At 44.0% G+C, this 72,089-nt stretch overlaps 2 protein-coding genes across 5 annotated transcripts in view; both read right to left on the reverse strand.

The window, feature by feature from the left end:
• Positions 1-984: 984 nt before the first annotated feature.
• Positions 985-54,788, reverse strand: LOC147025595 (uncharacterized). Of its 4 annotated transcripts, none has more exons than XM_085886718.1 (17): positions 54,372-54,788; positions 52,921-53,112; positions 52,749-52,817; positions 29,979-30,009; positions 28,668-28,766; positions 25,494-25,591; positions 25,117-25,290; positions 14,492-14,598; positions 10,337-10,435; positions 9,184-9,257; positions 8,889-8,971; positions 8,270-8,399; positions 7,398-7,462; positions 4,767-4,857; positions 2,818-4,451; positions 2,004-2,065; positions 985-1,771 (listed from the first exon to the last, which is right to left on the reverse strand). In XM_085886718.1, the coding sequence occupies exons 1-17, from the start codon at positions 54,546-54,548 to the stop codon at positions 1,723-1,725; spliced, it is 3,234 nt and encodes a 1,077-aa protein (XP_085742844.1). In that variant the 5' UTR covers positions 54,549-54,788; the 3' UTR covers positions 985-1,722. The 4 variants fall into 4 exon arrangements, with proteins under 4 accessions (XP_085742844.1, XP_085742843.1, XP_085742845.1 ...); XM_085886717.1 differs by having other exon boundaries at positions 25,431-25,591; positions 54,372-54,787; XM_085886719.1 differs by lacking the exon at positions 54,372-54,788 and adding an exon at positions 54,307-54,329 and having other exon boundaries at positions 25,431-25,591.
• Positions 54,789-61,796: 7,008 nt separating this feature from the next.
• The window catches only part of LOC147025596 (transmembrane O-methyltransferase homolog), an 18,558-nt gene continuing 8,265 nt past the window's right edge, over positions 61,797-72,089 (reverse strand). Inside the window, exons 2-3 of the mRNA XM_085883684.1 lie at positions 65,335-65,528; positions 61,797-62,729 (exon numbers count right to left, since the gene is read on the reverse strand). Of these exons, the coding sequence (XP_085739810.1) occupies positions 62,427-62,729; positions 65,335-65,528 (497 nt within the window). The 3' untranslated portion in view covers positions 61,797-62,426. The remainder of the gene's footprint in view (positions 62,730-65,334; positions 65,529-72,089) is intronic.

Genomic DNA, 72,089 nt, shown 5'->3' on the forward strand with positions numbered 1-72,089 from the left:
TCTTTTAGATGCATTTCTCATGACAAGGCGAGTACCATAAAATTCGGACCATTGAGCACGTCGTTATATAAGCCGCATCCCCTAAATTTTAAAAAAAATCTGGAATTTAAATGCACACAAACCGCACTGGTTTATCAGCCGCAAATGTTACACAAAAAAAACCAAGCGCAAAAACGTCCGAAAATTAACCACAAAAAGTGATTGATTTTGCTTTGAGTCTAATCTGAACATTAGAAACACCCCGACCATCCACTCTCTGTGTGTTAACCCAGTCTTCAAGTTCGTCTTCCAGTTTGAGCCATTGGCATTTCCTACCTCTGAAAGCCTTTGTTGACTTTTTGCAGCGAGAAAGTTCACCCCTCTGTCTGTTTTGAATTCCTTGTGTGGACCTCTTGTTTACTGATTACAATATACAAATACATATATTGCTTTAAAATTATTTGGATCAGACTTCACTGCAATGCTTTATAAAAAATATTAATTATTAGACGAGTCTTTTAAAAACGATAAATGTATAAACAGGCGAGCATTGCGTGGCTTTGCCACCACTCTGGTTTCTCCTCTCTCTCCTTACTCTTACGCGAGCCAAGATTTTTGTATGAAAGACTTCAAGAATGAGTGAGGAACGGAGGTGCAAAGACTGGGGGTGGGGGGGAGTGGTTGGCAGAGTAGGAAGGATAGGAGAAATGGGGGTGGGTTCTAGTTCGCTCAAAATCTTTTGAACTAGTTTGGGCTGTACTTTTGTCATTCAATTTCAACACGTGAACACAAAAGTGACACCGAGATAAAGTGGACAATTAAAACGCTCAACCGACGCTGTATTTAGGCTTATAAGGAGTTGGGGGCGGGGAGGGGGAAGGGAAATGGGAAAGAGCAAGACAGGGTGAAGAACATAGGAAAGGAATAGCAGAATCAGTCAAGTCTAATTAAATAAATAATTACACAGACAAGAATGCATGAGGGATGGAATGGGTAAGGAGCAGATCAGGAGGAAAGAGGAATCGTTTTTATTAATTTTTTGTGAGTTCAGTTGGGGGAAGGAGGAGGAGGAGGATGATGAGGTGTTGAGGTAAGGGCTTAAATAAAGGAAGGTGAGCAAAAAAGGTAGTTTGAAATGGAGATGGGAGAGAACAAACAAGACTACCTGTCGCAGGAACCAAGAACATGGAAGTATGGAATAAGAACTTTGAAAACAACATTGAACAGAAAATATGCTCACAAGGTGTAACGAAATGGTTTGGGGATGTAGTCAGGTAGGGAGCAATGGGGATGGAAAGCAAGGGAGGAAGTGTGTCAAGCATGAGGACTACCTCAACCCAAAACAAGTAACAAAAGCATGTACACCAACATAAGATGTCGGACTTTAAGGATGGCAATGACACAATGTTAAATTTACAACAGATGTACTGAAAATAATGAAGAACCATTTTTCCTTGAAGGAGCTAAGCTCGCCTTATCTGCATGCAAATTATTTGGAAATCAAAGTTGTACAGATGGTTCATTCGTGTTGCAAGTTTAGTCTCCGTTTTATGAACCATTCACACTCGACTACTGTGTCTTCATCTCCAAGATTCCTTGGACATGAAAACACCTGATGACAGGTTAAACTAGATAGGTTATTTCACTATGAACTACAAACCCATATTTCACGCTTCTCTCTCCTTCCTTCAGTAAAAAGGGTTTAAAACATTTTCGGTAATTGATTGGACAACACTGCTGGAACTACCAAAAGTCGTCATCTTGTGGGAGAGAAGCAGAGCCTCTGCTGAAGCTGCGCACACGGACACAAAAGGGATGCATGTATTATAAGTATGAGTCTTGTGGACAAACCGACATAACATGACTAACGGTGACAATGCAATGGGAAATTCCTCCTGAGGAGCAAAAACCCAACGAGTACCTTTTGTAACGATGAAGATGAATGTGAACAAACTCTAAATAAAATGGTGGAATTTCTGGAAGCTAATCTGCACAGTACAAAATAAACGTTTTCGAAATGTCACCTTTCTGAAAGAAACCCTTCCTCAAGATCATCAGCTGTTTGAGCATCATCAGGAATGCCACCCTGCAGAACAATGTGGCAAAGAGGATGTGTTGGGCCGTGATATTGTGGAAACCCTACCGTGCCACATTCAAACAAAATATGAAATATTCAAAACCAAAAAATCAAAGTTCAAACGACTCTCATCAACCTGACACTTGTGCTTCTTCATTCACATCTCAAACACAAATGGAAATGTTAGCAGAGGTTGCGAATGGCACGGAAGACACTACACCAGCTGCCGCACAAAGTGCCTGTCCTCTGCCAGCCACCCACACACCCACACTCCACTGGCTGCACGTGCACACCCTCCACCCGACTCATGCCCCCCCCCCACTGGCCATGCCCTCTGCTCGCCACCTACATGCACGTGCCCTCTGCTTGCCACCTACGCATGCATCTTCTACCCTCTGCTCGCCACCTGCATGTGCATCTTCTGCCCTCTGTTTGCCACCCGTGCACGTACGTGCACGGGTGCCACCAGCGTATGTGTGTGCAACCTCTGCCCGCCACCGGCGCGTACGCGCCCTCTCCCCACCACCCACACCTGCCCTCTGCTCGCAAACCGAGTGTGCACATCCTCTGCTTGCCATGCGTGCCCTCTGTATGCCATCTTTGTGTACGCACGCTCGCTCTCTGCTTGCCATCTATGCATCGTCTACTCTCTGCTCGCCACCCGTGCGTCTTCTATTCTCTGCTCACCACCCATGTATGCAAGTAAAATCTGAGTGAATGACGAACATGAAGACTATGAGATTGAAGTGGTTAATACGTACCTCTTTATCCAATGTTTTCCCCAGTTCTGTTTGTAGATCGTTATGCAGTGACTGCTGCACCTCAACCATAACACTATGTCCTCTTTCTTCTGCATTCACCACCACCACCATTTCTTTGTCAGGTTCGAGAATTGTCTTTTCATTGTTTATCATTACTTCCTTTATTGCATTCTCCCTGTCTTCAAACATCTCATTTTCCTCCTCATCCATGTCCTCCTCCACCTCGTCCTCCATGATCTCATTTCTACCATCCTCATCTTCCATCTTCTCTCTCTTTTCATCTATCTCTCCAATCTCCAAGCCATTTACCATGGTTTTTTCCACCTCTGCCCTGTCATCTAATTCTTCTTCCACTTTTCTATCTTTCTCCATATCCTTTTCCATATCTTTCACGTCCTCCTCCTCCTCCTCTTTGGCCTCATTTCTATAATTTTTTACATGTTCCTCTTCCACATTCTTGTTTTCCTTGTCTTTATCATCCACTTCCTTTATAATTGCCCGGACGTTCATCTCTTCCAATTTCTCCCTCTCCATTCCCACTTGTGTTTCCTCCAAAATATTCTTGTTTGCTTTCCTTCTCTCATCCTCCTTCATTTCTTTAACATCTTCCATCTCTGTCCATCTCCATTCCCTCGTCCTAACTGCAGAATCAAATCTCTGTCCATTTTCATTTACCTCTTCAGCTTTCTTTGATTTTTGTCGTCTGTTCACATCCCCATCGTCTTGCAAGCCTTCCCATGGTGTATTCAAATGTTGCTTCATTTCACTTCCTCCGTTTTTATATCCTGCGCCATTGTCACATACATATTCACATCCTTCATATTGTGCTCCAGAACTCACGATCCATTTATGATCCCACTTTTCATTTCTCTCTCTCATTTGGCACATTGCTGCAATTTCCTTGCTTTGGTGTTTTTTGTGAGTGCCTCTTCCTACATCTTCGTGCCTTTCACAGTGTAATAATTTATCTCCATCTTGGTCTTTGTGCCAATTAAAATACTGATCTTGAGTTTGCTTCCAGACATCCCATTTTGGTTGCCCAACTCTCTTCTGGTTATCATGGGATTCCCAGGTACGTTCTCCTGTTCTCTCCTTGCATGAGTCCTGTGACATAAATCTTTCCTCTTCTTCATCGACAGGTTTCTCCCAATCATGGTCACTTGGTCCTTCCAAGTGCTTTGGTGGGTCATTTGATTTTCTCAACTCTTGAAGTTTGTCCCTTTGCTTCCAATTTAAGTTAATATGGTGGCTCCAGTCTTTAACCAGCAGTCTTTGCTTGTTCAGTACCTCTGCTTCGGTCTCCAGAGCTCGAACTCGTGACCAAGTTGCTTCCAAGAACTCAGGTAGGGGAAAGAATGCAGGTTCAACCTCTGGATTTTTTACACTTCCCCTCCTCCGACTCATCACCCCATCCATGCCTGACCCATCTGTCCTCTGCAACTTTTTACTTGCAAAGCAATCTTCCCTTCTAACCTCTTCATCATTTGTTGCAAGGACTTGATCAGTCATGAAAGAAGAATGTGAAGGAAAATTAAAGGAAGACTTTGGGAGCTTGAATTGAGGCTCAGCATGTGTCAGGATATGTGCAGAGTTTGTGCCCTTCAGATGGTTTGAAGAAATCTCACATTCCAAGGCTAGGGAAAGGAGCACAAAATTGATCAAATGTTTTCCCACAATTCCTTCACAACGATTTAAAGGTCAAAGAGAAGCTCATAGACAAAGATAAAGACATGAGACAGTGTACTTTTTCATGGATGACAAGGACCTTAATAGGCCAAAGACAAGTCAACACTGCTCATCCTAAAACACAATCACTGGTGCACAGACGATAGGTTTCCCCATTTCATGCTCCTATCTGAAGCTGTGGTTCAAATCAATGCTAACATTTGGACCTTTTGCTTTTTCACCTCACAAATTTACCCAGTTCTACAAAATGATTGAATACTTACCATGTCTGGCTGTTTTCAGTTGGAGGTTCAGGTCACAAATTTGTGACTCACGCAGGTCAAACATTTTTTGCAACTGCCCACACCGCTCGTCCTAAACCACAACACCCACCACCCAGATCATTCATCCAGAAACGGTACCAATCATCCACACTGCTCATCCTGAACCACAACACCCACAACCCAGATCATTCATCCAGAAACGGTGCCAATCAGCCACACTGCTCATCCTGAACCACAACACCCACCATCCAGATCATTCATCCAGAAACGGTGCCAATCATCCACACTGCTCATCCTGAACCACAACACTCACCACCCAGATCATTCATCCAGAAAAGGTGCCAATCATCCACACTGCTCATCCTGAACCACAACACCCACCATCCAGATCATTCATCCAGAAAAGGTGCCAATCATCCACACTGCTCATCCTGAACCACAACACTCACCACCCAGATTATTCATCCAGAAAAGGTGCCAGTCATCCACAATGCTCATCCTGAACCACAACACTCACCACTGAGATCATTCATCCAGAAAAGGTGCGAATCATCCACACCGCTCATCCTGAACCACAACACCCACTAACCAGATCATTCGCCCAGAAACAATGCCAATCATCCACATTGCTCATCCTGAACCACAACACACCACCCATATCGTTCATCCATAAAATGTGCCAATCATCCACACTGCTCATCCTGAGCCACAACACTCACCACCCAGATCATTCATCCAGAAAAGGTGCCAATCATCCACACTGCTTGTCCTGAACCACAACACTCACCACCAAGATCATTCATCCAGAAATGGTGCCAATCATCCACACTGTTCGTTCTGAACCATAACACCCACCAGCCAGATCATTCGTCGAGAAACACAATGCTAAGCACCGAGACCACAATCAGAAATATGGCGACAACCTGCCATTGTTTTTATCAAGAAATTCAGTAACAACTAGAGAGTTCATCGAACACTTTACCCCACGCAGTGTTAAGTATATAATTCAATTGAAATAAAACTAGAAAGCATCTGAAAATGCAAATCCCATCCGCATCCGCTTTGTACTCAAATTAAACTTGAGAATGACAGCTAAAAAAAAAAATTGGAAATTTCTGATTAAAACATTTATGGCTGGTCTCCCACTTCACCAATGGTGTCATCCTTACAATCCGTTATTCCCCTTTGGGAATACAATGAGATGTGCCAAGTTTCAAATTTTTCCGATCAGCGGTTTCAGATGTTTTAATTTTTTTGTTTAATTCAAGATGGCTGCCATATCACGTGACCTATGATGTCACAATTATCATTAAAATATTATCCATGGGGGGGGGGGTTACTCTGACACTGAAAATTGTGTCAATCGGACCAGTGGTTGCTCAGGGGAAAAAAATAGAGCTTAAAAAAAAAGGCCTAAAAAGGGTCAAATGAAAAACATAGGGGCAATACCCATGGGCGTTCACCTGGTCGCGGCTGGTTAAGATAACCAGGGAACCATTGGTAGGCATGGATGACCCACAAAATATGTAATGGAGAAGAAAGTAAATAGCGATGGATGTTTTTTTTTGTTGTTTTTTTAACGCCATGAACAAACCTTGGTACATCACGGGTGATGAAGGTCAAGTTTTGGAATTGTGTGTTTAGTTTCTGAGGAGAAAGCAAATACCTCTTTTGGGAGGAAACCCACTCCCCCCCCCAACACCCCATAAACTCCTTCTGTTGACACCTTCAGACCGCTTTTTTTTTATGCCATCACGGGTGATGAAGGTTGTGGTCAAATTTCATTGAAATCTTATGTGTAGTTTCTGAGAAGTTGCAAGTATTTGTGGACAGAAGGAAGGACGGACAACGCACGATCCCATAAGCCCCCCGGAATTATGTTCCAGGTGAGCAAATAATTATGAAAATTATTTTAACAAAATTATTAATTTGTCTTCTCCATTTTCTCATAACATTGCGTGTTGAAAATTTGATGTCAAAAGCTCAAATGGTAAAAAAAAGTTATGGCCTGGACAAACAGACAGACAGAAATACAGAAGTGATTGCAAAACCCTGTGTTCCGCTGCATGGGGGATGGGCTAATAAACACGAGAGGTCGTATGAAAAAAATTCCGGAAGTTGACCACCGTTGATGCAGTGTCTTATACACCAGCTTATTTAACACGTCACATGAGTTTTTCGTTCCTGTTGTGCCCTTTATAACTACGTTTAAAACAGTATGTGGAATGATTTATAATTTTTTATGACTGCCAGACAGAGTAAAAAAAAAAAACCCAAAAACCTCACTCCCCTCTCTGAACATGCGCGATAGGGACAGAATCAGAGCCAAAGTACTGTACTGCTAAGCTACATTCCGATTCATGTTCAATGTATAACATTCAATGAAATAAGTTGTTCCTTCAATGATGAACTGATGTTGACAGACAGACAAAAGTGAACCGATTGCTGAACCCCGCTATTCGCTTCGTGTGTGCCAGATAACTATCAGGTAGTTAAGCACATGTAAAACTCACAATACAGTACTGTATATCTAAATTATAAGAATAGGTTGGCATTGTTGCAATGCAATGATAAACCCTAATATGCTGATAAAAAACCTTCTGGATGAAAAATAAATCATCATTAGCGTACCTGTAACTGTAACTTCCGGTTCATATCCAACTGAACTCTTAACTCGTCCTGCAGTTGGCCACACTCTGCACAAAAACACAAATTGGAATAACCATTTGAAGTCTTAAACCCCAAATATGTCTCAAAACATTCCCTTTATTCCTCCCTTCAAACCCCCACCCCTTCTCAACCCCTTCCTGATCTCATTCTGAATGATCCTCCTTCATGTTTCTTAAAACAAGTGGCAAGGTTACACCCTGAAATGGTGTATGCCTAATAACAAGAGGTGAGGGAAGGGTGGGGGGGGGGGAACATGCGAGCCTCTAGGGGCCAGGGTGGTGGCATACACGCCCCCAGGGGCCAGGGCGGTGGCATACACGCCCCCAGGGGCCAGGGCGGTGGCATGCACGCCCCCAAGGGCCAGGGCGGTGGCATGCACGCTCCCAGGGGCCAGGGCGGTGGCATGCACGCCCCCAGGGGCCAGGGCGGTGGCATGCACGCCCCCAGGGGCCAGGGCGGTGGCGTGCACGCCCCCAGGGGCCAGGGCGGTGGCGTGCACCACCCCAGGGGCCAGGGAGGTGGCGTGCGCGCCCCCAGGAGCCTGGGTGGTGGCGTGCGCGCCCCCAGGAGCCAGGGTGGTGGCGTGCGCGCCACCAGGAGCCAGGGTGGTGGCGTGCGTGCCCCCAGGAGCCAGGGTGGTGGCGTGCGCGCCCCCAGGAGCCAGGGTGGTGGCGTGCGTGCTCCCAGGAGCCAGGGTGGTGGCGTGCGCGCCCCCAGGAGCCAGGGTGGTGGCGTGCGCGCCCCCAGGAGCCAGGGTGGTGGCGTGCGTGCCCCCAGGTGCCAGGGCGGTGGTGTGCATGCCCCCAGGAGCCAGGGTGGTGGACCATTTTGACCTGTAGAAAGCTGTGTTGTTTCTTCATTTGTTCGTCTCAGTTTTTCCTCAGCTGCCAATAACTCCTTCTGGAGCCGATCACACTGTTCTGCTTCATTGCTCACTTGTGCTTGAGATACAACCAGTTCTTCCTTGGAGAGTGAGAGGAGGAGAGGGGGAGAGTGAGAGGAGGAGAGGGGGAGAGTCAGAGAGAGAGAGAGAGAGAGTGAGAGAGAGAGAGAGAGAGAGAGAGAGAGAGAGAGAGAGAGAGAGAGAGAGAGAGAGAGAGAGAGAGAGAGAGAGAGAGAGAGTGAGAGAGAGAGAGAGTCAGAGAGAGAGAGAGTCAGAGAGAGAGAGAGTCAGAGAGTCAGAGAGTCAGAGAGTCAGAGAGTCAGAGAGTCAGAGAGTCAGAGAGTCAGAGAGTCAGAGAGTCAGAGAGTCAGAGTCAGAGTCAGAGTCAGAGTCAGAGAGAGAGAGAGAGAGAGAGAGAGAGAGAGAGAGAGAGAGAGAGAGAGAGAGAGAGAGAGAGAGAATGAATCTGTGTGTGAGCATCATTTTCAAATCTGCTCTGTGCTGGTGTTATAAGTTATCATGTTCCCACATTGACCGAAAAGCCCTGTATTCAGTCTGTGATTGCTTACCTGCAGGGATGTGACACATTGTTTGGCAGTATCGAGTTCCGACTGCAAACTCTGTTCCACACCAAAAAGTCGTTCTCCTTCCCCTGAAACAAATAGGAAAGATTACAAGAAGAAGAACAGAGAAATTCACAAGGGAAGATGGAGGATCTGTATGAGGAATAATGGGATGAAGAAGGTGCAAATGAGGATGAACAGGTTGAGTTGAGAGTGGTAGGTGTTGCTCTTAATTTCATTAATAAGACTGGTTTGTAATGAGGACATAGTGAGGAGATGTGTATAGATATTTGAATTAAACTTTTGTTTCGTTTTTCAGCTTCATCCGCATCCTGCAATCTTTGTTGCAGTTCTTCTTGCACAATCGAGCGTATCCTGATGAAGTACAAGAAAGGAACACGTGTTAAATGTACTGCACCACTGTCATGAGGCTTATTACCTTTACCAAAGGAGAGGGTATTGCATTTGGAAAGGTTTGTTTGTTTGTCTGTGTCTGTCTGTCTGTCTGTCCACACAGAACGTATGTGCATTAATTACATTAGACCCTTTAAGACCCAGGAAGACTCCAAAGACCCTTTACAACGACGAAGACTCTTAAGGCCACTAAAACTCTTACGACCCCAAAAGAGCCTTGAAGACCCCTAAAATACCTGCAGAGGCTTGAGAACCCTGAGAATATTTGAGATTCCTAAGACCCTTTAGATCCTGAAAAACTTTTAAATCCCCAAGACTCTGTAGACCCCTTTTCCACGATAGACCCTGTTTCACCCTTTTAAACCATTGGAACTTTAAAACCCTTTAGATCCTCTTTAACCCTTTAGACCCCAAAGAGTCTCTAAGGCCCCATCGACCCCATTACACCCTTTGCAACCCCAAAGACCCTTTGATGCTATTCTATCCTTTAGACCTTCACACCTCTCAGACCTTTTAATAGCCTGTAGACCTCTTTGACCTTTTAAGACCCTTTTACACCCCTTCAAACAATACTGACCCTTTATTCCATAAATTACACCCTTTAAAGACCCTTTAGAGTATTTAGACCATTTCGACCCTTTCCAATTTTTCAGACCTTTGACCTTTACACATGTACAACTGGACCATTTGGACCTTTCATTTGCAATCAAAGACCTTTCATTTAGTACATCCTTCCATTTATTTGCCACACAAAACAAGTCCTGGCGAGGGTCTGCAATCTCTGCTCTTTCTCGTTTTGCTTTGTGCAATCAACATTTCTGCCAACAAAATTGGGTTACAAAAAACAACAAAGCCTTACATCACCTATCGGTTGTTTGGCCATCATATTTGACCCTTCGCCAGTCACCAAATTGAAAAATAAAAAGAAAGTGACAAATACAAAACAACTGTTTCCCAATCATTGAAACATGATTGATGCATGTCCTGAACTGGTAAAACTGGATGACCTTTTGACTCGTTCACGATACTCTCTGACTCACCGTTGCAGGTCGGTCTGAAGGCGATGGTCGTACTCTCGTTCACGTACATCCAGCCGTAGTTCTCGTTGGAAAATTGATTCCGACTGTTCCCTCTGCTTCCTGTAACATCCACAACTATAAATGAAGGAAGTTCTACTGATAACATGATTGGTTAATCCAGGTAATAAAAAAATAGGAATAAGAAGGGGAAAGTTAAAAACATTCTCCACTAACACCAGCAGTTTAATTAATAAGATGGAACACCTTGAAGGTAAAGTGGATCATGCGGAATATAGTTTTGTTGGAGTAAATGAGACTCGGTATATGGAGGAGAGGATTCGAAGAGTACAAGATGTCCAGGTGTAATAAGAACTCGACATAATTCAATGTCACGACGTTGACCGATATGCTTCTGCTCACATGAAGTCTTTGCTCACTCGAACTTTGACTTAAAGCCTCGATATATAATCTGTACATGGTACATGTACATATGTGTCATGGTACATGTACCTAGTTTCGTTCAAACCCCAACCTCGATAACATTTTTACCTGACATGACCTTTGTTCTCTGAATGAGAAAATCTAATCAGTTCATCTTCACCTCATTATACACACTTTTACTAAGTTTAACTTGGATCCTTTCAACTGTTAAGTGATAGCGGTAATGAAAACTTATCACAGACACATGGACAGGCTGAAAACATCATTCCTCTGGCTACTATCAGCAGATGCATAAAAAGGGAGGATGTGGAGCAATCTGGGTAAAAGAGAATATAGTATTGAGAAATAAGGTGATATGAAGGAGGTATTTGATGAAGGGGATTCAGTGTGGATTGAGATGTCAGAATCGTAATGCTTGTCGGATGCTTTTATTGGGTGGGAGTTGTGAGGGAAGAGCATAAAATAAGTTGATGATGAATTCAGAAAAGCCTGTGTTAAGGGTGTAACTGGTATTGATTATCAGGGATTTCAAATTACTAAACTGGTATCGGAGGAACAAACTGAGGTAGCATCAGAGAAATGGGAAACCTTCAAGAAGCAAATGTGTAATGTACAGGGTAAGTATCCCAACGAGGTGTAATGTACAGGGTAAGTATCCCAACGAGGTGTAATGTACAGGGTAAGTATCTCAACGAGGTGTAATGTACAGGGAAAGTATCCCAACGAGGTGTAATGTACAGGGAAAGTATCCCAACGAGGTGTAATGTACAGGGTAAGTATCCCAACGAGGTGGAATGTACAGGATAAGTATCCCAACGAGGTGTAATGTACAGGGTAAGTATCTCAACGAGGTGGAATGTACAGGATAAGTATCCCAACGAGGTGTAATGTACAGGGTAAGTATCTCAACGAGGTGTAATGTACAGGGAAAGTATCCCAACGAGGTGTAATGTACAGGGAAAGTATCCCAATGAGGTGTAATGCACAGGATAAGTATCCCAATGAGGTGTAATGTACAGGGTAAGTATCCCAATGAGGTGTAATGTACAGGGTAAGTATCCCAATGAGGTGTAATGTACAGGGTAAGTATCCCAATGAGGTGTAATGCACAGGATAAGTATCCCAATGAGGTGGAATGCACAGGATAAGTCTCCCAATGTGGTGCAAATCCAGAGGCTGAGGTAGAAAGAGAACAGGGTGATTAAACAGGCAGGTAAGGATTGCTATTAAGGATAAACAGAAGGTATTTAGTACAAGTCATAAAAACATTTTTTTTTAATGAAAAAGGATGTTGGGATGTTCCTCCAAAAAGTATGTAAACAAGGTTGGTATGAGTATGTCAACTCAGGTATGAGGATGGTCCTTTTCGATGTCAAAAAAGGTAGGTATGAAGATGGTCACAATAAATGATCATGTGAAACCAACCCTACATCTTTCGTTGATTCATGGTTGGCCCGAGAAAAGACAAAGTTATCACACACACACACACACACACACACACACACACACACACACACACACACACACACACACACACACACACACACACACACACACACACACACACACACACACACACACACACACACACACACACACACACACACACACACACACACACGTGCTGGAATGGCCACTATTCAAAGAAGGGTTGGGATGGTTTTACATGATCATTTCTTGTGACCATCCCTACATTGTTGACATACTGTTTGGAGTAACATCCCGACACCTCCTTTTGTGTTTTTACCTCCGCCACCGAAGGTGAAGGAGGTTATGTTTTCACCCCTTTCTGTCTGTCTGCGTTTGTTTGTGTGAACGATATCTCAAAAAGTTGTGGATGGATATGGATGAAATTTTGTGGACAGGTTCGGTGTGTGACAAGGACATACTGATTAGATTTTGGTGAAGATCTGGACCCGGATCTGACTACTAGAATTTTAAAAGTGATTCTTCACCATTGAGAGATAGGGCCAAAAACGATATGTAGCACAATATCTCAAACATGTCGTGGGCTCGATATGTTCTCATGGAGCAGGCATTATGGGGCGGAGGTATGCGCTCGACCGAGTACCCTTCTCATTTTAAATGTTTTTATAACTTGTTTCTTTATTTTTTTTCGAAATATATATCAATGTTCTACTACTAATTGCAAATGTTCTTGCATAAACGTTATAGACGTGCTCACATTGTAATGGTACTGTACATACTTTATAGATGATGTAACATTCTAAATGGTACTTTATTGAAATATGTGTGGGTTGTTGCTGTCACAGACTTCCTGATAATATTCCACCTTTAATCACACCAATGAAGGTTTGATTGGCCCTTGGGCAAATGTGTCTTGCAGTCCTGTCCCCATCAGGCTAATTGACAGTCATCGTCCCATCCACCCCTCTGATTCCTTCACAAGGGAATGTAGTTTTGCGTACTTTTCATGGAATCCTTTCAAGCTATTAAAATTTTGATAGTAAACGATGCTACACCAAGTAAAGCTCTGTCGGATGGTACCAGTCATTGCCATTGAGAAAGTGTAGCTCAGAAATACGATGCCTGAAGATGTGTATGATGATAATGATGATGATGATGATAACGAATGAACGAGAAGAAGATTTCCCGGTTTTTAGCGATCTCTGTTTTTTACTTTTGCCATGGTCTGGAGTACTGAAAAGTGATCCCTGCCTTGACAATCAGAAGAACAGACCAGATAGGCTCTTATATGTAGCCTAAGGAACTTTTTAGAGAAGATACTCCAACTTTAGTTTTGGACCTAATGGGTGGGACCGATATTTTTTTTCCGCACCATCCCTGCATCGAGAGTGCGTAATAAATAGGTCGTTCCACGTTTTCCGACTGTGAGCATGATCTCTGTTTGTATTTCATTGAGCCATCGTCGAACGATTTCTAACTCTTGTCTTTGATGTGACATTTACTGAATAATAATAATTGATATTATTGCAGCTCCTGGTAATTCGATAGTCAACATTAGTTATAATAATAACGAGATCCTCGTTTGGAGGTGTTTTCTCATTCCACCATTGTGGTGCAGGTTTTACACCTACCATTCGGTTTAATGTCGAACTGGGAAATTCGTATTGATGGTTCTATTTGGCCGATTGAATGTTTTGCTTCTACTGGGGCCATAACCCCATGTAAATGGTCACCCATGTGGGTAACGTGTGTACGGTCCATTTGTGTGTTGGAATTTATTTTTCATGTTAAACATCTAATTACATTTACAATTTGTCAATCAGGACATTTTGCCAAAGTTAGAGGCTGCCTGATTATGCCGTTTTGATAACTGGTAGATCATAACTCGTGTATTTTGCCACCTTGTCTTTTCCTGTTTTTCATTCACATGCAGCATAATGCTGCGGGGTGGCATAATTAGTTGAGGGAATTGCTGTGCCACCGATGCAGTGCCCTCTGCTGGTTAGAGCAGGAATTTGTAATTTGTTCATGGTGTCGGCAACAACTTGCTGACTCTTCGTGAAGGACACTGTGGGACTTTTCGCGTCCACCAACGAATGCTGGCAGATAGGATGCCCGTTTAACATCCATCCGGGAGATGGCACACACATTGATATATCACCCTGCCTGTGAAACACCGGGATGGCAGTTTATAGCTGGGTTGGGATTTGATCCCAGGCTCGAGAGCGTCGAGGTGAATGTGCATATCTCAAGGCTATCCTGTAAATCACTCATTTGTTTATTTTTGGAATAAATAAAGAAAGGTACTTCTCCCAGGAGAGACGTCTTGAAGTGAGATCCTGTTGCTGTTTCAAGATGCTGTCCATCTGTTGCAGGAGGTCATGTCGCTGGGTATGCAGAACCCGTTCTGCATCCTAATCACACAAGATATCTATTTAGAAACAGTTCATAAATTTGTAAAGATATTCATATCCAAATTGTGGTTTTACAAACAATAACATCATTTTCACTTTTCAGAACAGAAAATAACGAGTTCATAGAACACTATACCACGCAGCCTTGACAGACAAGGACATGAGCGGGGTCTGCTAACGTCAAATTTGATTGGTCGTGATGACGTGAAATGCCGTAATATTTTGTTCAAGTACTGCTGAATGGGAGGTGTTTGAAAGTGCCAAAAAAGTAATTTGTGTTCTCCAGTGTTAAAGTATACAATTAAATTGAAATTAAAAAAAATTCGGAAGTTTACCACCGTTAACGCAGCGTCTTTTACACCACCTTATTTAACACATTACATTAGTTCTTCGTGTCTGTTGTTTGTGTCCTTTATAACATCCTCAAAAACAGTAATTTCCTGTTTGAAACGATTTTCAATCTTGTTTAACTGCCAGGCAGGCAGACAGAGTAAATTTATTTTTTTTAATCTCACTCCTCTGTGCGCATGTGGGATCGGGAGGAATTCTGAGCCAAAGTACAGCTAAACGGCAAACTTGTCTTTCTATTCACGTTCAAAGTATCACATCAAATGAAATGAAGTTGTTACTCAATCATAAAATGACATTTGTAGACAGATAGACAGACAGACAGAGAAGTGAACCAATTGCCTAACACTGCTTTAGGCTTCGGATTTAACAGGTGCAATGCATAAGGGATCATGTAGCTTTCACCTGGACTCACCTGATCAGTCTATTTCATGGAAAGAGAAGGTATTCATAATGTTTTGCACATCGAGTGTATAACGGTAAAGAAACGGAGCACAATAACCAATGCACATTGCATAACAGTAAAGATAGTGAATACATGTGACAAACTAGATGGTATTCATGGAATATTCATGGAATCCCATGCAGTCTTGAGAAGGACTTGATGTGAGCCAACCTTACTGGCAGCAAATTTTTAATTTGAAAAAAAACATTAAATTTAAATCAAATGGAACACCAAATAAAATAGGTTCTGCATTGGTGTCATCGGAAGGAAACCGAACAAGCAAAAAGCGAAGATTAAGTCACCATGAAGAACCTGCATAGGCCTCGGATTTCAACTGCTACTTCTCTACCCTCAAACCCATCCAAGTGCAGGCAAGTGAGCCCGTTTCAAAAAACAACAACAAAAATAATGCAGATTCAAAAAATTAAATAATTCTGCCTGCCAGACCATGTGTCCAATCAGGTTGAAATTTAAAAAAGTATATTCCCCATCACTTCGAGATCATAATTTTGAAGTTTCATGTTGAATGATGCAGCGGTTCACGAGAGAATTTTAAAAACATTTTCCTTCAATCCAATACAGCTGCCAAACCATGTGACCCATCAATTATTCATGAACACCCTGGTATCCCCATGGTTTGGGAAACGCGTGTGAAGTTTTCCCTCGATTTGTCCAACCGTTCTGGAGAGGATATTTAAAGGTTTTCAGGTAAATCCAATATGGCTGCCAAACCATGTGGCCGAGGAAGTCAAAGATGTGGAACTTTTTGTTCCTCATGGATAAGCAATCATACCTGTAAATTTTATCCTCGATCTGTTCAGCCGTTTCGGAGGTTTTTGAAGGCTTCAAATATATATATATATATATATATATATATATATATATATATATATATATATATATATATATATATATATATATATATATATATATATATACAAACAAACAAACATGACATAATCGTAACCGAAGCTTTTCATGCTGCACTCAGGTAAAAAAATCGCAGCAAGTGAAGAAGGAATAGAAGTGAAGGCGTATGCTTTATACGCAGGTCTCAATAAGGCAGACGCCAATTGGTTCAGCCGTAATGACTTTGGCGTTGGTGTAAGGTTCGCGTTGGCGCACGGTTTTAACTTCGGCATTCCCAACCAGAATATCAAGAGGGAAGACATTTTTGCCGAGTTTGAACTCCTGTATGCTCAACTATCAACACATCAGGCTGTGTCAAACGAAGCAGACCAAGCGCTGAGGGCTGGACTATCAGACCTCGCGCATGCGTACTGTGGAATCCCGAATAACGTCGTGGATTTTCACATGCAATGTGATGTTTTCTTGGTAATACAAGGATTGAGGAGGAATGCTGCCATTCACATCTGCAAACCCGGATAAAGGCACCAGAGTGGTAATCATGAATAAGCTTGATTACATCGACAAGATGATGGACATCCTGAAAGACTAAACCAAATTTAAATATCTGGGAGGTGGAACGGAACATGATCGCATGCCTCAGGTGGAAGGTCAGATCGTCAAATGACAGTTGCAGCTTCTCAAACGTGGAGAACTATCAAAGGAGGTGTACGACAGAATTAAACCTGTTGGAGCCCAACGTCCAAGAATGTACGGTCTTCCGAAGATTCACAAGGAGAATATCCCTCAACGACCCAATACTGTCCATGGTGCGATCAGCACAACATGAACTTGCCAAGTGGTTGGGAGAGGTACTGCAACCAGTATTGGATTCACTTTCTCATTTCTTGGTTCAGGATTCCTTCACATTTGCAGAATCAATTAGAGCAAAAACACCGACAAGTGAGCACATCATGATGCATCCTTTGATATTAAAAGCTTGTTCATGAATGTCCCATTGACGGAGACGATTGAGATATGCGCACATTTGCTGTATCACACCGATCTGGAACAACCGATGATCTCGGAACACGTCTTCGTGGAATTAATGAACACATTAACAAGGGAGGTGGAATTCAGTTTTAACAACATGATGTATGTTCAAACGGACGGTGTGGCCATGGGTTCTCCATTAGGCCCAGCTCTTGCAAATATCCTTGTAGGCTATCATGAAATGCAGAAACTGACTGGTCGGCAAGGGGTCGATTCCCCCATCGTATACTATCGGTATGTTGATGACATTTTTGCTTTGTCTGAGTCTCGGACGGCATGTGACAATTTCCAGGCATGGCTCAACACTCTACATCCAGCGCTGAAGTTTACCACGGAGCTGGAATCGTCAAACACGTTACCGTTTTTGGACGTGTTGGTTGATAGATCCAACCTTGGTTTCACAACATCCGCTACCGGAAGCGACTTTCACAGGGCAGTATACTCAGTGGGACTCCTACAGCTCCACGAGATACAAAATCGCCTTGATCAATATCCTGGTTAACAGAGCAGAGGATTTGTTCACCTTGTAATCTTCCTGCTGAAATTGACAAAATCATGAATATACTCGGTGAAAATGGTTATCCTGAGCATATAGTTAAGAGATACATACTGTTGCGGCTGTGGAAATTTGCAATACACCAGAAAGGTCCTCAGGTTAAATATATCGATAAGTTCATGTGTAGTTAGTCCACACCTGTTGTTTCGAAGGAATATCTGTGATTCATCCGGGCTGCGACGCTTTGAGTTAGCCATTTTTTCTTTCTCCATCGTTATTTTGGACCATTAAGCCGCCAACAACTCAAACACCACCACCTTCGCCTCTTTACCTCCACAACTCCATCCCGCAAACATCGCTTCACCCGCCATTCACAAACGACACCCGCCAACAACCAAACCACCACAGCAAACCCCCCAACCACCTTCGCCTTTCTCCTTCCACAACCAACAACCACACCACCTGTCAACACCGAACGTCGTGCTGTCCAGGGCCCGTTCGGTAATTGTTGCCGAACGCGTCCAGCCGCGAGTCCAAATGGATGCCTTTCGGGAGAGGAGAAGCGGATCAGGAAGGCTTCACGCCCCTTTTCTTCCATCCAATGACTGAGCATCGATTGGCATGGCCCCGCCTCCAAACCCGCTGTGAATGCGTTCCTTTTCGGAGAGGAAATCGGATCAGGGGAGGCTCACGCCCCTTTTTGCCCGACCAATGGCTGAACGTCGGGTGGCGTGGCCCCGCCTCCAAGCGCGTTTTGATCCGCAAATCTGCATACAAGCTCCTCCCCCGGTCTATAAAGAAGCGAGCATAACGCAGCTCGTGTGTGCAGAAAGGGGGTGCAGAAAGGGGGTGCAGAAAGTGGCGCTCGTCGAGTGAAGACGGAGGTCGACATGTGTGCAGAAAGTGGTGCAGAAAGTGGCACAGATAGTGGCGCTAGTCGGAAGTCGTGGAGTCTGAGTCGTGTGTTTGCGGGGATCGGACGGCGAAGGGGACGGAGCTCGGAGTGGAGGTCAAGGGAGGAGTCGCGGAGTGGAGCAGGGACGCAGAAGAGGACTCACGGGCGAGAGTTCGCCGGAGTCGGTGCGGTCCCGAGACCCCGCTAGCGGGATGGAGCGTCTGCCATTCCCCTCTTCCCACCCCGAGCATCAACAATTTCCCTCATCCGCGTTGAGATAGCGCCGGTAACCCCGTCCGCTCCCCGCCCCAACTGTGGTGCCGACCAATACGTGCCTGCGCAACGCACGCCAAAGGAGCTCACCGACCATACCAGGGGCACGGAGTCAGGCGGGTTACGCGGACATTGCAGCTAGCCCGCCATCGCGCCACGAGGGTGCGGTTAAGACCCCTTCGGTCTCGTGGACCTGGCCGATCACCCAGGTTCCACGTTCATTTGGTCCACGGACCTGTCTGCCTCCTTGCCTGTGAGGGTGGCTTGTATTTTCTTTGCTTTTGGTGTAAATGTGTGTGTGTGGCGCCAGTCTATTAAGTAAACCCGTATAAGTGCTTGTACATTGCTGTATTCGGTTTTAACTCTGCGTATTGTTCTTGATTTGACTGCTATATGTGCATTTTTGTATGGCTGTAAATACGTGCCTTGTGTGTGTGTGGAATAAAGTGTTTGCTTGTTGAACTGTTTCCCGTTTCGTTGCGTCCTTTCCTTTGTTTGAAAGTTCCATCTTGCATCACGTAAGGGATTGGTTGTGGGTGTAGACACCCAATAAATAATCACGAAACGTCGGGGTCAACGATAATTCCGCTCGGTTATCCCTGCAGCACGGAACGAGCCGCTTAAGCGGTTCGTGTCCGGAGTCGACCTGCGGCATGGTACAACTCCTCTGTACACTACCCGCGCGGGTACTTAGGTATATCGACATTCGGCGATTCACCCTATTTCGCACGGGTCGAATGCGGACTGGGTTGTGGTGAGCTTTAACCCCCACCCGTGGCTAGCTTCTTGGCGGTAGTTCCAGGAGGGTCACGACCGAATTGTCCATTACGGTGGGCGACGTGTCGCGATTCGAGTTACGTGGCCGATCGCACGCTGGGCGGGCAAAATTCGTAACAATACACAAGTTTCTAAACACGGCAAGAGATCGGAAGATTGGTCCGGACAAATGTCCAGTCTATATCAGGGTGCCCTGGAAAGGGCAATCATCACGAAGGTTTGAAGTACAAATCAAACGTATTGTGTCCAACACGTTTCTGGCTGTACAACCCCGAGTAATCTTCACCTCTCGCCGTTTGCTGATGTCAGTCAACAAGGATGTGCTACCCACCTCACAAACCAGCAATGCTATTTATGAGTTTAAGTGCCGACGTGAAGCTCGGTACATGGGCCACATAACACTAACTGGCTGATAGGATCAAACAACACGTCCCCTTGGCGATTCGAAGAAAGATTGTGAGGGTTAGAACACAACCAGTGCGAGCATGTAGAAATATCCAGCAACCACCGGCCACTGTACCTGCTTAATCTGCCATTGCACAGCACCTGTTTGCCAACCCTATCTGTGCAGACCAGTACAATGCAGATATGTTCAGGATATTGAGCCGAGGTCGGAGCTCGTTTCATTTATGTATGTTGGAAGCAACCTTCATCCTGACCACCAATCCAATACTATGTCATCAAAAGGAATTTGTACGATCTCTGTGTCTCTTTCAACATGGAAAGATCAAGGGAAGTACGGTAACAAATGGTGAATGGACCTTTGGGGAAACCCCTCCCCCCTCTCTCAAGGATGTGATTGCAAACGTCAATCATCGACGAACTCTGCTCAGCCAATGGGAGCTCGAGGTGAAGATGATGAGCCGACCAATGGGCGTTTGAATTAACAGTAACGTCATTATGGCTGAACCAATCAGTGTCTACCTGATTGAGACCTGCGTATAAAGCACACGCCTTCACTTCCTTCTTCACTTGCTAATATTTTTTTACCCTGAGCAGTGCAGCACGAAAAGCTTCGGTCAATATTATGTCGTGTTTGCATCCATATTAACGTTCTGTCGTACTGTTATATATATATATATATATATATATATATATATATATATATATATATATATATATATATATATATATATATATCATCTTCTTCTTCTTCTTCTTCTTCTTCTTCTTCTTTCGGCTGCTCCCGTTGGGGGTCGCCACAGCGGATCATCCGAATGATCCGCATAGTGATTTGGCACATGTTTTACGCCGGATGCCCTTCCTGACGCAACCCTGGTCGCCTCTTACGACACAGGGATATGGTACACCTATTTTAACCAGGGTATACACCGGCCCAGTATACTGGTACTCATTTCGCCGACCTCGGAAGGATGACAGGCTGAGTCAATCCCCTGGTGTATTAATTCAGTGACCCAACGGGGCTTGAACTCAGGACCTTTTGGATCCCAAGCCGCTGCCCTAACCACTGCGCCAACACCAGGCTCATATATATATATATATATATATATATATATATATATATATATATATATATATATATATATATATATACATACATACATACATACATATATATATATATATATGGCTGCTGAACCCACATGACTGATGACGTCATCAATTTTTTTTTTCTGTGGACCAATTTATCCCAAGATGACCATCAAAAATTTTCATACTGATCGGATGTAGTATGCAATTATTCCATACTCTGTTTCAAATTTCATACTCTGCATGCAATTATAACGTCATAACAAAGGCACTTATGACATCATAAAAATAATCACACTTATTCCCCATGAGGAGTACTTCCATCCATCCATTGGGACCATACTCTGTACAGAGCATAATTGCGACTGAAGCAGGTCTCCTGGGCTGTTTGGCACAATCCTGGATGGGTCACCACTCTGACACAGGATACTCCAATGGCTCAATCATCCCAGCAAGCTGGTACTCATTTTGCCAATTTCAGAAGGATGACAGGCTGAGTCAACCCCACCTGGTATTAATTCAACAGCAAGCAGGATTTGAACTCAAGACCCTAGGATCCCAAGCCTGCCGCCCGAACCATTAAGCCAACACCAGGCACATGAGAAGTACTTGACATGCACCAAGTTTCAATTTTTTTTCTATGGAGCGTTTCAGAGATACAGAAGTCCAACATTTCTACTGTTATACAACATGACTGCCACACAACTTGCCCTGTGATGTCAAAATTATCATTACAACATTCTACATGAGTAGTCGCACCTATGGTGAAAATTGTGTCAATCCGACAAGCGGTTCCAGAGAAAATAGAATAACAAAATGCAGACAAGCCCGTACGTACAAAGGTACAGGACCGATTGCTTAACCCCACTTTTCGTTTCACTCGTGCAAGCTCATGAGGGGGCATCTTGCTTTTGTTATTTTGATAAAACTTGTGGAGTGAAAAATCTCTCACTTTGTTGACAATATGGTCCAGCAGAATGTGCTTATGCAATCAAACTGCTTGTACCAAAAGGAGACTACAATATAAACTGAATTCCAAGATTTTAATGTGTCATAAGTCATATATATATATATATATATATATATATATATATATATATATATATATATATATCTCTCTCTATCTCTCTCTCTCTCTCTATATCTCTCTCTATACCTCTCTCTCTCTCTCTCTCTCTCTCTCTCTCTCTCTCTCTCTCCTTCTTGGTTAACTGACCAGAGGTAAACGGCAAAACTTTATTTCATAACGTTTGAATGACACTGATCCACTCCATCGGCCAAAACCTTCAAACAGGTTGTCCAAGTGCTGAACATTGTTCGAACTGAAATATATTCTGGCTACAGTGTTTCTATGCAAAGTAGCATCGAAAGGCGGGTTGGAGAAGTAACAAAAATAAGGGCAATACCTCAGGGCGCTCAGCTGGTAGCGGCTGGATAAGAAAACCAGGGAACCACTGGAAGGCGTGGATGACCCACAAAATATTTAACGAAGAAGAAAGTAAATACCCATGGATTTTTTTTTTTAATGCCATGAACAAACTTTGTTACATACCAAGTGATGAAGGTTGCGTTCACATTTCATTGAAATTGTGTGTGTAGCTTCAGAGAAGAAGTTACAAGTGTTTGTGGATGGACAGACGGGCAGACCATGAGCCATCCCATAAGCTCCCAGGAACTACGTTCCAGGTGAGCATAAAATAAATAAAATGAAATTTCTCCATCGTGGATGGAAACGTGTGTGTGTGTGTGTGTGTGTGTGTGTGTGTGTGTGTGTGTGTGTGTGTGTGTGTGTGTGTGTGTGTGTCCGCTGTTTCTCGACAATCACTGGTCCAATATAATTGAAACTTGCCAGATATATTGCTGGGGACCTGAGTAAGTGTCTTTTCAAGGTTTGATATTAATCGGACAAGTGGTTCCAAAGTCATGGCCATTTATTTACCAAACAAATGACAGGACACGTTGCTACGTGGTGTGGCCGATGGGGAAAGGGTGCCGCATTTTGCACCCACAGTATCTATCTTATATCTATCTATAATTCCAGCAATCTCTGTTTGTTTGCCTTTCAAAAGGTTTGAAATTAATCGGACAAGTGGTTCCCAAGTTATGGCCAAGTTAGAGCACGTTCCCCATTATGGGTTACAACGTATGGACTTCCGGATAGTGATGACTTACTGTATTCTAATAATTTCTCGATTTCTTAAGCGCATTTATAGATAAACATAATGCCCCAATCCAGTCGTCGTTTACGAGAGCGAAGGAACGGCCTGTGTGGTTTTTGTTTCTGGCGCGTGGTTTGAAAGTTTTTTTTTTTGAACGAAGGAACAGCCTGTGTGGTTGTTGTTTCTGGCACGCGGTTTGAAAGTTTTTTTAAAGTTTTTTTGCACGTACGGCCACGCACGTACAGGCATGTGAGAGCGAATGAACAGCCTGTGTGGTCGCACGTACGGGCACGTGAGAGCGAAGGAACGGCCCGTGTAGTTGTTGTTTCTGGCACGTGGTTTTAAAGGTTATTTTTGTTGTTTTTTTGCACGTACGGCCACGCACGTACGGGCACGCGAGAGCGAAGGAACAGCCTGTGTGGTTGTTGTTTCTGGCACGCAGTTTGATAATTTTTTTTCGACGTACGGCCACGCAGGTACGGGCACGCGAGAGCGAAGGAACGGCTTGTGTGATTGTTGTTTCTGGCACGTGGTTTGAAAGTTTTTTTTTTTCACGTACAGCCACGCACGTATGGCCACGCACATACGGGCACGCAAGAGCGAAGGAACGGCCTGTGTGGTCGCACGTACGGGCATGCGAGAGCAAAGGAACGGCCTGTGTGGTTGTTGTTTCTGGCACGCGGTTTGAAAGTTTGTTTCTGGCACGCTGTTTGAAAAAATTTTTTTTTTCCACGTACGGCCATGCACTAGTTTGTTTAAATTACAGCAAATCAAACATGAGTTGTGTGAGGGATAACGAGCGAGAGGGGTTATGGTGAAGCAGGTCTCTTGTGCCAGTAACAAACCCCGCAAAGAGAATGCTGTCTCTCATGCCGATAAGAAACTCACTTATATAATGCAGGCCCCTCTCTCACCTTTTCTTTTCAAGGATTTTCATATATTCACTTTTTTCACACCAGAAAGGAACCTCATGGAGAGGGAGCTGTCTCTCGCGTCAATCGTACCGGAAAGTCTATCGTGCCGTTAAGTAACTCCGTGGAGAGCATGCTGTCTCTCATGCCGGCAAGGAACCCGGTGGAGAGAAAGTTATTTCTCGTGCCGGCAAGGAACCCGGTGGAGAGAAAGTTATCTCTCGTGCCGGCAAGGAAACCCGTGGAGAGAAAGTTATCTCTCATGCCGGCATGGAACCCGGTGGAGAGAAAGTTATCTCTCATGCCGGCATGGAACCCGGTGGAGAGAAAGTTATCTCTCATGCCGGCATGGAACCCGGTGGAGAGAAAGTTATCTCTCGTGCCGGCAAGGAACCCGGTGGAGAGTAGGTTATCTCTTGTGCTGGCAAGGAACCCGGTGGAGAGAAGGTTATCTCTCGTGCCGGCAAGGAACTCCATGGAGAGAATGATGTATGAAATGACAGAAGAGTGTTGGGGCGAAGCCCCTGTGAATGAGGTTTGAATGAGTAATTACCTTTCAAAGTCCGATTTCCTGCATTTAGTGTTAATTACAGTTTGTTAAAAAAACAAAAACTCGAAAGACCGAAGTTATAAGTATAATGTTCGGAAGCCAGGTGTTCGTAGTGTGTGTGTGTGTGTGTGTGTGTGTGTGTGTGTGTGTGTGTGTGTGTGTGTGTGTGTGTGTGTGTGTGTGTGTGTGTGTGTGTGCGTTCGTGCGCGCGCGCACGTACCAACACTTATGGATTATACTTTTCACCATCAGTCCCCAATCTGCAAACATGTACCTCATGATGCGTTTTCAGCTTCTCGATCTCCTTACGATGCTCTTCCCTCAAACCGGTCATTTGTGTCATGAGTTGTGCTGACGCCTCTCTCCGCAAACACTCATTTTCCCTCCTCGCCCGCTCTTTCTCCTCTGCACGAACTCTTGCGCCCTCTGCCTCTTTTGCCACCTGAACCTACCAGGAAATATATTTCTTTGTTGAACAGTCCCACACAAACAGCATTGAAGCACACCCCATTTAAAATGCAGTGGATCAACCCAGCCTGGCTTGATGCAGAGTTAGGTACACTGTTCCACAACAAGTGTGCTACGTACCTGCCTCTCCATGTCCACTCTCAGGTTCTCTTTTAGCTGCTGTTGATATGCTGAGAGTCTCACCTCCAAGTGTCCACCACCGCCACACCCGGTACCAAAGGCCAGCCTCTTGCCTCCCACATTAGTGTTGAAAAAACGCCTGTCCACCTGCCCTAGCATCTCTAAGAAAAGCACAGGTGGGGAAGAAGTACAACAGGAGAGTTATCATTTTTCAAGTTCATCAATTTCTCTTCATTCATGTTATTGCTACATTTCTGGACATTGATAATATGTTTAATGGAAACCTTTCTCTCACATGATACCTGCCATTCCTGTTTCTTTCCCTGGCTATATATGTATTGACCGTTTTGGCAGCCCCCTACCAGATGTTGGTGGTGGTGATGTTACTTCCACCACTGAACATGGACGGATGTTAAGCTTTCATCCCTGTCTGTCTGTGCACTGGATATCTCAAAAAGTTGACAGATTCGGACAAAAGTTGGTGGGCAGGTTGGGCGTGTGACAAGGACGAATTGATCAGATTTTGGTGAAGATCCGAATTCATATCTGGATACTAGAATTTTTAAGTGATTGTTCACCATTGAGAGATGGGGCCAAAAACGATAGACAGCACAATATCTCAAAAAGTTGTAGCTGGATTTTCGGATGAAACTCAGTGGACAGGTTGGGTGTGTTTATTTGATTTATTTGACTTTGGTGAAGATCCGAATCCGGATCCAGATCCAATAATTGTTTGAATTTTATAAGTGATTCTTCATTAATGAGAGATGGGGCCAAAACGATATACAGTATAGCATGAGGTTTCAAAAAGTTGTGAACGAGTTATGACAAAATTATGTGGATGAGTTAGTGAAGTGACAAGAACAAACCAATTTGATTTTGGTTCAGGTCCAGATCAAAATTCAGCCTATCAGTGGGATAAAAAACATAAACTGTTCAGCCTGGAAGAGGTATGCACTCTACCGAGAGCCATTCTGGTTTTTCATGTAAAGAACTCCATTCCTCACTGTCCAAAGTCCACAATAACTGCTCATAATCCACTGTAATACCTCTGGCTGCACAAACCTCTTCACAACGACCCAATGATTGTCTGTGTTGGGTAGTGTCCACCCAATGATGATGACTTCATGGTATACTTCAATTTTAGCTAATGTGATCAACTTATAACCGTCCATCCAAACCCTGTTCCTCATCTGTGGTGACTTAAACTATCACCATGCCACCTGGCTGAGTGTCAGCCCTGAAACAACCAGTCATGGCCTTGCAGCTAGAACATGCTGTGACTCAATGGGTCTGAACCAAACTGTAAACTTTCCAATCCGGTTTTCCGAAACTCTGGTACGTCCACCCTCCCGGACCTGGTAATGACTAACCCTTCCATCCAACCTTGACTTTGCTGACGATTGTCTTGTCAAAGCTCATGTCTATCTGAAATTGTTAGACAATTACATCAATGCTGCAGAAGTAGTTGCTCACACAGGCAAACTGCCAGACAATGCAATCTCCCATCTCGCAAAAGGATTGGGATGCCATCTATGTTTGGGGTGCCACCAAATCTCCCACCAGCCTCAGTACCATATGGTTGGAGCATCCGCTCCAAGTCTGGGAGGTTGGTGGTTCGAGCCATGACTGAGTCGTACAAAAGACTTTAAAAATGGTACGTGCTGCTTCCTTGCTTAACATTCAGCATTAGCAACCAGAGATTGGCAATAACAGCACAAGCTTTGATGGGTCTAAAGGCCTCCTCCCATGTTGAAGTTCCTTGAAAGGGAACTCATATTATTATTCTGCATCTAATATTGATTCCACCTGGCAATACCTTCACAAAAGACTCGTGCATCGGTCGATCCCATCCCATCTATGGCTATCCTATGCATCCTCTCGGTCAAAGTACACCAAACCCTGAGGTGAGGCGGTTGTGGTCAAGCAGTTTTCATTCTCAACATTGAAGGTGACCTGACTGAGAGCAACTTTACGTCACTCTGTAAGGTGCACAACGTGTATGTATCGATCCAGAGGTGAGCCAGATAAATTCTTGCTAAACTCAAAAGTGATATCTCCAACCAGTCTCCTTCCTCAGACTTCATGGTGCTTTCTCAAGTCCATATCTGGTGTGATCTCCCCCTCCATCCACTCCATCACCTCAGACTGTTTGAGATCGGGCAGAATCTCTCGATTTGTTCGGTATGTTCCTCATAATCTTGCGTACCCAACCCATCCCGATGTCACCACCTTACCCCACTGCCATCTTTGTTGTTTTCCACACCTGAAAAGATGGAGAAAGTTCCCTCTAGACTTGAAACTTCATCAGTGGTGCGTCCAAATGACATCAATTCCCATTTTCTCAAATCCCACTTTCTGCTCATCCTGCTCATGTGTATTCTCATTTTGAGCTCGTAATTCTCCTTTGTCGTCCCACTTTCTTCTCGTCCTCCTCCTTTGTATTCCCACTCTCAGCTCGTCTTCCTTTGTCTTATCACTTTCAGCTCGTCCGTCTCCTTTGACCGCATCCAGTCTGTTGGGAAGTCAGTAAATATCACTCCTATTTGCAAGAAGGGTTCCAAAAGAGATCTTCTCAACTCTCGGCCAGTAAGGCTCCTTATAATTACAAACAATAAAGCATGCCATTGCTGACGGATGAGTATTTCCTGTTTCAAACAGCCCAACCTTTGATAATTGGTTTGTATTCCATACCAGCCACTCAAACATGGACGTGCTGCTGCTTCTCTCTCAACAACGATCGGCGGCTCCACCTCATTCTGCTCTCTCAGCCTGCCAAGCTTCCCATGCTCCTCCAGGATGCACGGGGATTTTTTCCCATTTAACCCCTCACAGATCAACTCTCAAAAATGCAAAAAAAATATAAAACCTCCACTCCTTTACTCCTCTTTTCTCTCAATTACGGAACAGCCTTCTGGAGGTAATTTAATCACACTTCTCCCTCCAGAACTCCATTCAGGCTTGCACCACCATCTTGTGTCTCGTCATCCCCATCTCTACCCATGATATATCCCCCCCTTCTTAACATGACCCAATCCAACTTCTTACTTGCAGGTCGTTGCGTTTTCTCCCCTCTCCCTTTTTTTTTTCTTGTTTATAATTCCCTTGCAACTGTGGCCACAGTTTCCTCTTGTCATTTACACTGCCTTTTTATCCTCTGTCACCCCACTCTTGCACATGCCTACATCTTGGATTAAAATAGAAAAGTATTCAAGCCATACGGCAGTGTGAGCTCACCGAACGAGGCCGTAGGTGACGTCTCCGTCTGGGTGTCCGAGTCCCGCATGTCTCGGACCATCCGAGATACAGCCTCGGACAGCAGAGTCCAAAGCAATCCTGAATAAAGTGGAATGAACATCACTGCACAGTGGCTTCACCTCCTCCTCCCTGGAGGTCATGTTATCTCCGTAAACGTTTAGTTGTAAAAACCCGTGCACAAGGTCTGGGGATCAGTATTTCAATGTTTGTCCAAATGATCATCATGGTCCACATACTTCACAACATCTCTGTTCTGCAGGATATATGCTAAAGCTTTCGGTATGTAATTTTCCCGGTCAAATACAACGGCAAAAGGATTCCACACTTTCTTAATATAATTGAGCGAATGCGTATCTGGCTCTATCGATATATAAATGCAAGTTGCCCCCATTTTATCTGAAAGGGGTAAACGTCGTAACTACAGCACGTACAATGCTGAATGGCAGGCAAACAAAAATGAGAGGTAAACGACACAAAAAAAGATAGATCTGATAATCTGAGTAGAAACAAAACACCACCATGGAAACAGAGACTTGAGAAGCAGAGATATCGACTGAGGGTGGAAACAGGACAAATAGAACAATTCAAGAGGGGAAACAGAAGTCTAAAGCTCATGAAAAGAATCAGACAAATAAAAAATAAATGCAACATCGACAACAATGGACGTGAACTATTAGCTGCCCATAATAAACTCCGAATACAACAGATAGCATGAAAATAGAAAAAAAACTATGATGAGGCCAACAAAGGAAGAAACCAAAATCAGCGGTTCAAAAACAACCCGAAAAAGTTCTACCGAGAGTGAGGGAAACAGAAACAAAATGTGACAACTCCCCCGAAAAAAAAGGACACGGACACATCCTGTAAAGGTAGATTTGAAGATGAAAAAGAACGCAACAAGGAAGCAGAGTGGATATGACCCAAGGAAAAGAAAAAGCACCAGCCACCGGAAATCCATTCAATGATACTTGATGAGGAAGGACACCGTGGGATCTTTATTGCCCGCCAACTAATGCTGGCATATGGGACGCCCGTTTTACGTCGATCCGAGAGACGGCACACACATTGATGAATCACCCTACCTGTGAAACACCGGGATGACAGTTTATAGCAGGTCGGGATTGGAACCCAGGCTAGACAGCTTGGAGGCGAATGTGTGTACCCCTAGGCCTTCCTGTCAGCCCTGTTTTTAAGATTAAATGTGTTGGAGTGCCGGAGTAACAAACAGGTGAAAATGTCACAAACAAGGAGTTCTGATAGTTAAATGGGAGATTTGTGTGCTTCACGTACCTCCGGGGTATCCCTCTGATTCTTCTTTCTCCTGAAGCACAGTGTATTACAAATTACGTGTTATAAACCACGAGTGAAGAAACCAAAAATTTTAATCACCTCAACATCATAAATATCCGACTGCAACACTCCCTGATGGGGGCTGGTGATGAAAGACAATGTGCCCGAGCGGGCTGCCATTGCAAATAACATGTACGCACCTGAGGTTGGAATTTGAAAGCACATTCGTGAATTTGAATTGCCACATACCAACAGTTGCTGACTTGAGTGAAATTGAACAGCCCTTTTAGATATTTCATGATCACATCGAGGAGCATTGAATTTCAAATGAAACTGAATGATCACGCAGTCAAATTGAATGGCAAAATATGAAAATGGCCACAAAAACCTACAGTACACGAAGGAGCACACAAACAACGACCACCGCCATCACCACCAGTGTCACCATGACAGCAGCAACAAAACAAACTGTTTTAAAAAGTCCTTTTTTCGTGGTTCACCTCATTTTTGACATTCACAGAAAGACATGCATTCTGGTTGTGAAGTACAATAGTCTAGAAGCCAAAATCTGTAGCTAGCCTAGAAAATAGGTTCGCTGCTGATTTCATGTTAGAATGGTGCAACTGGTGTTTTTGAAGAGTCTCGGCATGACCAAGTCTAGTTCCACTTGTTGCCAAGTCTGCATCTGAATATTATGGCCGCCATGACAGTAATCAAAATGGCCGCCATCAGATTTAGTCTTTTTCTTACTGCAAATTGTACTAGCCAGAAATTTGTCATGATTGTGAAATACTATGTAATCTGACACGAGGAACACTATTTTGTGCTTTATTTTTGTACTGGATCACAACTTTTCACATAATTGACAACTTAAAGACGAAATTGAAAATGCACATACGAGCAACAAATGTGAAAAAGAAAATGTTTAGCACTATTGATGGAGATGGGTTTACAGTCAGTCAAAGGTTATTTCAACAGCTGTCAGATTCTTTCTAACACAAAATTACGTTGCTTTGCAGAAGAGAAAAGTGTTGTGAGAACACCCAAGTACAATTTTCAGAGCTATTGATCGGCTTGTACACTGAACGGGTTCCTACAAAGGGCTTTGCATCCACATGCTTTCGTGCAAGGCAGTCCATTCCGTGTACATTTGCACCGTCGAGTTGAGCATGACCCACGGCATTTGCATGTCGTCAGTTCTACACAGTAAGCAGTAATAGGCTGTGCAGTCATGAGTCGCGGCTGAAATGTCTCGTTGCCCAGGCCAAGGCCCAGGTGTTTGGGGGTCAGTTTTTTGCCTCCTGAAGCCACATGAATAATGTCTTGGCAGATGCTCAGAACTTTGTTCTTGGTATCTGTCTCATCCGCTTCTTCATTGTCCATCTTGTCAGTGCTGACACCACCACAAAGAAGCTTTACAAGCATGTACAGGGTTTCAGGTACAATTCGCTCTGCATTTTCTGTGTTCAGTCCACCGATAATGCTATGCCCTGGAGAGTGTTTTACGTCACTGTAAATCTTTATGCCCACTCTGAAGATCCAGCTAAGGATTTCGTTCTCATGACGAGGCAGACTGCACTGGGCCAATTCATCTTCTTCAGAACTTTCACCTTCTTCAGATAAATCATTCACGGCGGTTCTCATGGCAAACTTTGTCACAGTTGAGGATGCAACTATGAGGGGTTTTGTGACATCCAATGGCTGCACTAATGTCACCTTGTCACTACCAAAGTGAACCTCCACTTTCTGCTTGAAATTGTAGCTTTTGTAGGCTCCAGCCTCAATTCCAAAATCATTCAATAACAGCATGCTGTAGTGTTCCCAGATGTTTTTCAGGGTAAACACATGTCCCTTCTGCAGCTCTTTCTCAAGCTGGTTCATCACATTTCTGAAACAGATGCTTTCAGGAGACTGGTTTTTCTCTCCACTCTCCTTTTTATACTTTCTGCGAAAAGAAACATAACACTTGAGGTGATATTTACCTTCAGCTGCCATCAAGTCTGAAACACCTGCAAACCTGTGACGCATGGTGGGGTCAAATTGGGCCAAACTAAGCATCCTGGATGATGTGTGATCAAATTCAACATTTGTCAGGACACCAGCTTTTCCAGGAATGTCAGTCTGGCAGAAAGCGCATTTTGACCAATCCATAGCGCTGTGCGCGGATCTTAGTGACTTTGGGACATGGTATTTCTCTGAGGAACCTGACGTTGTGGGTATCTCTTCTGCGTAAGTCACAGATTGTGGCTGAATCCTTGACTTCAGTCTGTCTATTTTTTGTGCGTGAGTAAAGTCACTATAGCAGAATTTGTGCCATTGAATCTTTTCGACGTGCTCCGGTACAGAATATTTTCTGATTCTTGAGAATGAGTCAACATATTTAGCGTCATTATATTTCTCTCTTTCTTTGCAACATTCAGCTACAGTTTTCACACCAACGATTGTAGTCTTTCGAAGTGGCGTTGACTTGCTAGTTTTTGAACTGTCCTGGCAAATAAAGCATTTATTCCAGTCTGCATGCTCTTCTTCTTCTCGATCCCTTGAACCCCCTGTGAGAAATCTTGCGGCTTTCATTTTTCAGTTAGTCCTGGGTAACAGAAAAACACACAGTTATGTAGTTTAGGTTCATTTTATAGCAAAGTTGTAAAATTCATTGATTGTGGTTTGTATAATCAGACATTCTAATTCGAGCCTGAACATTTCTTTAAAAATAATATAGTGAAAAACAAGTCATTATTTTTATAAAATGGATGGAGCAATGTTTTTTTCTATACTCCCATCAGCTCAGGCATGCTCAAAAACATGGAAATCGACCCTAATTTTGTAATTTCATGTCAATTTGCGGCTGAAATATGACGAAAAGTGTATTTAATGGCGACCATTTTGTAAACTGTCATGGCGGCCATACTATCCATATCCAGAGTTGGCAACAAGTTGATTCACGTTTCTGTGTGTCTGGACAGTCAATTTACACCTGTTGCACTATTCTAACACGGAATCAGCAGGGTCGTACACTATTCTGCATTGGGCCTCCTGACTACAACATGCTTAGGGAATCTTAATGTGCTCTAAGGGAATCTCCTCAGAGCTTTGGTGCCAAAAGGGGATCTCAGTGCTTTGTCGGTGCCCTAAAGAAATCGCCTCAGCACATTCATCATGTATGACTTCAGATCAGAGGTAGTATTAGTCATTTGGGGACATCATGCAAAACACAATCGTGGCCCAGTTGGGCCCCCGGGAGCTCTGTCAATCTGTCATCACACTAAAATACGCAACTTGGCATCCATCTGGCGTCTGTATTCGGTCGTTACTTATGCAATCTCAACCAACTTCACTTGCCAAGCAGACTATGGGTCATTTGCCATAGGTTGCAGCGACTTCATTTGTCCCCCGACCCAGGAGTCCCGAAGGTGGGGCGACCTATTCTCTTCGTAAATGCGTACCGTATCGCACCGCTCCCAGTGGTAGTGGGAGAGGGTATCACAAATGATGTTTCAGAACCCTCAATTGTATCATGAGTAAGAGGACTCCATGTTATTTTTGCACTCACTGAGCCGACGTTGCTTTTGACTCAACTGCAAAAAAACTGGAGGAATTCCCGTTTTATTGTTCAACTAGCTGGAGTACCCGGTGTTGCCCAGGGGGAAGAATAGGAATAAGAAAAGGGTAAATTGTGGTACTTAATATTTATCACATTTATATCTTCTTCTTCTTTCGGCTGCTCCCGTTAGGGGTCGCCACAGCGGATCATCCGTATGATCCGCATGGTGATTTGGCACATGTTTTACGCCAGATGCCCTTCCTGACGCAACCCTGGTCGCCTCTTACGACACAGGGATAATTTATCACATTTATATATCACATTTAATTTGGACACATTTCACATTTCTTTGTCGTTGTCAGCGTTCCTCATCAGTGCTCCAGTTCCTCGGGGTGGACCACATTGCGTGTCTGACTGTTGGGTGCCAGGATGCTGAGCTTCACTGCGCTGCTGGTCCGAGAGGCAGCCACATACAGCTGGCCGTGGGAGAAGCACGGGACAGAGAGGTCGACACTGATTGCCTTATACGTCTCACCTTGAGCCTTGTTGATCGTCATTACAAAGCATGGCTTGCAGGGAAACTGGAGTCGGTGAAACTGGAAGGGCAGCTTGGAGTCGGACGGAATGAGCGGGATCCTCAGCAGAAGGATGACTTCTCCTTTGCCCGGTCCACAGGAGATGGCGGCCTCAATGACATTGGCATGCAGGCGGGTTATGATGCAGCATGTGCCATTGGTGTTCTTGGGTGGCTCCATGTTTCGCAGGATCATTATGGGCACACCGAGTTTCAGCTTGAAGAGGTGTGGTGGCATTCCTGACAGCTCGAGAGAATTGAGCAGCTCAACAGCGTAAGTGACTGCCTCCTCGTCGTCACAGACTTGTAGATCCTCTCATCGCCGATGAACTCTCCCATGAGCCAGTTGTCGAGCTGGTTGACATTGGTGTTCAGCGGAGAGAGAATTGTACGCTCAGCCAGCCACTCAGACGTGACTCCATTTGTGGTCAAGCAAGGGTAGACTTCAGCCTTGAGCTCCTCCAGTGTGGAGACGACCTTGCCCAGTCCAGGATGAATTGCTATCGTGTCTGGTTCGGCCGCAAATGGGATCTGTTCATTGCCAATTTCCAGGAGCAGCTTGGAGAAGTTTGTGGCCCCTTCATCGCCAGACAGGTGAGCTCGCATGTTGGTGGTCAGGTGCTTGACAGTCACATGGCGCCACAGGTGGGACGTCTTCAGGCTGACGTTGATAACGTTGGATCTGGTGCCTCTCTTGACCACTGGAAGGATCTTCTGGAAGTCTTCGCAGAGCAGTGTGGGGATGTCTCCCATGGGTTGCTGGACTCCTGTGATGTCCTGCAGTGTGCGGTCTACAGCTTCATAGGCTGACTTGTGAGTCATCGGGGCCTCATCCACAATGATGGCAGCAGCATCCTTCATTACCTTGCCCAATGATGCTGCATGTTGGCTGCTCTTTGAGGTGCGTGTCGAGTGGGATCTTGAAGGTGCTGTGCAGCGTTCGTCCTCCCTGGAGTAGTGTTGCGGCAATTCCCCTGGATGCAGTAGCAAGAGCAATCTTGCCTCCTGAGCAAATCTTTTTCAGTATCGTGTTGATGACGAAGCTCTTGCCTGTGCCTTCCGGTGCATCGAGGAAGATGATGTTGCTGTTCCTGTTGCCATTGATGATGCTACCTTGCTGCAACAGTTCAAGGACTGCATTGTAGACCTGACACTGGTCATCTGTCAGGTGCTGTTTAAGGTCATCAGCCTGGACAGCCAACTGCTCTTGGTTGTAGTCCACTTCCCGAAAGTACTCTTGAGAGAGCCTATCTTCTGTGCCCCTCTCTGGTGTAGGTAGGTCATACAAACTGAGATGACGGCCGCCCATCATGATCACCTTGTCCTCGAGGGAGCAAAGTGCAAGGTTGTAGACCTCCTCGTTGTAGTCAGCATCAGGATTGCTAACATTATGACGGTGCTGGAACAGGTAGTCTTCAGAGAGGAGGTCACGGAACTGATCTCAGAGTGTGCGTGGATTGCTAGGGAAGCAGGTGGTGAGGATGACTGCCATGAGACTCCTGAGGTTTGTTGCAGACTGACTGATGCCTGCCTCCTCCATAGAAAGGTGGAGGTGCTGGTCATTTTTCAGGAGTCCCCTTGTGAGACAGGCTTCACGGAAGGACAATTCCTGTCCATCCACGGTTCTCAGGGCAGTGAAGGAGGAAGGACAACAGACTTCAGTTAGGAGAAGTCGAACGTAGTAACAGTCACCCTGACTCGGACTGATGCTGTAGATGCGGCCAATTGCCGGAGCCTTCCAGATTGCATGTGGACCTTCAACCACCTCTCCCGCTTGTGGCGGGCCCACTTCTTGCACGACTTGTCCCACGTGTAGTACTCGGGCACCTTGTGGTATTTGAGCGTCTTGGTAAAATCGTCATGACTACAGAGGTCAAAGAAGGCAGCCAGCGTAGTGACTGGCGGTGGGCGCTGTGCCCTCTCAACCGCATTGTCCACAATGAAGTAGACTCACTGGCCATTCTCGAGGTGGACGGCTCGGCCATTGACTGGAGGAAAATGCTTGGAAATTTGGTGCTTCAGGATCCTCCAGACTGCCTCACTGCTGCCGACATAGCGTGCATTCTGGAACTGAGCTACCTCATCCACTTGACGGTTTCTGGCCTCCTCATTGGCTCGCTGCAGTTCAAACACTGCCTGATTGGTCCCCTTGGTGACATACTTTTAGATATACTTGATGCTGTTGATGCTGCAGCAGATCTCAACGTTGATGTGGCAATTGAATTGGTGGAGGAGGAATGGGTTGGAGGGTACCATCCACTGGTTGGTGACTACCTGTACCATCCATTGTCCCTGCTGGCGCATCTTTGTCTCACCGGTGTGATCACCATCTTCTGGCTTGAGATGGCGATACTTGGAGTAGCTGTCATTTCCTTGCTCAGTGCTCTGCAGGAATGGCTTTGGGAAATCCTTTGAGCACTTGCGGTCCTTCATGCAAGGGCTGTTCTGGTTGAGGTTTCCGCATGGACCGTGGACCATGTGTGCCATGACCATCTTGTGCAGCTCTGGATCTTACTCCTTGTCGGAAATCTCAGCACTGATGATCGGGTCAATGTCTTCGGGCTTGACCTTGTCCTCTGGAGTGACCCACAGGAGGAAGTGAGCATGAGGAAGACCACGCTACTGGTGCTCAATGGTGTATAGGAAGGCTCTCATCTTCCCAAAAGCTCCCTTCTTTAGTAGCTCCATGAGCTTCTTGTTCTTTTGGAGAAAGACACAGGCAATGATATCTGACCAATCGTGAGGCTCTTGTCTTGGTAGGAGGTTTTCCTGGACCTCGGTGCATTTGGTATTCGTGGTCATCGTGATGAAGAAGTCAGGCCTTCCCATGCGACGCACATAGGCCATGGCATCACTCTGTTTCTCATGCATCCACCTCGGCCCACCGGTAAATGTTTCTGGAAGGGACCACCCTTTGTCCAACATTGCGAGGGTCACCATCGCTGGCCATGAGGCTGTCATGGAGGTTGTCGTCGTTATCAGCAAGCAAGTGATTTTGCTCCCGGTGGATAAAGCCCAGTCGCTCTGTCTGGATCTTGTAGTATACATCGACCAGAAACTGCTGAAAGAGTCGTCGCATCTGCAGTATGTGGTTGCCCTCTCTCACCATGATGCGGTTGCTGTAGTACTGCAGCTGTGTGAGTTTTCATCCATCCTGTCCAGTAGCAGTCCTGGCCACCAAATGGATGCTGTAGCCATCTGTTCCATATGGGAACACTATAGGATACTGGAGTGCATCATAAAATGCATGCAGCTCACTGATCCTTTTAAGTGCCCCCATCGCAAATTCTGAGGACAATGTCTCTGGGTTCTGTTGGCTCATTGTCCGTTAGGATAGCGACTTCTGGTGCAGACTGGGTGGTGTAGCGGCGTGTGTGCTCTCCTTGCGGTCGCTTGTTCTCTCTGATGATGATCTGGTGCTCTTCAGAGTTGCCTTCTTCTGCAAGTACATCTCTTGCAGTCTTGAGCTCACGGACCAGATGGTTATTTTCGTGAAACTACTTTGTGAGCATCTCAAGGATGTGTGGTTTGAGGCCGCTGTGCTTCCTGGCAGCCAGCTCCTTGGCATGTGAGTCCAGGAAGTAGACCTGGAGGAACTTTGTCTGGTCCTCTTCAGGCGGGAGCAAGCTGCGAATGTGGTGGAACACTTGACCTTGGATCCGGAAGCTCGGGTTACAGCCCTGGACTTCAGCTTCCTTGTGCCTGAAGCTCGTCATCGCAAATCTGCCATTATACGTCCGAATGTTGTCAAGTGCTTGCTGAGGGGACCTTCGCCTAAGAGAAGTTCCTTCAGCAAGGGAGGAAGGGCAGGAGGGGGCTGAAGGATGACCTTGCCATTGCTGCAGCACACACCCTTGGTCTCTCCCTTGAACTTGTAAGCAGAGCAGTGGGTGCAGAATTGGTCCATTCGGCTGAGGTCTGCATGAGTTGTTGGGTCAGCCGGGTCATACGTGAATGCCACCCTGTTGGCATTGTTGTGTTGTGCCCGGACCAGTGCTCGTGCTTCTGCAGTGCGGTGACACATTGCCTCAAGTCTTGCATCACACTCTTCCTCAGTCTCATTTGCTCGCCGCTGTTGTTGCCGATGAGCCTGTTCATTTGGCCTGGCTGATCGCTCCTCTTCAGTCTCTTTTTGTTGCTGCTGCTGTTGCCGCTGTGCCTGTTCATTTAGCCTGGCATCTTGCTCCTCTTCAGTCTCCTGTTGTTTCTTCATGTGTTTTTGCTTAGCTGCAGCTGCCTTGGGACCAATGGAGCTCTTCCTTTTTTGGGGCATCTAAAATCAGAAAGTCAGATTTTGATCAGAAACTTTGTAAACATTCACTGGTCTGTCTTTGTCTTATTTTGATCAGGTTGTGAATAAAAAAGTCGAGACGTGGAAAATCAATCAATTGCGGAAGAAAAATTGAAATGGCCAAAAAAAAAAAAAAAGACGAATTTTTTTAGGTTTTTTAAACATCTAAGGTGTGCTGTAGTACCTCTGAAATGATCTGATTCCAAATATGCCTTTAGTTTTGCTCTGGGAAGCGTCGTTCTCGAGTTATAAGAGGACAAACAAACATACACTTCTACTTTATATATTTAAAATTTAAAGAGGGTGCAGTGAGTACAGGCAGTGGGGAGGGTGCCGTGAGTGCAGGCAGTGGGGAGGGTATGGAGAGTGCATGCAGTGGTGAAGCAGTGAGTATAGGCAGTTGTGAGGCTGTAGGGAGTGCAGGCAGTGGAGAGGGTGCAGAAAGTGCAGGAGTACAAGCAGTGGGCAGAGTGCAGCCAGTGTCGGTTGTGGAGAGGGTGTGGTGAGTGCATGCAGTGGTGAAGCAGTGAGTACAGGCAGTGGTGAGGCTGTAGGAAGTGCAGGCAGTGGAGAGGGTGAAGTGAGTGCAAGCATTGGGGAGGGTACAGTGAGTGTAGATAGTGGAGAGGGTGCAGCAAGTGCAGGCAGTGGAGAGTGAAGGTATTGGTGAGGATACAGCAATGGAGATTGGTAGGAATGAGGTATGGGAGACAGTTTTTGTAAGTGATGAGACTATGTATGTAGATTCTTCATTCTGCAGGAAGGATCAAAGACATAAAATTCTGTGCAGTTTTGAAGGAACAGGAGTTAGGGACATTGAGGGAAGGGTAAATTACATCGTATTGGGTCATGGTAGGAAAAAGTTGGTTGTGTTACACTGAGGAGGAAATTATTTTGGGAAAGGTACTGAGTTTTTGAAAGGTATATACAGGATATTAGGTAAGTGGCTGAAAGCAAAGGGTTGTGCGGTCATGTTTTCTGGGATTCTTCCAAGATTAGGAAATGATATAGAAATTATGAGCAGAGCAATAGACGTCAAACAATGGCTGGAAGAATGGTGTAGGGAGGAAGGTTTTACATTTAACAAGCAGTGGGAATCATTGAGGGGACAAAAGGAGTATTTCCGGAATCATGGCCGTATATTAAATAGAAAGGGGGCAGCAAGGTTTGCAGTGGGAATTGAGGAGGGAATTCAGACTTTTTTAGGTTAGCGGAGTGTGGGGAAGCTGTTAAGGAAGGAACGGATAATGAAATTGTGATGAGTAAGGCCTGGCAGGAAAATAGAATTTCAGGAAAGGAAAAGTTAAACATATTCCAGACCAATTCCTGGAGTTTAAATAATAAGATGGAAGAGCTTGAGGTCAAAGTAGATAGTGAGGAGTACGATATAGTTGCAGTGACTGAGACATGGTTTAAGGAAGAGAGTAACTGAAGACAGGATTAGAAGGCTACAAGGTGTATCGGTGTAATGGGAAGGAGAGAATAGGAGGAGGTGTAGTCATCTGGGTAAAGGACAGCATTGTATCAAGAGAAAGGGGTGACATTAAGGAAGGAATAATTGTTGAGGATTCTGTGTGGGTTGAGATTAGAGATTGTGAAAACAGTAAGATACTGGTAGGATGCTTTTATAGGGCTCCAGGTGTGAAGGAAGAGGAGGAAGGAGGAGTACATGAAGAATTGAAAAGGGCATGTGGTAAGGGAAGAGTATTCATTATGGGGGATTTTAACTTGCCAGGGATAGATTTGGTGGAGGAACAGGGAAAGGGCGGAGCAGATGAGGATTTCCTGGTTTTAGTCCAGGATTGCTTTTTAACCCAGTTTGTTGATAAGTCCACGAGGGGGAGTGCCGTGTTAGACCTCCTTTTAAGTAACGATCCCAATATGGTGAAGGAGGTGTAGGTCGGGAAGCATTGAGGAGCTAATGACCATAACATCGTGTGTGCAAAGATTCTGTTAAGGGTTAGAGTTCAGGATAGTAGAGTAAGGCTATTACATTTCAGGAAGGTAAACCTTGAGGGTATGAGGAGAAAGTTGAGTGATGTAGATTGGGAGACTCTAACAACAGGACAATCAGCATCAGAGAAATGGGAAACCTTTAAGGAGCAAATGTGTAGAGTGCAGAGTAAGTACATTCCAATGAGGTGTAAAACTAGAAGCAGGAGGAGGCCAGGGTGGTTGAGTGGTAAGATAAGGAACGCTATTAAAGAGAAGCGGAAGGCATTTATTAGGTAAGAGCAGATATAATTCGTCGTTTCACTGATGGTAATATTTTGGAATCCCAAGACTTTAAGCACTCAAGTCATCAGGCCTGGAAACTCTTGAGGAAACTTGGGGTATCAAACCCATCAGAAGTAATCAATCTGCAAATAAGTGCAAATTCTGTTGCTGCCAAATTGCTGGCTACTTCAATGGGGTTCCAAGACAAGCAAGGTAATCAGCAAGTGAAGAAAAATTCTGAGAAGCAATGACAACCTGAACAGATCTTCCCTGCTGTCTGAATTCTGGTCAGACAGCCAGAACGAAAGGTAAAGCTGCCAGAAAAAAAATGGCATCCCACCGGACATTTGCCACCACTTCGGCCCACTGGTGTGGAAAGATGATGGCTTCTCGCACTGTTGTCAACAGTGTTGGAGACTGGCCACATTCCCCAAATTTGGTGAGAGGTAATGATAGCTCTGCCCAAACCGGGAAAACCAACTGACAACCTTGGGACCTACATCCAACTGCTCTGCAGAACTCAAATGCTTCGAGAGTGGTTCACCTTCAAAGATTTAGCCCAATCATCAAACCATCCCTTCCCCAAGAAAAGGCTGGCTTCAAACCTCAATGCAGTTGCTGTGGGCAAGTCCTTGCCACAGTCCAAACATGGAGGCTGGTTTTCACAGCAATTGTAAGACAAGGGCAACATTTATGGACCTTTTTTGGCCTATGACACTGTGTGGGAACTTGGAATGATGCTCAAGCTGTCCATGTCGCTGCCATCTGCCAAATTACTTCGCCTGCTGCAGACATTACTGAGCAACAGAAGGATGAACCTGATCTGACCTTGTGGTTAATTTGGGTGATTTGACGTGGTTTCAAACCTTGCCTTGCGGTTAATTTGGGTGACTTGACGTGGTTTCAAACCTTGCTTTGTGGTTAATTTGGGGGATATTTGACGTGGTTTCAAAGCTTACTTTGTGGTTAATTTGGGTGATATTTGACATGGTTTCAAACCTTGCTTTGTGGTTAATTTAGGTGAGATTTGACGTGGTTTTTAACCTTGCCTTGTGGTTAATTTGGGTGATATTTGATGTGGTTTCAAACCTTGCCTTGTGATTCAATTGGGGGATATTTGACGTGGTTTCAAACCTTGCCTTGTGATGAATTTGGGGGATATTTGACGTGGTTTCAAACCTTGCTTTGTGGTTAATTTGGGTGATATTTGACATGGTTTCAAACCTTGCTTTGTGGTTAATTTGGGGGATGTTTGACATGGTTTCAAACCTTGCTTTGTGGTTAATTTGGGGGATGTTTGAATGTGGTTTCAAACCTTGCCTTGTGATTAATTTGGGGGATATTGACGTGGTTTCAAACCTTGCCTTGTGGTTAATTTAGGTGAGATTTGACGTGGTTTTTAACCTTGCCTTGTGGTTAATTTGGGTGATATTTGATGTGGTTTCAAACCTTGCCTTGTGATTCATTTGGGGGATATTTTACATGGTTTCAAACCTTGCTTTGTGGTTAATTTGGGTGAGATTTGACGTGGTTTCAAACCTTGCTTTGTGGTTAATTTGGGGGATATTTGACGTTGTTTTTAACCTTGCCTTGTGGTTAATTTAGATGAGATTTGACATGGTTTTAAACCTTGCCTTGTGGTTAATTTGGGTGATATTTGATGTGGTTTCAAACCTTGCTTTGTGGCTAGTTTGGGGGATATTTGACGTGGTTTTTAACCTTGCCTTGTGGTTAATTTGCGGGATATTTGAGGTGATTTTAAACTTTGCTTTATGGTTAATTTAGGTAATATTTGACGTGGTTTTAAACCTCGCCTTGTGGTTAATTTGGGTGACTTGACATGGTTCAAAACCTTGCTTTGTGGTTAATTTGGGGGATATTTGACATGGTTTTTAACCTTGCCTTGTGGTTAATTTGCGGGATATTTGAGGTGATTTGAAACTTTGCTTTGTGGTTAATTTAGGTAATATTTGACATGGTTTCAAACCTTGCTTTGTGGTTAATTTGGGTGATATTTGACATGGTTTCAAACCTTGCTTTGTGGTTAATTTTGGGGATGTTTGACATGGTTTCAAACCTTGCTTTGTGGTTAATTTGGGGGATGTTTGAATGTGGTTTCAAACCTTGCCTTGTGATTAATTTGGGGGATATTTGACATGGTTTCAAACCTTGCGTTGTGATTAATTTGGGGGATATTTGACATGGTTTCAAACCTTGCCTTGTGATTAATTTGGGGGATATTTGACGTGGGTTCAAACCTTGCTTTGTGGTTAATTTGGGGGATATTTGACGTGGTTTCAAACCTTGCTTTGTGGTTAATTTGGGTGAGATTTGACGTGGTTTCAAACCTAGCCTTGTGATTAACTTGGGGGATATTTGATGTGGTTTCAAACCTTGCCTTGTGATTAATTTGTGGGATATTTGACGTGGTTTCAAACCTTGCTTTGTGGTTAATTTGGGGGATATTTGACGTGGTTTCAAACCTAGCCTTGTGATTAACTTGGGGGATATTTGATGTGGTTTCAAACCTTGCCTTGTGATTAATTTAGGGGATATTTGACATGGTTTCAAACCTTGCCTTGTGATTAATTTGGGGGATGTTTGACATGGTTTCAAACCTTGCCTTGAGGTTAATTTAGGTGAGATTTGACGTGCTTTTAATCCTTGCCTTGTGGTTAATTTGGGTGACTTGACGTGGTTTCAAACCTTGCTTTGTGGTTAATTTGGAGGACATTTGACGTGGTTTTTAACCTTGCCTTGTGGTTAATTCTCGGGATATTTGAGGTGATTTCAAACTTTGCTTTGTGGTTAATTTAGGTGAGATTTGACGTGGTTTCAAACCTTGCCTTGTGATTAATTTGGGTGAGATTTGACGTGGTTTCAAACCTAGCCTTGTGATTAACTTGGGGGATATTTGATGTGGTTTCAAACCTTGCTTTGTGGTTAATTTAGGTGAGATATGACGTGGTTTTTAACCTTGCCTTGTGGCTAATTTGGGGGATATTTGATGTGGTTTCAAACCTTGCCTTGTGGTTAATTTGGGGGATATTTGACGTGGTTTCAAACCTTGCCTTGTGATTAATTTGGGGGATATTTGATGTGGTTTCAAACCTTGCCTTGTGATTAATTTGGGTGAGATTTGACGTGGTTTCAAACCTAGCCTTGTGATTAACTTGGGGGATATTTGATGTGGTTTCAAACCTTGCTTTGTGGTTAATTTGGGGGATGTTTGAATGTGGTTTCAAACCTTGCTTTGTGGTTAATTTAGGTGAGATTTGACGTGGTTTTTAACCTTGCCTTGTGGTTAATTTGGGTGATATTTGATGTGGTTTCAAACCTTGCCTTGTGATTCAATTGGGGGATATTTGACGTGGTTTCAAACCTTGCCTTGTGATGAATTTGGGGGATATTTGACGTGGTTTCAAACCTTGCTTTGTGGTTAATTTGGGTGATATTTGACATGGTTTCAAACCTTTGTTTGTGGTTAATTTGGGGGATGTTTGACATAGTTTCAAACCTTGCTTTGTGGTTAATTTGGGGGATGTTTGAATGTGGTTTCAAACCTAGCCTTGTGATTAATTTGGGGGATATTGACGTGGTTTCAAACCTTGCCTTGTGGTTAATTTAGGTGAGATTTGACGTGGTTTTTAACCTTGCCTTGTGGTTAATTTGGGTGATATTTGATGTGGTTTCAAACCTTGCCTTGTGATTCATTTGGGGGATATTTTACATGGTTTCAAACCTTGCTTTGTGGTTAATTTGGGTGAGATTTGACGTGGTTTCAAACCTTGCTTTGTGGTTAATTTGGGGGATATTTGACGTTGTTTTTAACCTTGCCTTGTGGTTAATTTAGATGAGATTTGACATGGTTTTAAACCTTGCCTTGTGGTTAATTTGGGTGATATTTGATGTGGTTTCAAACCTTGCTTTGTGGCTAGTTTGGGGGATATTTGACGTGGTTTTTAACCTTGCCTTGTGGTTAATTTACGGGATATTTGAGGTGATTTTAAACTTTGCTTTGTGGTTAATTTAGGTAATATTTGACGTGGTTTTAAACCTAGCCTTGTGGTTAATTTGGGTGACTTGACATGGTTCAAAACCTTGCTTTGTGGTTAATTTGGGGGATATTTCACATGGTTTTTAACCTTGCGTTGTGGTTAATTTGCGGGATATTTGAGGTGATTTGAAACTTTGCTTTGTGGTTAATTTAGGTAATATTTGACATGGTTTCAAACCTTGCTTTGTGGTTAATTTGGGTGATATTTGACATGGTTTCAAACCTTGCTTTGTGGTTAATTTTGGGGATGTTTGACATGGTTTCAAACCTTGCTTTGTGGTTAATTTGGGGGATGTTTGAATGTGGTTTCAAACCTTGCCTTGTGATTAATTTGGGGGATATTTGACATGGTTTCAAACCTTGCGTTGTGATTAATTTGGGGGATGTTTGACATGGTTTCAAACCTTGCTTTGTGGTTAATTTGGGGGATGTTTGAATGTGGTTTCAAACCTAGCCTTGTGATTAATTTGGGGGATACTTGACGTGGTTTCAAACCTTGCTTTGTGGTTAATTTAGGTGAGATTTGACGTGGTTTTTAACCTTGCCTTGTGGCTAATTTGGGTGATATTTGATGTGGTTTCAAACCTTGCCTTGTGATTCATTTGGGGGATATTTGACATGGTTTCAAACCTTGCTTTGTGGTTAGTTTGGGTGAGATTTGACGTGGTTTCAAACCTTGCCTTGTGATTAATTTGGGGGATATTTGATGTGGTTTCAAACCTTGCCTTGTGATTAATTTGGGGGATATTTGACGTGGGTTCAAACCTTGCTTTGTGGTTAATTTGGGGGATATTTGACGTTGTTTCAAACCGAGCCTTGTGATTAACTTGGGGGATATTTGATGTGGTTTCAAACCTTGCCTTGTGATTAATTTGTGGGATATTTGACGTGGTTTCAAACCTTGCTTTGTGGTTAATTTGGGGGATATTTGATGTGGTTTCAAACCTTGCCTTGTGATTAATTTAGGGGATATTTGACATGGTTTCAAACCTTGCCTTGTGATTAATTTGGGGGATGTTTGACATGGTTTCAAACCTTGCCTTGTGGTTAATTTAGGTGAGATTTGACGTGCTTTTAATCCTTGCCTTGTGGTTAATTTGGGTGACTTGACGTGGTTTCAAACCTTGCTTTGTGGTTAATTTGGAGGACATTTGACGTGGTTTTTAACCTTGCCTTGTGGTTAATTCTCGGGATATTTGAGGTGATTTCAAACTTTGCTTTGTGGTTAATTTAGGTGAGATTTGACGTGGTTTCAAACCTTGCCTTGTGATTAATTTGGGGGATATTTGATGTGGTTTCAAACCTTGCCTTGTGATTAACTTGGGGGATATTTGATGTGGTTTCAAACCTAGCCTTGTGATTAACTTGGGGGATATTTGATGTGGTTTCAAACCTTGCTTTGTGGTTAATTTAGGTGAGATTTGACGTGGTTTCAAACCTTGCCTTGTGATTAATTTGGGGGATATTTGATGTGGTTTCAAACCTTGCCTTGTGATTAATTTGGGTGAGATTTGACGTGGTTTCAAACCTAGCCTTGTGGTTAATTTGGGGGATATTTGATGTGGTTTCAAACCTAGCCTTGTGATTAACTTGGGGGATATTTGATGTGGTTTCAAACCTTGCTTTGTGGTTAATTTAGGTGAGATATGACGTGGTTTTTAACCTTGCCTTGTGGCTAATTTGGGGGATATTTGATGTGGTTTCAAACCTTGCCTTGTGGTTAATTTGGGGGATATTTGATGTGGTTTCAAACCTTGCCTTGTGATTAATTTGGGGGATATTTGATGCGATTTCAAACCTTGCTTTGTGGTTAATTTGAGGGATATTTGACGTGGTTTCAAACCTTGCCTTGTGATTAATTTGGGTGATATTTGACATGGTTTCAAACCTTGCTTTGTGGTTAATTTGGGGGATGTTTGAATGTGGTTTCAAACCTTGCTTTGTGGTTAATTTAGGTGAGATTTGACGTGGTTTTTAACCTTGCCTTGTGGTTAATTTGGGTGATATTTGATGTGGTTTCAAACCTTGCCTTGTGATTCAATTGGGGGATATTTGACGTGGTTTCAAACCTTGCCTTGTGATGAATTTGGGGGATATTTGACGTGGTTTCAAACCTTGCTTTGTGGTTAATTTGGGTGATATTTGACATGGTTTCAAACCTTGCTTTGTGGTTAATTTGGGGGATGTTTGACATAGTTTCAAACCTTGCTTTGTGGTTAATTTGTGGGATGGTTGAATGTGGTTTCAAACCTAGCCTTGTGATTAATTTGGGGGATATTGACGTGGTTTCAAACCTTGCCTTGTGGTTAATTTAGGTGAGATTTGACGTGGTTTTTAACCTTGCCTTGTGGTTAATTTGGGTGATATTTGATGTGGTTTCAAACCTTGCCTTGTGATTCATTTGGGGGATATTTTACATGGTTTCAAACCTTGCTTTGTGGTTAATTTGGGTGAGATTTGACGTGGTTTCAAACCTTGCTTTGTGGTTAATTTGTGGGATATTTGACGTTGTTTTTAACCTTGCCTTGTGGTTAATTTAGATGAGATTTGACATGGTTTTAAACCTTGCCTTGTGGTTAATTTGGGTGATATTTGATGTGGTTTCAAACCTTGCTTTGTGGCTAGTTTGGGGGATATTTGACGTGGTTTTTAACCTTGCCTTGTGGTTAATTTACGGGATATTTGAGGTGATTTTAAACTTTGCTTTGTGGTTAATTTAGGTAATATTTGACGTGGTTTTAAACCTAGCCTTGTGGTTAATTTGGGTGACTTGACATGGTTCAAAACCTTGCTTTGTGGTTAATTTGGGGGATATTTCACATGGTTTTTAACCTTGCGTTGTGGTTAATTTGCGGGATATTTGAGGTGATTTGAAACTTTGCTTTGTGGTTAATTTAGGTAATATTTGACATGGTTTCAAACCTTGCTTTGTGGTTAATTTGGGTGATATTTGACATGGTTTCAAACCTTGCTTTGTGGTTAATTTTGGGGATGTTTGACATGGTTTCAAACCTTGCTTTGTGGTTAATTTGGGGGATGTTTGAATGTGGTTTCAAACCTTGCCTTGTGATTAATTTGGGGGATATTTGACATGGTTTCAAACCTTGCGTTGTGATTAATTTGGGGGATGTTTGACATGGTTTCAAACCTTGCTTTGTGGTTAATTTGGGGGATGTTTGAATGTGGTTTCAAACCTAGCCTTGTGATTAATTTGGGGGATACTTGACGTGGTTTCAAACCTTGCTTTGTGGTTAATTTAGGTGAGATTTGACGTGGTTTTTAACCTTGCCTTGTGGCTAATTTGGGTGATATTTGATGTGGTTTCAAACCTTGCCTTGTGATTCATTTGGGGGATATTTGACATGGTTTCAAACCTTGCTTTGTGGTTAGTTTGGGTGAGATTTGACGTGGTTTCAAACCTTGCCTTGTGATTAATTTGGGGGATATTTGATGTGGTTTCAAACCTTGCCTTGTGATTAATTTGGGGGATATTTGACGTGGGTTCAAACCTTGCTTTGTGGTTAATTTGGGGGATATTTGACGTGGTTTCAAACCTAGCCTTGTGATTAACTTGGGGGATATTTGATGTGGTTTCAAACCTTGCCTTGTGATTAATTTGTGGGATATTTGACGTGGTTTCAAACCTTGCTTTGTGGTTAATTTGGGGGATATTTGATGTGGTTTCAAACCTTGCCTTGTGATTAATTTAGGGGATATTTGACATGGTTTCAAACCTTGCCTTGTGATTAATTTGGGGGATGTTTGACATGGTTTCAAACCTTGCCTTGTGGTTAATTTAGGTGAGATTTGACGTGCTTTTAATCCTTGCCTTGTGGTTAATTTGGGTGACTTGACGTGGTTTCAAACCTTGCTTTGTGGTTAATTTGGAGGACATTTGACGTGGTTTTTAACCTTGCCTTGTGGTTAATTCTCGGGATATTTGAGGTGATTTCAAACTTTGCTTTGTGGTTAATTTAGGTGAGATTTGACGTGGTTTCAAACCTTGCCTTGTGATTAATTTGGGGGATATTTGATGTGGTTTCAAACCTTGCCTTGTGATTAATTTGGGTGAGATTTGACGTGGTTTCAAACCTAGCCTTGTGATTAACTTGGGGGATATTTGATGTGGTTTCAAACCTAGCCTTGTGATTAACTTGGGGGATATTTGATGTGGTTTCAAACCTTGCTTTGTGGTTAATTTAGGTGAGATTTGACGTGGTTTCAAACCTTGCCTTGTGATTAATTTGGGGGATATTTGATGTGGTTTCAAACCTTGCCTTGTGATTAATTTGGGTGAGATTTGACGTGGTTTCAAACCTAGCCTTGTGGTTAATTTGGGGGATATTTGATGTGGTTTCAAACCTAGCCTTGTGATTAACTTGGGGGATATTTGATGTGGTTTCAAACCTTGCTTTGTGGTTAATTTAGGTGAGATATGACGTGGTTTTTAACCTTGCCTTGTGGCTAATTTGGGGGATATTTGATGTGGTTTCAAACCTTGCCTTGTGGTTAATTTGGGGGATATTTGATGTGGTTTCAAACCTTGCCTTGTGATTAATTTGGGGGATATTTGATGCGATTTCAAACCTTGCTTTGTGGTTAATTTGAGGGATATTTGACGTGGTTTCAAACCTTGCCTTGTGATTAATTTGGGTGATATTTGACATGGTTTCAAACCTTGCTTTGTGGTTAATTTGGGGGATGTTTGAATGTGGTTTCAAACCTTGCTTTGTGGTTAATTTAGGTGAGATTTGACGTGGTTTTTAACCTTGCCTTGTGGTTAATTTGGGTGATATTTGATGTGGTTTCAAACCTTGCCTTGTGATTCAATTGGGGGATATTTGACGTGGTTTCAAACCTTGCCTTGTGATGAATTTGGGGGATATTTGACGTGGTTTCAAACCTTGCTTTGTGGTTAATTTGGGTGATATTTGACATGGTTTCAAACCTTGCTTTGTGGTTAATTTGGGGGATGTTTGACATGGTTTCAAACCTTGCTTTGTGGTTAATTTGGGGGATGTTTGAATGTGGTTTCAAACCTAGCCTTGTGATTAATTTGGGGGATATTGACGTGGTTTCAAACCTTGCCTTGTGGTTAATTTAGGTGAGATTTGACGTGGTTTTTAACCTTGCCTTGTGGTTAATTTGGGTGATATTTGATGTGGTTTCAAACCTTGCCTTGTGATTCATTTGGGGGATATTTTACATGGTTTCAAACCTTGCTTTGTGGTTAATTTGGGTGAGATTTGACGTGGTTTCAAACCTTGCTTTGTGGTTAATTTGTGGGATATTTGACGTTGTTTTTAACCTTGCCTTGTGGTTAATTTAGATGAGATTTGACATGGTTTTAAACCTTGCCTTGTCGTTAATTTGGGTGATATTTGATGTGGTTTCAAACCTTGCTTTGTGGCTAGTTTGGGGGATATTTGACGTGGTTTTTAACCTTGCCTTGTGGTTAATTTGCGGGATATTTGAGGTGATTTTAAACTTTGCTTTGTGGTTAATTTAGGTAATATTTGACGTGGTTTTAAACCTAGCCTTGTGGTTAATTTGGGTGACTTGACATGGTTCAAAACCTTGCTTTGTGGTTAATTTGGGGGATATTTGACATGGTTTTTAACCTTGCCTTGTGGTTAATTTGAGGGATATTTGAGGTGATTTGAAACTTTGCTTTGTGGTTAATTTAGGTAATATTTGACATGGTTTCAAACCTTGCTTTGTGGTTAATTTGGGTGATATTTGACATGGTTTCAAACCTTGCTTTGTGGTTAATTTCGGGGATGTTTGACATGGTTTCAAACCTTGCTTTGTGGTTAATTTGGGGGATGTTTGAATGTGGTTTCAAACCTTGCCTTGTGATTAATTTGAGGGATATTTGACATGGTTTCAAACCTTGCGTTGTGATTAATTTGGGGGATGTTTGACATGGTTTCAAACCTTGCTTTGTGGTGAATTTGGGGGATGTTTGAATGTGGTTTCAAACCTAGCCTTGTGATTAATTTGGGGGATACTTGACGTGGTTTCAAACCTTGCTTTGTGGTTAATTTAGGTGAGATTTGACGTGGTTTTTAACCTTGCCTTGTGGATAATTTGGGTGATATTTGATGTGGTTTCAAACCTTGCCTTGTGATTCATTTGGGGGATATTTGACATGGTTTCAAACCTTGCTTTGTGGTTAGTTTGGGTGAGATTTGACGTGGTTTCAAACCTTGCCTTGTGATTAATTTGGGGGATATTTGACGTGGGTTCAAACCTTGCTTTGTGATTAATTTGGGGGATATTTGACGTGGTTTCAAACCTTGCTTTGTGGTTAATTTGGGTGAGATTTGACGTGGTTTCAAACCTAGCCTTGTGATTAACTTGGGGGATATTTGATGTGGTTTCAAACCTTGCCTTGTGATTAATTTGTGGGATATTTGACGTGGTTTCAAACCTTGCTTTGTGGTTAATTTGGAGGACATTTGACGTGGTTTTAACCTTGCCTTGTGGTTAATTCTCGGGATATTTGAGGTGATTTCAAACTTTGCTTTGTGGTTAATTTAGGTAATATTTGACGTGGTTTTAAACCTTGCTTGTGGTTAATTTAGGTGAGATTTGACGTGGTTTCAAACCTTGCCTTGTGATTAATTTGGGGGATATTTGATGTGGTTTCAAACCTTGCCTTGTGATTAATTTGGGGGATATTTGATGTGGTTTCAAACCTTGCCTTGTGATTAATTTGGGGGATATTTGACGTGGTTTCAAACCTTGCCTTGTGATTAACTTGGGGGATATTTGATGTGGTTTTAAACCTTGCTTTGTGGTTAATTTAGGTGAGATATGACGTGGTTTTTAACCTTGCCTTGTGGCTAATTTGGGGGATATTTGATGTGGTTTCAAACCTTGCCTTGTGGTTAATTTGGGTGATATTTGATGTGGTTTCAAACCTTGCCTTGTGATTCATTTGGGGGATATTTGACATGGTTTCAAACCTTGCTTTGTGGTTAATTTGGGGGATATTTGATGTGGTTTCAAATCTTGCCTTGTGATTAATTTGGGGGATATTTGATGTGGTTTCAAACCTTGCCTTGTGATTAATTTGGGGGATATTTGACGTGGGTTCAAACCTTGCTTTGTGGTTAATTTGGGGGATATTTGACGTGGTTTCAAACCTTGCTTTGTGGTTAATTTTTGTGAGATTTGACGTGGTTTCAAACCTAGCCTTGTGATTAACTTGGGGGATATTTGATGTGGTTTCAAACCTTGCCTTGTGATTAATTTGTGGGATATTTGACGTGGTTTCAAACCTTGCTTTGTGGTTAATTTGGGGGATATTTGATGTGGTTTCAAACCTTGCCTTTGATTAATTTAGGGGATATTTGACATGGTTTCAAACCTTGCCTTGTGATTAATTTGGGGGATGTTTGACATGGTTTCAAACCTTGCCTTGTGGTTAATTTAGGTGAGATTTGACGTGCTTTTAAACCTTGCCTTGTGGTTAATTTGGGTGACTTGACGTGGTTTCAAACCTTGCTTTGTGGTTAATTTGGAGGACATTTGACGTGGTTTTTAACCTTGCCTTGTGGTTAATTCTCGGGATATTTGAGGTGATTTCAAACTTTGCTTTGTGGTTAATTTAGGTAATATTTGACGTGGTTTTAAACCTTGCTTGTGGTTAATTTAGGTGAGATTTGACGTGGTTTCAAACCTTGCCTTGTGATTAATTTGGGGGATATTTGACATGGTTTCAAACCTTGCGTTGTGGTTCGTTTGGGTGATATTTGACGTGGTTTCAAACCTTGCTTTGTGGTTAATTTGGGGGATGTTTGAATGTGGTTTCAAACCTAGCCTTGTGATTAATATGGGGGATACTTGACGTGGTTTCATCCCTCACCTTGTGGTTAATTTGGGTGATATTTGACGTGGTTTCATCCCTCACCTTGTGGTTCGTTTGGGTGATATTTGACGTGGTTTCAAACCTTGCCTTGTGGTTCGTTTGGGTGATCATTGAAAGTCGTTCACGCATCAATACCTGTGTAATCTCCAAATGAAGTTTAAATCATTCATGTACATTGCACGTATAAGTACACTGCAATCATATGAATGCGTACCATGCTCGCTCGCAGATCAAAGTGTGGATTTACTCGCAGCAGCCGGATAAGATCGGAACATGACAGGACCTGAAAGTTAATGAAAGCAAATGAGCACAGCAAGGGCAACACATACTCGAACAATAAAAGCATTCAATTCCGTGGGCACAATAGGGTTAGACATAGCACGTACCCTATCTCCCCGCAATCCGCTCTCCGGCCCGAATACCGACAAACTGTAGTCGTAGCGACACCGGCGCAGGTGGTGGTACACCAAACTGTCCGCCGCTGTCCGCAACAAGCCTTCGGGAGGCCTCCCCCCCATTGCTCCGAGTCCTCTTTCCCACGGGCTGAGCTCTTGGATAAGTTGGTTCCTCAAGTGACTCTGGGAGATGTTTGGCGATAAACACGCATAAAGCAGGTGGTGAGAATCGTGCGGTGAGGAAACGTGTTGCATCCTTCGACACCGTGGTTACCCACGACGTACCACACACCACGTACCATACAACCCGCGCACAGTGTGCGTTGTTCCAATGATAGTGCTCCTTTTACGCTTTAACGTGTGTTGGAGAGGCCGACATTTCCCCCACAAAGCAGGTTCCATTGAGACTGCATTAAAAAAGGAGATTTTTTTTTAGATCCTTGAGGAGGATCTCTAAGTCTTACTCACATTGTTGTTGTTCATCTTCTTCTTGTGGACTTATTTGTTTCACAGCCTCCAGTTTTCATCGAAACTTCCTGAAACTTGGCATATATATGTAAAAATACCCCGCGCAGACGGTAACCATCTCCGATTTTGAAAATTCCTCCGAGAAAAAAAGTTATGACGTCAAAATACCTCCGCTAATGGAAATCGCCTAAAAAAATCGTCTCCGAAACTCGGCAAACTCTTTGAATTCTGTTTGCGGGAATCGAACAGGGCATTAGCAGAGATGAATTACCGCACATACGATACATTACTATGACGTCATATCAATTTTTATGACGTCATTCCTAATTTTTGACATTTTTTTTGTTTCACAACCCAGAGTTTTCATCGGATCTTTGTGAAACTTGCCATGTATATGCAGAAAGCCCACGCGCAGACAGTAACCATCTCCGATTTTGGAAATTCTTCCGAGAAAAAAAAGTTGATGTCATAATATCTCCACTAATGGAAATCGCCTATACCATTATCTCCGAAATTTGGCAAGCTGTTTGAATTTTGTTTGTGGGAATCAAGCCGGGCATTAGCGCAGATAATTTATTGCAAACCTGATACATCACAATGACGTCATATTCGTTTTTATGACGTCATCATTAAGAGGACGAGGATCTTAGCTCATTTGAGCTTGTTTTCTTCTGCTCCTGGATTCGTGTCTTTTGCACCCGAAAAGGGGGGCGGGGGGGGGGGGAGAAGGCTCCTGGCAAGTGGCAACCCTCGCTGAACTCAGACTCTGTAACTGGACCGGACAGCAACAGCCCTCAATTAAATCCTTCATTGGGATCACAGGTGGTGGTGGTGGTGGTGACAATCAATCATCTACATATTACGTACACACAAAAAATACACATTTGTCCGTACACGCCCTCCCCTAACCTTTTATCCCTGTACATTAATGTTCGCCATGAGCTCATTTCTCCGCACTCGCTTCCTCGTTTCACCTTCAGCGTGTCCAGCATCCCTCGGTCTCGAAACTCGGCGCACAGTCCTTCCCGGAGCTGTGCTTCACTCATTCCAGGAGCACGATCTCCCTGGGACGTCCGTGTGCCCTTTCCACGTGAGTGTGACCTCTCCGATTGCATTGCTCTCCTCCTGCGAACACGAGATCCTCTCCTCATAGATTTTGTAAAAAAAATTTTTTATACAAAACCTGCTTTCCTGAAGGGAACTCGCGAAGCGCTCCGTTTCCACGGTTACAGTCACCGCCTCATCACTTCACCCTCAACATTTCTGCCTTCGATGGTTTTGTTACATTATTAACTATTATTATTATTATTATTCGTATTTCCTGCAATAATTTCGAAAGAAAAGTCGAAAAAGAGACTTTTGTGACGATTCGCTAAATTTCCTCCTTTCACGATTTCAGTAACATGAGCTCTGATTGGCTGGAGCCACAATCACGCGCGCACTATCGTGCGTTCCCATTGGTTAGTAGTCGTAGTAGTATTATTATTATTATCACGGAGGTCGCAAGCTGTTTCCGTGGTAACGAATAAAAGACGGTGTGGTTCAACGTGCCGCCGTTTCCACTCGACGCCAAATCGTCTCATACGTGCTTGAGTCAATGGAACCCAAACGAATTAAAAAATGAAACCTCTCCACACGGACCGACTTCACCTTGAGCCACTTGAACAAGTCATAAAGTCTTTACCGTATATCACCAAAATATATTAATCGTCTTTATATTGTATTTCTTATCTTTCCCGGTGTGTCTTCTTATTCTTTATATGACATGACATCATTCAAGTGTACTTATTAGGCGGTGTATGGAGCCAGGGGCGCGAAATGTTTTTATCAATTTGTTGAAGCTTTGTGTCTTTTGTGCTCGTCACAAAATACCACAGGAACGTCATTTCCGGGCACGTGGGACACATGACGCATCTCAGAAACACCATGTGAGGACTAAAATTTTTTTCTTTTTAACCCGCTCAATCAATGGCTTCAGGTGATTGGAGAAAAGATCATAGATTTACTGAACTGGCAAAGTAACCCCCCCCCCACTTTTCCCCCCTTCGGATATCTTGTTCCAAGCACGTAATACGTTCTTCTGATGCAAACCTGTAATTGGGCGGTGTATAGGTAAGTGACAGCTCTGTATGCACAAAATAAATAACTCGGGTTATGCACCGGAAGACGTGGGGACAGAAATACTGGACTGTAAATGGTGGACACTTACAATACCCTCCCTCACGTGGAGGTGGCGCTACACGATACACGTTTACATTGAGAATTTGCATCCCCTCCCCAACACAACCTGCAAAGATAGCAACCTGAATACCATGAATGGCCCCAACGTTGAATGAAAGCTGATTACCAAATGATGTTGATACTTGGGCAGATCGGGTGTCAAACTGATATTGGGTGTAAAAGCTGCTAGGCAACTGACCGACGTCATCACCCATGTTGGGGGGCGAGGGCCAATAGTGGCTTTCACGCTGGAACACGTGACTTCGAGTGCGTGGACGCGAGGAGGATGAGGAGGATAAATCATAAATGTGAGGAGGAGAAAATGATTTGAAAACACCTCCTGTTGACAGAGTCAAACGTCGGGGTAAAAACACCCCGATACACTAATTGGGGTAACGCTGATCCTCTGTAGTAAGTCTGGATGTAATCGGCCCACAACTGTAAGAGAGGCAGCAAGATGCACGCATGCACAGAAATATAATATATCCGTATAATATAAAGGTACTATCACATTCATCACCCCCCCCCCCCCCCGAATGTGGGTATAGCCACTGGAATCATCTTCATATCTTGCTTACTTTTCTAGATATTGACAAAAATCGGTCCCAGATAGCGGCGATTTTGAAATCCAAGATGGCGGCATTTTAAAAATCCAAGATGGCGGCAATTTTGAAATCCAAGATGGCGGCAATTTTGAAATCCAAGATGGCAGACCTGAACATTTTAAAATCAAATGGAAACATTGATTTTGGGATTCAGAACCTCTCAAGCTTTTTCAAAAATGTTAACGGTTTCAAATCTCCACAAAATCGGAACGACGTTACATATGGAACCTGACTAACTCCCGGGAATGTTTGTGACGCAAAAAAACATAATGAAAGAAAATAAAAGTTGGTTTGTGCACGGATGGGTAGATGGGAACATGAGGTGATTTCAATAAAACCAACAAGCTGGTGGATCCAGACAACTCCCAGGAAGGTTTGTGCCCCCCCCCCCCAAAAAGAAAGGTTTGTGCATGGGTACGTTTTCACACGTGCTGAAACTGCAAATCTCCGAAGAATCATCTTTTGTTCTTGCCCCATAAAGTAGCCAATCACAGCAAAGATTTGTATTCCAGTCAGCGAAGCGACAGGTCTTATATTCTGTTCCTGATTAAATGCAGCCCTTCATGACTTTCCTAAGAATCCACAAATTAACTAAATACAAACGTCACAGACAACAATGCAGCCATTAGTTAGCTCATGGCTCTCGAGGTGGCAACTGATCTCAAGCAAATGGTTTGTAAAATAAACTCCAGCGGGTTATAAATGGGTGAAGGGCCGGTGGTGAGCACATTCAAAAGGATATAATCTCGAGGGTATGCACAGGATGAAGCCAACAGGCTAGTCACATCGTAAAAGTCCTCGGAAGGTGAAGTCTTCATATCACCGAAGTGTGCAGAGGAACCCGAGTCCACAGGTCGAGTTGTGTGAGAGACGTAGATGACAACCACACGCTGTTAAGGACAATGGGTACTTGAAGTGGAGAAATTGGAGGAACAGGCAAGCTGCCTTCTCGATAATGTGCCAGCGAGGATATATGAGGTTTGAAGTTGTCTCTGAAACAACAGCAGTGCAATATCTGACAAGTAGCTTTGACAAGTAGAGGGAGTTCAGCAAATGATACCTCACTGGGTATGATGTAAGAAGTGAAGCTGAATCTCCACCGACTAACATACAGCGGGGTGAAGTTAGTCCGTCGTGGATCAGGAATAGGGGAATCATGGAACCTTCTCGGGTTCTCATACAGAAGACTCCCATTCCTTCTTTACTGGGTTCGTCGGTTTAAAAATTATTTGTACCACATGAGACCGAGCACAGCAGCTCAGGAAAATGTTGTTCCCTTTCCCCCCTTTGTCTCCTCCATTCCTTCTTTATTTTTCCTTTTTTTCACCCTCCTTTTTGATGCAAACTGTCGGTGTCTTATCCAACTCGTGTTGTTATCGTTGCTGAGGCCACTGCAGCCGCTGAGGTCGCTTTGGTGTCATTGCGATCGAACAAGCCATTCAACAGCCAAAACAACCTTCACCAAAGCACGATTAACTGAAAATACTGGTCGACAACAAATGGAACACACCCTCGCTGCCCTGTATTGGGGGAGGTGGGGCAAATATATCGTTCAGTTGCTCGTAATCCTCTCTGTCGTCATCAGGGGTCAGTAAAACCACTTGAACTGTGCCAGCAATGCAGGCAAAAATTGTAAATAGTCTCTCTACCCTTGTGGATGGAGTTGGGGGAGGTGTTGTGTCCTTGATCTGTCCCTGTGTACCCCCAGCACATAGGCAAAATTTGGTGGCGTTTGACCCAGCCATGTATAAAAAAACGAGCTTCTCATGCAAGCCTCAACAGTTTATACAACAAAACCCCCCTGTGCACAATGAGTGAAAAGTGAGCTTAAGCAATTGGTTCACTTTGTCTGCCTGTCTGTCTACAGACATCAGCCTATGATCGAAGAACTACAGTACTTAGTTCCAATGGAATGTTATATTTTGAATCCTGTAGAACACAAACACGAACACGAACCTTTGGCTCTGAATTTGGCAAATTGTCCGAAATCTCATCCCGACGACACATGCACACAGACGAGTAAGGTAATCGTTTGAGTCTACCTGTTTGGCAGTAAAACAAAATTGAAAATCATTCCAAACAGGAAACTTACTGTTTGTAGGGACCTTATAAAGGACACAAACAACAGGCACGAATAATTATAATGTGATGTGTTAAATAAGGTGGTGTCAGAGGTGGTGCATTGACGCCGGTAAAATTCCGAAGAGTTTTTGTTCCTACAGCCTTTAAAACATTTATTTTCTTTAAACTGAATTTTATACTTGAACACTGTAGAACACAAATCATCTTGTTAGCACTTTCCAAGAACCTCTGGTTTCGCAGTACTTGGACAAAATATGACGTCATTTTACTCCCTCTTGACCAATGAGATTAGCTGCTCGGGCTCTCAGTGTTGGGGAATATCGACTTTCAGACAAAATGGCGGCTCTTAGGAAATATAGATTGTGCTAAAGTGCAAAGCAAGAGTTGAAAAGACCCTTCCCATGTCCTTTTTCTCAAGAACTCTTCTATGAATAACAGCATTACGAGTTCGGTTCAATCTTTCACTTGAGTTCGGTTTCTTCCTTGTCATGGACTTTGTTATGGATGTCGGACCCCAAGACAGATTTTGGAAGCTTCCATATTTAAGTCAGCTCGTTTAATTGAGCAATTTTTGGGTTCAACTGTTGGTGCTTAATTTTTTATTTAAAAAAAAAAAATCTATCATGGCCTCGATTGCATGCTGGGGTTCAAGATTAATGTATTATTCACCCTCTTTGTCCGAAATTTTGTTTTTTCCAACATTCATTCCACTTCATGCCTGGTATTGGCTTAATGGCGAACATGGTGGGCTTGCGATCCGAGGGTCGTGAGTTCAAATCCCACTCAGCTGCTGATTTAATACCAGGTGGGGTTGACTCTGCCTGCCATCCTTCCAAGGTCGGCAAAATGAGTGTCAGCTTTCTGGTATCCTGTGTTGGAGTGGTGACCTGTCCAGGATTGTGTCCAATTGCCAAGAAGACTGCTTCAGCAGCACCAACGCTCTGCACAGAGTATGGTCCCAATGGACGGATGGATTCCACTTTCACAAAGTCTGCCTTGTATGTGAATTGCCTCAATATTCCTACTTTTTTATTATTATTATTATATTTTTTTTTTACAAAGTCAAGGCTCGTGAAAGAGTAACAGCACTGAACAGATCAGGACACAACAGAACAAAAGGAACATCTGTCTTAAAGACTTGGAGGGAGGATTGAGATTAAAGAGGATGTAGAAGTTGATTCCACAGGTGGCAAATAAGAGGAACGAATGAGTGGAGGTGAGCAGTGATCCTGGATCTTGAAAGTGTCACCACAAAGGGGTTGATGGTAGACTACGTGAGCCCTGCAGAGACCTGGGGGGGAAATATGGGGAGGGCAGACGGTGCAAAACCAAAAGGGAGGTTGTCAAAGACAGAGATACCACCGACCTGTTTGCGATGGGAAAATTATAGGCCCATAGACTCAGCTTCATCGTGGGACATTCCAATAATCTTGAAGGCCTTGGTTTCCATGTCATCAAGCTGAGTAAGATTTGAAGCAAGGGAGCCAGTCAAGAGGGGAGAGCAGTACTCCATCAAGCTGCTAATGAGAGCTTTGGAGGTGGATAGGAGTTCAGGAATGCCAAGGAAGGACTTTTGTACAATGGAGAATGCCCAGTCAACGGCTGGCTTTCGAGGCCAACTTAGATATGTGGTTTTCCCAAGAAAGATGGCTGAAAGTGAGACTCAGGAGTTTTAGAGACTGATCTTCTTCAAGAGGATTGTTAAGAAAGTAGATTGGGGGGGGGGGGGTGGCTGCCAGACTGTCCTTTCGGCGAGAGATAGAGATAGAGATAGTGAGAGTGTGAGATTTGTCAGGAATGAAAGACATATTCCAAGTGTGTTGACCATCTTGTGATTTATTTTGAAGACATGAAGGGAGGGAAGAGGCTACAGTTTGCCTGTCTGATGGATGAGGTTATGTCACGGCAGAGGGTGAAGTCATTAGCAAATGAATAAAGAGGATTTTCCAGAGATCAAGAGATCTATGTTTTTTCCCCTCAGGGTGGTGCAGCACGAACCACTTGCTCAGGGTGACGGAGCACAAACCACTCACTCAGGGTGACAGAACACGAACCACTCCCTCAGGGTGGCGGAGCACAAACCACTTGCTCAGGGTGACGGAGCACGAACCACTCCCTCAGGCTGGCGGAGCATGAACCACTCGCTCAGGGTGATGGAGCACGAACCACTCGCTCAGTGTGGCGGAGCACGAACCACTGACTCTGAATGATGTGGCATGGCAAAAGCGTCCACAGAGAGTGAACGATTCGTTCAAAATGATGAAGCGTAGTACGGCTATAGACAATGGGCACTCGGCAAGTGGCTTAAGCACTCATGCACACACTCCAAGTAAATTATTTATAAGGAACTGTTGGCCAGGCTGTTGCTGCATACCATAAATGATCACTTTAACTTAAAAGCACGTTTTCACCGTGCGCAGCAGTTAATGAAATAAAATGAATGAATGAAATAAAATGACTATATCCACAATTGAGTTGCAGCTTATTACAGAACAACCCTGGAGACATCACAAAGTTCAATCGCCCATGAAATAAATATTGCAGATGTTTCGCCATGTTGCCTTCTCGTCTGTGCATGCGTCACTTGGTACATCGTTCGTAGTGCGTGCAAACATTATAACTTTATATTTAAACGCCCATTTTTCCCCAGATTTACGTTGATTCCCTGTAGAGCATCTCACGAAACCTCCAAAATATAGACACAGATCTGGCAGACGCTATGGATGGGCCTTCCTCGGGGGACAGGTCGTAAGGTCTAGCAGTGAATGCATTAAATCATACAGCTCAATGAAGCTGGTTCTGTGAAATAAACATTACAGATGTTCCACCATGTTGTCTTCGTGTCTGTGCACGTGTAACATAGTACATCGGTTCTGAGTCTGTGCAACGGTTATAACTTTTTTTTGAAATGTCCGTTTTTCACCAGATTTGCTTTGATAACCTGGAGAACACCTCATGAAACCCAGGAAAATGTAGACACAGATCGAGCAGATGCTATGGATAGGCAGTCCCTCTGGGGGACAGGGCATGAGGTCCAGCAGTGAATGCATTAAATCATATCGCTCAATGAAAGTGGTTAATTTTGTTCCGTTCCTAAATTTTTTGTTCACTCAATATAATTCTCCAAACATGATAAAAAGATAATTTAATGCTTTGGGAATTTCACTTTTTCTTGTGTATGGATGAATGAGCGAACATAGTCTTATTTACTTAAAGGAAATAGGTATCTCAGCTTAGTTCTAAGATTCGAAGACATTTATTTAGTCCGGACAATATCCGATCCTCAAAACGGAAATAATATTTCGATGATATACTGTAATTCGTCCATGAGAGTAGATCGTGGAAAATCGTATCATATAATGTATGAAATTGCTGTAAGCTCCTAATTTGAAAACTGTAGCACTTATGAAAGCGATGTATACAGTGATTCATAACTATGATGAACAGGCATTTGATAATAAGAGTGAAGAAAGTGAAAAAAAAAACTAATCATTAAGAAATTGTTGCAGACTGTTCCAAGTCTAGGCATGATTGAGCAGGCCAAAAAACATGGCGGCTTCAGACCCCAACGAGGTTACGCAGGAAACGTCTTAAGACCCAGAGAGTGATATGGCCGAGGATCACCTGATGAAGGATATAATTAAATAAGGCCGTTAATTATTTTCAAAAGGGGTGTTTTAATTAACCTAAACACCCAATTTTCACTGTTGCACTTCCTTGGAGTTTTCTTATTTATGCACGCAAACTTTCAGGCTGCAAGGTTTCATGATTTTGGAGTTATGGAGGACACACTGAGGAAACCCCTCACCATCACACACACACACACACACACACACACACACACACACACACACACACACACACACACACACACACACACACACACACACACACACACACACTGATGTTTTTTCGTATCGATAGATTAATTTATTTATTGTTTTACCTTGCTATCCTCTTGCTGTTTGAAGATCTCTTTCATGAAGGTAATAAAACTCTTCATCAAAATGTCCTCTTTAAGAAGTAACAGGATATGATGGCAATTGTGATCATCATGTCTAATGGTTCTCAAGAGTTGACCTTTTGCATTTATTACCATTGTGTGATGAGCAAGATTCCATTTTAGCCAAGGAAGTTGAGCTGGGCCACACCGTCTCTGAGTCGTGGCTCGTACTGGAGCATAGCCGGTCGCGTCCGCACATCAAACCGCCCTGAGCTGCGAGCAGCACGAAGCAGAGGACGAGGTGCATGGTCTGCTAACACTATGGCACCTGGGGCCAGAAGAGCCAAAGAAAGCAACAGTTCGAGGTCTTGCCTGAAGGTATTGGTGTTGTGCGTCATAAGGACGAGGTGGAAGGATGCAACAAGGAACTCTGATCGAAGTTGTGGCAGCTTTTCAGAGGAATGGCCCTGGATGAAGATTACCTGAAGAAAACAACAGGGTGGGGAATGAGGAGTTTTGTGAGATCCCTTTGAGAGATTTACAAACACAGCACAACAAGAATGGCACTCGGAAGGGCGCATACCTCCACCAGGCTGAACAGTTTACGTTTTGTATCCCATCCCACTGATAGGCCGGATCTGCATCTGGACCTGAACCGTCACATACCCATCTCATCCACCAAGTTTCGTCATAATCCATCCAAAACGTTTTGAAATATTGTGATATATAGATACTACACATGGGCTTCAACAGGTGGGGGCAAGAGGCGGCAATGTCTCCCCCCGTCCTCCCCGACTTCTTTGACGAGGGGAGATACAGGGATGGATCCAGAATTTTTTTATGGGGGGGGGGAGGGTTTAACTTTAGGTTAAGATGTTCTCATATTGAGAAATATACCACCAAGCCTTATTCAAATCAATGTAATCATCGAGGAAGAACTGGTTAATCTATCCAGGGCAAGCAGTGTCCGACCATAAATTTACTTTCTCCACAGGAAAATTTGGGAATATCGAGTTACTTGACGAAAAGGCCTCAGGCCTGTCACTAAGAGGAAAAAACAGTTAATTTATCCAAATCTAGTTATATATATATATATATATATATATATATATATATATATATATATATATATATATATATATATATCTATCTATCTATCTATCTATCTATCTATCTATCTATCTATCTATCTATCTATCTATCTATCTATCTCTCTCTCTCTCTCTCTCTCTCTCTCTCTCTCTCTCTCTCTCTCTCTCTCTCTCACTCTCTCTCTCTCTCTCTCTCTCTCTCTCTCTCTCTCTCTCTCTCTCTCTCCCCCCCTCTATCCCTGATCCATCCCCTCACCTTTCCTCTACCTATCTCTCTCTCTCAACCCTCGACCCTCCCCCTGCTTCTCCACTCCCCCCCCTCTGTTAAGGGGACTGTTAAGAACTGACAGTTTACTTTTGAATTTAAAACTGCTTCCCATTCAGGTAGAATGTATGAATTAGATTTGTAATGAACCAACCGGAGGGGTGCAAAGGTCGCTACATGTACAAGCATGCATGCAGGCAGGCCTTTGCCAGGTCCATAGCATGGGTTATAAATGATCACACCTGGTTTTATGTGGAACCTGGTGGTTAAAAAGGAAACGTTGCTGTTTGGGTGCATTTTATTGCCCTTCCCCTTTTCTCCCCCTCCCCTCACACGACCTTCCCTTCCCTTCACGCCACCATCCCTTCCCCACACACTGCCTTCCCTTCCCCTCACACTGCCTTCCCTTCCCCTTGCACTGCCTTCCCTTCCCCTCATGCTGCCTTCCCTTCCCCTCATGCCACCTTCCACGCCCCTTACGCTGCCTTCCCCGCCCTTCCCCTCACACTGCCTTCCCTTCCCCTCACACTGCCTTCCCTTCCCCTCACACTGCCTTCCCTTCCCCTCATGCCACCTTCCCTTCCCCTCACACTGCTGTCCCCGCCCCTCATGCTGCTTTCCCCACCCCTCATGCCACCTTCCCTTCCCCTCACGCTGCCTTCCCTTCTTCTCATGCTGCCTTCCCCTACTTTTGCTTTGCCTTCCCTTCGCTTCCTCTCACACCACCTTCCCTTCCCCTCACACTGCCTTACCTTCTCTTGCCCTCATGTTTCCTTCCTTTCCCATCATGTTACCTTCCCTCCACTTCCCCTCATGCTTACCCCCTCCCCTCTCCACCCCTTGTGGACATCTCCTGGCAGTCTCCATGTGCTATATTAACGTACCTCATTTCGTTCAATTCTGCGCTACCACCGACCCCCCCCCATTCTCTGCACAAGTCCCACTACCAAACGAACCACTCACCTCACACTTACCTCCTCCTAAACTGCATCCCTCTACCCACTTCCCCCTTCTCCTACTCCCTTTCTCCCTCCCCTCCCAACTCCCCCAACCCTCTTCTCTCATCCCCCCTCTCTCCTCTCCCTTCCCCCTCTCTCCTCTCTCTCCATCCCCTTCTTCCTCTATCCCTCCCCCTTTCTCCCCCCTTAATAGCTCCATCAGCAAAGTGATGGGTTATATTTGCTAGTACTGTATAAAATATCGTGGTTATATAGCTCCGATAGATTCCAATTGCACTGGCCCACAGGCTGACACCAGAAGCCTGAAGCCTAAGGACTGAAGGTTGAGGCCTACAACTACTCTTGCCTTCACAAGGCCCCTGATGCCTATCAGCTCCAACTTTTCGATATTTGATGATCCCTTTAACTGTCGCTTTGCTCGTTTTACCCTGAAGGGTAAACTTATAGCGAGGGCATGGTGATTGGGAATATGACAGCTCCAAAGATGTCTTTCGTTTCACACATCACCAAAATGGTGGCTGTATGATTTTTCAGGTTACAATTGCAGGTGGAGTCAGGCTAGCTGTCCAACCAATGGGTGGAAAGGAGAATTACACATGGACGGATGGACGAACAAGCATATTATTATATAGAGATTCATTATAACCTGTGAATTTTAACTTAGAGGGAGATTACTTATGGAGGGAAAGGGGAAGACATTTATAAGGTGCTGTTTGGAGGAACCATAAAGCCTTAAGATTTGAATTTATCTTGTTGATGCTTCATCCCTGACCTTTGTGGTGACCTGTGCTGTATGAAGCATGTCATGAGCCACGTGCAGGTTTTCACGTTTGCTCTCAATGAGCATCAAGGTGGTATTTAGAGGAAGCCAAGGTGTAACCCACAGTGCAGCATAACCCTGGCGACAACCGAGTTGTAGCACCCAACGTGGTTGAAGTACTTGCACCACACGTTCGAGGAGGTGTCCTGAGCACACACACACACGTACACACTTACACGCATGCATGCGCCACTTTTACACACACACACACACACACACACACACACACACACACACACACACACACACACACACACACACACACACACACACACACACACACACACACACACACACACACACACACACACATACACTCACCCTCCCTTTTCCTGCTGGTGGTTTCACAAAAATGATGTGTTTTGTCTCCAGGTAGGTATGAAGTATTTCTGTTTTAATTTCTGGATAATAGTACATTGTTATTTTCTGGATAACCTGGATAATGAAGAGTATTTTCTATTATTCTTTCTCACCCCCGATGAAAGCAAGCGAATGATTGTTTGACTCAATCTTTCAGTTTTCTGGACCATGTGAATGCTAATGTTATCTATGCAAACAAAATGCAATGTGTGTGTGTGTGTGTGTGTGTGTGTGTGTGTGTGTGTGTGTGTGTGTGTATGTGTGTGTATGTGTGTGTATGTGTGTGTATGTGTGTGTGTGTGTGTGTGTGTGTGTTGTTCATTAAGCAAAACATATTCTTTCTGCTAACTCTGCCACCCCCACCTCTGTCTCTCTGTCTCACCCTCTCTCTCTATCCCATCCTTGTTTTACCCCCTCCCAATACAGTGCAGTACATTGCTCCAGCATCTCTCACTCTCCCTCCCATCTCTCTATCTTTGTCCCATCTCCTTGCTCTACCCTCTCCCAATACAGTGCAGTACCTTCCTCCCGCATCTCCTCTCTCCCATCTCCTCTCTCCCTCTCCCTCTCTCTGTCTCTCTCACCCTTGGATGGTGTTTGTCTTCGGACGTGTCCGAGCGTTGTTCGTCTCCAGCCAGCTTGGCTCCAGACGCGTACAGGTGTTTTTTTTTTTCTCCAGACGCGTCTGGGCAGTGTTTGTCTCCGGACTGCTTGACTCTGGACACATTTGGGTGGTCTGGCCGGGATTTTGTCTGCAGACTTGTCCGGACAGGAGTTTGTCTCCAGACCGGGTTTATTCTATGAGTGGGAGAAAATGGATTTCAGACATTATTTTGTTTCAATCTTCACTGTTATTCTATGCTGAATCATTTTGATGAGATGGTATGAAATGTAATTAATGCTCCACCGCATGTTTGCTTTCCCTTCCTCTCACCTCACACTGTCTTCCCTTCCCCCACCACTCATCGCTCCCATAACTCCTCTCTCCTTTCCCCTCCACCTCTTCCCTCTGGGTTACCTCACTGGGATCTGAAGCCGCCATGTTTTTTGGCCTGCTCAACCATGCCACGACTTGGAACAATCCGTACCAATTTATGAACGATAAAGTATTTTTTTTATTTATTTTTTTACACTTTCCTCACTCACATTATCAAATGCCTGTTCATCATAGCTATGAATCGCTGGGTACATTGCAATGCTTATAAATGCCCGGAGACGCCAGCGTTCATGGCTATATTTCATTTCTGCACATGGCATAACCACGAAAATGTCTTAAACTATGCAGAATTACAAAATATCACCTCCAGAATTTAACTTGGCAGCAGTTCTGACTGCTAAAAAAAAGTGTTCATTTGTCCAATTCGGACATTGCTTGAACATTTCGGGGCGCATTGGTTTATTTGACTGATTGGTAATTAATTGCCAAGGCCGGTGTTCCATTTGAGTGCTTGCTTGAGTGCTTAAGCCACTTCCCCTCCCCTTAGCAGCCTTCCCATCCCCACACCCACACGTTGCCTTCCCTGCCCGACACACTGCCTTCCCATCCCCTCACCCACACACTGCCTTCCCTTCCTGACACACTGCCTTTCCCTCCCCTCACGCTGCCTTCTCCTCCCCTAACGTGAGCATCCTTTCCTCTCCCCTCATGCTGCCATCCCTCCCCCTCCCCTCACTCTGCCTTCCCCTTCCCTTACTCTGCCTTCCCCTTCCCTCACTCTGCCTTCCCCTCCCCTTACTCTGCCTTCCCCTTCCCTCACTCTGCCTTCCCTTCACTTCACGCTGCCATACCTTCACCTCCCCTCATGCTGCCATCCCTTCCCCTCCTCTCACTCTGCCTTCCCCTCCCCTCATGCTGCCTTCCCATTCCCACACCAACACACTGCCTTCCCTTCCCGACACACTTCCTTCCCCTCCCCTCACGCTGCCTTCTCCTCCCCTAACGTGAGCATCCTTTCCTCTCCCCTCATGCTGCCATCCCTCCCCCTCCCCTCACTCTGCCTTCCCCTTCCCTTACTCTGCCTTCCCCTTCCCTCACTCTGCCTTCCCCTCCCCTTACTCTGCCTTCCCCTTCCCTCACTCTGCCTTCCCTTCACTTCACGCTGCCATACCTTCACCTCCCCTCATGCTGCCATCCCTTCCCCTCCTCTCACTCTGCCTTCCCCTCCCCTCACATCACTCTACCATCCCTTCCCCTCACGCTGCCATCTGTTTCCCTCATGCTGCCATCCCTTCCCCCTCATTCTGGCATCCTTTTTCCTCCCCTCATGCTGCCTTCCCCTCCCTTCACACTGCCATCCATTCACTCCCCTCAGGCTGCCATCCTTTCCCCTCCCCTCACTCTGCTTTTCCCTCCCATCACTCTGTCTTCCCCTCCCCTCACTCTGCCTTCCCCTCCCATCACTCTGCCTTCCCCTCCAATCAGTCTGTCTTCCCCTCCCCTCACTGTGCCTTCCCCTCCCCTCACTCTGCCTTCCCCTTCCCTCAATCTGCCTTCCCTTCACCTCATGCTGCCATCCCTTCCCCTCTCCTCATGCTGCCTTCCCTTCCCCTCCCCTCATTCTGCCATCCCTTCCCCTCATACTGGCATCCCTTCTCCTCCCCTCATGCTGCCTTCCCTTCCCCTCACACTGCCATCCCTTCCCCTCCCCTCATGCTGACTTCCCTTCCCCTCACGCTGCCATCCCTTCCCCTCCCCTCATGCTGCCATCCCTTCCCCTCATGCTCACATCTCTACTCCTACCCTCATGGTGCCATCCCTTCCCCTCCCCTTACGGTACCATCCCTTCTCCTCCCCTCATGCTGGCATCCCTTCTCTTCTCCTCATGTGGCCTTCCTCTCCCCTCACACTGCCTTCCCTTCCCTTCAAACTGCTTTCCCTTCCCCTCATGCTGCCTTCCCTTCCCCTCATGCTGCCATCCCTTCCCCTTATGCTGCTCTCCCTTCCCCTCATGCTCACATCTCTTCTCCTCCCCCCATGCTGCCATTCCTTCCCCTCATGGTCACATCTCTTCTCCTCCCCTCATGCTGCCACCCTTCCCCTGAAGCTGCCATCCCTTCCCCTCCCCTCACACTGCCTTCCCCTCTGCTCACGCTGCCTCCCTCACCCCCCCCACACTGCGTTCCTTTCCCCCTCCCCTCATACTGCCATCCCCTCCCCTCACACTTACCTCCTCTCAAATCCTCTCCCATCTCCACCCCCAAATGAACATCTCCAGGCATTCTCTACATTCTGTATCAACATGCTGTTTTAATGTACCCCATTTCGTTCAATCCTGCTTTGCCCTCTCCCCCTTCCCTTAAAGCTCCACTTCCAAACACATATCAAGAACTCCTCCCTCCTCTTTCCCCCTCAAGTTCCCCTCCAAATGCAGATCCAGAACACCCTCCCCTCAAATTTACCTCCACCCAAACATCCTCTCCACTCCATCCCTTCCCTCCTCCTCTCTCTCCCCCATGCTCCTCACTCCCACCCCTTGTATAGCAACATTTGGGGAGGGGTCGCTCGCCCCGCCCTCGCCTAACTTGCTCTTTCCCATTCCTAGCTCCCGCCTTCGTAGCTCCCCCCCCTCTTCCTCACCTCGCCTTGCTATCCCCCTATCTCTACCCTTCCCCTCTCTCTCTCCCCCCTCCCCTCTTCTCTTTCCCCTCCCTCCTCTCTCTCCCTCCCTCTTTTTCCCCAACCCCTCAATATTCCCATTGGTGAAGTGATGGGTAAGTTATATTTGTTGGAAAATTTTGAATAGAGTTGTTTCCATAACATCTGATTCATGAATTAATAATGCAGTTGTTTCCATGGCATCTGTGTGAAACTGGGAGTGACAGATAAAACTCAGAAAATGAAAAAGCCAAGTTATGGTGGAGTTACAAAAATGGATAGTACAGTGGATAGTTAGCCAGAACAAGTAACATTTGCAGTGTGTCTGTTTTACCTGGAATCATGTGCAATGTCACTCACTGCCGTCGCGGTGATATTTGTGGAGCCGCTGTTTTCCAGTTAAACTTGTGGTGCCACTGTTTTCCAGTTAAATTTGTGGTGCTACTGTTTTCCAGTTCAATTTGTGGTGCCACTGCTTTTCAGTTAAATTTGTGGTGCCACTGCTTTTCAGTTAAATTTTTGGTGCCACTGCTTTTCAGTTAAATTTGTGGAGCCACTGTTTTCCAGTTAAATTTGTGATGCCACTGTTTTTGAGTTAAACTTGTGGTGCCCCTGTTTTTACAGTTAAATTTGTGGAGTGGCTGTATTATCAGTTAAATTTGTGGAGCCGCTGTTTTTCCAGTTAAATTTGTGGTGCTACTGTTTTTCAGTTAAACTTGTGGTGCCACTGTTTTTCAGTTAAATTTGTGGTGCCCCTGTTTTTACAGATAAATTTGTGGAGTCGCTGTTTTTCCAGTTAAATTTGTGGTGCCACTGTTTTCCAGTTAAATTTTTGGAGCCGCTGTTTTTCCAGTTAAATTTGTAGAGCCACTGTTTTACAGTTAAATTTGTGGTGCCACTGTTTTCCAGTTAAACTTGTGGTGCCACTGTTTTCCAGTTGAATTTGTGGTACCACTGTTTTCCAGTGAAATTTGTGGTGCCACTGTTTTTCAGTTCAACTTCTGGAGCCACTGTTTTCCAGTTAAATTTGTGGAGCCGCTGTTTTTCCAGTTAAATTTGTGGAGCCACTGTTTTCCAGTTAAATTTGTGGAGCCACTGTTTTCCAGTTAAATTTGTGGAGCCACTGTTTTTCCAGTTAAAATTTGTGGTGCCACTATTTTTGCAGTTAAATGTGTAGAGCCACTGTTTTCCAGTTAAATTGTGGAGCCACTGTTTTTCCAGTTAAATTTGTGGCACCACTGTTTTTCCAGTTAAATTTGTGGTGCCACTGTTTTCCAGTTAAATTTGTGTTGCCACTGTTTTCCAGTTAAATTTGTGGTGCCACTGTTTTTCTAGTTAAATTTGTGGTGCCACTGTTTTCCAGTTAAATTTGTGGCGCCACTGTTTTTCCAGTTAAATTTGTGGCGCCACTGTTTTTGCAGTTAAATTTGTGGAGCCGCTGTTTTTCCAGTTAAATTTGTGGAGCCGCTGTTTTTCAGTTATACTTGTGGAGCCGCTGTTTTTCAGTTAAACTTGTGGTGCCACTATTTTCCAGTTAAATTTGTGGTACCACTGTTTTCCAGTTAAATTTGTGGTGCCACTGTTTTTCCAGTTAAATTTGTGGTGCCACTGTTTTTCCAGTTAAATTTGTGGAGCCGCTGTTTTTCCAGTTAAATTTGTGGAGCCAATGTTTTCCAGTTAAATTTGTGGAGCCACTGTTTTCCAGGTAAATTTGTGGAGCCACTGTTTTTCAGTTATACTTGTGGAGCCGCTGTTTTTCAGTTAAACTTGTGGTGCCACTATTTTCCAGTTAAATTTGTGGTGCCACTGTTTTTCCAGTTAAATTTGTGGTGCCACTGTTTTTCCAGTTCAATTTGTGGTGCCACTGTTTTTGCAGTTAAATTTGTGGTGCCACTGTTTGTCCAGTTAAATTTGTGGAGATGCTGTTTTTCAGTTATACTTGTGGAGCCGCTGTTTTTCAGTTAAACTTGTGGTGCCACTATTTTCCAGTTAAATTTGTGGTACCACTGTTTTCCAGTTAAATTTGTGGTGCCACTGTTTTTCCAGTTAAATTTGTGGTGCCACTGTTTTTCCAGTTAAATTTGTGGTGCCACTGTTTTCCAGTTAAATTTGGGCGCCACTGTTTTTCCAGTTAAATTTGTGGTGCCACTGTTTTTCCAGTTAAATTTGTGGAGCCGCTGTTTTTCCAGGTAAATTTGTGGAGCCACTGTTTTCCAGTTAAATTTGTGGAGCCGCTGTTTTTCAGTTAAACTTGTGGTGCCACTATTTTCCAGTTAAATTTGTGGTGCCGCTGTTTTCCAGTTAAACTTGTGGTGCCACTATTTTCCAGTTAAATTTGTGGTACCATGGTTTCCAGTTAAATTTGTGGTGCCACTGTTTTTCAGTTCAACTTGTGGAGCCACTACTTTCAGTTAAACTTGTGGAGCCACTGTTTTCAAGTTAAATTTGTGGAGCCGCTGTTTTTCCAGTTAAATTTGTGGAGCCGCTGTTTTTCCAGTTAAATTTGTGGAGCCACTGTTTTCCAGTTAAATATATGGAGCCACTGTTTTTGCAGTTAAATGTGTAGAGCCACTGTTTTCCAGTTAAATTGTGGAGCCAATGTTTTTCCAGTTAAATTTGTGGCACCACTGTTTTTCCAGTTAAATTTGTGGTGCCACTGTTTTCCAGTTAAATTTGTGTTGCCACTGTTTTCCAGTTAAATTTGTGGTGCCACTGTTTTTCCAGTTAAATTTGTGGTGTCACTGTTTTCCAG

The sequence above is a fragment of the Eptatretus burgeri genome, chromosome 6 (assembly GCF_056783735.1).
Source record: "Eptatretus burgeri isolate ZD-2024b chromosome 6, Ebu_testis_v1, whole genome shotgun sequence".
Lineage (NCBI taxonomy): Eukaryota > Metazoa > Chordata > Myxini > Myxiniformes > Myxinidae > Eptatretus > Eptatretus burgeri.

What these genes read in the sequence shown, in the direction of transcription:
- LOC147025595 (XM_085886717.1), bottom strand. Translation starts at nt 54,548, where the DNA reads ATGAGGAGAGGATCTCGTGTTCGCAGGAGGAGAGCAATGCAATCGGAG. An exon ending in AGACGTCTCTCCTGGGAGAA is followed by an intron (nt 10,436 to 14,491) that starts GTACCTTTCTTT and finishes TGGATGTTACAG; the next exon opens with GAAGCAGAGGGAACAGTCGG. An exon ending in CTTCAGACCGACCTGCAACG is followed by an intron (nt 9,258 to 10,336) that starts GTGAGTCAGAGA and finishes GTACTTCATCAG; the next exon opens with GATACGCTCGATTGTGCAAG.